The sequence below is a fragment of the Phoenix dactylifera genome, chromosome 14 (assembly GCF_009389715.1).
Source record: "Phoenix dactylifera cultivar Barhee BC4 chromosome 14, palm_55x_up_171113_PBpolish2nd_filt_p, whole genome shotgun sequence".
In the NCBI taxonomy this organism is placed as follows: Eukaryota; Viridiplantae; Streptophyta; class Magnoliopsida; order Arecales; family Arecaceae; genus Phoenix; species Phoenix dactylifera.
This window is the reverse complement of record NC_052405.1, coordinates 5731224-5803312: the sequence shown is the minus strand read 5'-3', so window position 1 is coordinate 5803312 and position 72089 is coordinate 5731224. Positions and strand designations below refer to the sequence as shown.

At 38.1% G+C, this 72089-nt stretch overlaps 4 protein-coding genes and 1 long non-coding RNA gene across 6 annotated transcripts in view; 2 read left to right on the top strand and 3 right to left on the bottom strand.

Moving 5' to 3' along the window:
* Positions 1 to 8809, top strand: part of LOC103708068 (protein LAX PANICLE 2) — a 9070-nt gene extending 261 nt beyond the window's left edge. Inside the window, exons 1-4 of the mRNA XM_008792836.4 lie at positions 1 to 710; positions 867 to 917; positions 1065 to 1137; positions 8421 to 8809. The exon at positions 1 to 710 is cut by the window's left edge and continues 261 nt beyond it. Coding sequence (XP_008791058.3) covers positions 55 to 710; positions 867 to 917; positions 1065 to 1137; positions 8421 to 8576 — 936 coding nt within the window. The 5' untranslated portion in view covers positions 1 to 54 and the 3' untranslated portion in view covers positions 8577 to 8809. The remainder of the gene's footprint in view (positions 711 to 866; positions 918 to 1064; positions 1138 to 8420) is intronic.
* Positions 8810 to 9776: 967 nt separating this feature from the next.
* On the bottom strand, positions 9777 to 20340 carry LOC103708125. Its single transcript, XM_039133423.1, has one exon. It carries the CDS (start codon positions 20157 to 20159, stop codon positions 19206 to 19208), a length of 954 nt encoding a protein of 317 aa, XP_038989351.1. The 5' UTR covers positions 20160 to 20340; the 3' UTR covers positions 9777 to 19205.
* A 9142-nt stretch (positions 20341 to 29482) lies between these two features.
* On the bottom strand, positions 29483 to 31888 carry LOC103708127 (transcription factor bHLH137-like). The gene is made up of 7 exons (XM_008792905.3): positions 31454 to 31888; positions 31148 to 31333; positions 30988 to 31053; positions 30821 to 30889; positions 30389 to 30737; positions 30170 to 30285; positions 29483 to 30056 (listed from the first exon to the last, which is right to left on the bottom strand). The coding sequence occupies exons 1-5, from the start codon at positions 31820 to 31822 to the stop codon at positions 30645 to 30647; spliced, it is 783 nt and encodes a 260-aa protein (XP_008791127.3). The 5' UTR covers positions 31823 to 31888; the 3' UTR covers positions 29483 to 30056; positions 30170 to 30285; positions 30389 to 30644.
* Positions 31889 to 34020: 2132 nt separating this feature from the next.
* On the top strand, positions 34021 to 53895 carry LOC120113015. Its single transcript, XR_005514748.1, has 3 exons — positions 34021 to 34879; positions 34980 to 35138; positions 53791 to 53895. It is a non-coding gene; the product is annotated as an uncharacterized LOC120113015 (long non-coding RNA).
* Positions 53597 to 56068, bottom strand: LOC103708070 (transcription factor bHLH137-like). Of its 2 annotated transcripts, none has more exons than XM_026805001.2 (8): positions 55366 to 56068; positions 55068 to 55244; positions 54896 to 54961; positions 54757 to 54825; positions 54582 to 54665; positions 54313 to 54462; positions 54096 to 54187; positions 53597 to 54014 (listed from the first exon to the last, which is right to left on the bottom strand). In XM_026805001.2, exons 1-7 carry the CDS (start codon positions 55729 to 55731, stop codon positions 54122 to 54124), a joined length of 978 nt encoding a protein of 325 aa, XP_026660802.2. In that variant the 5' UTR covers positions 55732 to 56068; the 3' UTR covers positions 53597 to 54014; positions 54096 to 54121. The 2 variants fall into 2 exon arrangements, with proteins under 2 accessions (XP_026660802.2, XP_008791059.2); XM_008792837.4 differs by having other exon boundaries at positions 54096 to 54211; positions 55366 to 56065.
* Between the last annotated feature and the right edge of the window lie 16021 nt (positions 56069 to 72089).

Here is a 72089-nt window from a genome sequence, read left to right as displayed (position 1 = left end):
TTTGTTGAGAAAGAGCTGGTGAAAGTTGGACGGCGGGGACCATGGTATGAGACGATGGTCCCGGCTCGGAACCTGCTCCGCCGGCACTACGACAGCTATGGAGGCTGTTGCTCCGATTTCGAGCACAAAACCCCTTCCTTGAGATCCAATCCGATGGCCGAAGAGCCCTCCCAAGCCCCGACCCGCGGACCCAACGATGACAACCACGACGATGACGAAGAGGTGGCGGAGACCAGCAGCAGCTCCAAAAACTGGCTCCAACTAGGACTCGGGCCGCCGACGACTCCCTCGCGCCGCCGGCAAGGAGCGACCGAGCTCGAGCTGTTCACCGAAAGACCGTCGTCTTCGTCGTCGCCTTCGCCATCCGATCCCCGTGCCATTGCTCGCCCGTTGACGGCGGGGACGCCTTCCGTCATGGTGCCGGTGCTGCCGTGGCTGGCGCCGCACCAAGGGCTGAGTTACTGCTGGCAGGAGGCAACGCCGCCGCCGCCACCGCCTTGGGGGTTCTGGAGTAGCGGACCCGCGATGGGGAGCAGCTCGAGAGTGCCGCCGATGATGCCGGAGTTTGTGGCCCGGCAATTCATGTGCCCGGCGGGGAGTTCGAGTCCGTTGGTGGCGGGTGGCGAGATTCGGGCCGACATCAGGGTCGTCAGCCCGCCGCCGAGGCCACAGACCGGCATCTGGTTCGTGCTCCAGGCGGCACAAAACCAGTGAGTTAGAGCGAATAATTCCTTTGATATTTCAAATTCTTTTCCCCTGTTCTTGCCTATATATTTGATTGGGCAATAGTTCTTTCTTTGAATTCCTTTACTTTATTTCATTTAGCTTTGTTCACATATGTGGTTTTTTTTGGGGTTTTAATGCAGGGGAAGAGAGCCTTTTTTGCCTCAGATACCAAAGAGCTACTTGAGGATTAAGTACCATCACTATCTCCCCATGATTCTTTCTCAGTAGAATAATTATCTACTATGATTACTCTCTTCTCTTTTATCTCTTCTTTGGCTTGAGATGAGTCCATAGCCTTGCTCAAATATATATTTTTTCTTGAAAAAATATATTTACAGGGACGGGAGGATGACAGTTGGGCTGTTGATGAAGTACTTGGTGAACAAGCTGGGACTGGAGGACGAATCAGAGGTGCACTTAATAATTACAGCTCCCTTTTAGCTTGAGTGAGATTATATTTATCTTGATTTAGTTTGTTGCTCCTTATTTTTTGGCATGGAATGCATGGTTTTAGATAATTGTAGCCTTGTTGGATTATTGTGAAGATTACCAACAAGGATCAACGTAAGAATATCACAAGAGCAAGACCACCATGAGGCCGACTTATACATGGGTCTATTGGCATCTTTTGTGCTATCCCAATGGTTGGGGTTGGGATGGTGAAAGGAACTTGGGAGCTAAAAAAGGGTACCTTAGATGTGGGATGCTAGCTTTTGTAGTAACTTGTTGCAGGTGGGATGTGAGTGTCTGAGTGGCACATCATTGCCCTCACCATGATTAGGGCTTCCTGAGCTCGTTTTGGATCTGCCTTGGGGTTGGGTAGATGGTTAGTTATCAGTGGTCGTTCTAGGTTTATTAGGTGGAGACGGGGTTTTAAGTGCACATTTTATGTTCTCAATGTTTGAAGTGGGCTGTAAAAACCCTAGGGCTCATGACCCATCATGGCAAAGTAACTTTCTATTTGTAGGCTCGACATACCATATAAAAAAGAGCCGTCTTGCAGGTTTTTCAGGAGTAAGAGAGCCATAAGAAGCTCAGCATGCTAGGCCTCTAATAAATCAAAGGGAAAGACGATATGAGGAGCAATGGCTATTTCGTATCCATTCGACGAAGTTTAAAAGAGTTTTATGGACACTACTGTCCTTGTTCCTAGTTGGGTGCTTGAGACAACCTTAAGAGCCATTATTTCACCTACCTTTGCTGAAAGCAATGCACCATCTAAACATGAAGCCACCTATAGGTTGGAGTCCTTGTGGAAAACCTCTCTCGCCATAAATAAAAGATATCTCATCCGTGTTCTTATAATGATTTAGACTTTGCTTGTTTGTGCACTTGTTAGGCTTTTTGAGTTGTGAGTGCGTAGGGCAATGCAGGTGTCTTTGCTAAATCTTAATGGAGCAAAGCCGTAAGGAGCTTCCGAGTTTCTCATATAGATTGTAAGCAGTTCTCCTGCTCAAGCGTTTATTGTACATTTAAGCTCTCCTCATAGGGAATAACTTCAGACAAAGAGGGTTGTTTCTTTTTATTTGAAGAAACAGACAAAGAGGTTATGTCCATTCATTTTGGGTGAGTCGGAACTGGACATTGTAGTTTGCCAAAATATTTCACATACACCATTCTACTCAAAAGAATCAAAAGAAAGAAAGAAAGAAAATCACATGTGCTCCCTCTTCATTGGTTTTGAGGTGAGCTGTGGAATTCTAGACATTGATCCAATTTAGTACTCATTATCGGCGACAACATAAAAGAGGGATTATTTTTTGTATGATTAGTGCCGATCATCTACGTGTTCAGAAAAGAAATTCATCTTACAATGGGATATGAAAGAATGAAAGAGGAAAGAGGGCTGCTTTCAGTGGGTTTTATTTTATATATGGTTGCTTATCTTCTTGATTTGCCAGCTGAGATTTCCAAGCCATTTTTACTTTCTATCACCTTTCTCACTCTATAACCCCCCTTTTTTGTGTCACCAACTTTATAATTATTCTACTTCACTCACTATGAACACATTTTTCCCGAACATTATTATCTTGCCATCTCTTTATCCGTCATTCCTTGTCGCAGATCTATCTTGGTTAAGCATATCTAGAGAATACGTATGTTATGAAGTTTGATTCTCTTAGATATATATATATATTGCTTTCTTTTGTTTCTTTTTGGTTTTTTGAGAAATTCATCCAGGATGATGGATTCAGAAAAAAACCCTACCCATTAATTGATAGGGCAGATGTTAAGGTTGGATGCAGATGATCACTGCTGTGTTTTATCATGAAAGAAATGTAAAGAGCCCAAAGGAAAATAACAGAAAAGCATAATAACGTAGAGACTTAGTAAATAAAGCCTAATGATTTTGCATATATTTTGTTGTAAAAAATCTTGGCAATTTTACTCACAACATATTTATTAGAAATTTTAGAATTATTAACAGAATAATGTGGCATTGGACAGTTCTCTCCTAAATCAGCATTCACTTACCAATAATTGAAGAAACTGGAATTAAACATTATATCGGCTTATAGTTCTTACCGATAAGTTTTTACATGGTATTACGAATAAGGACTGGTTTTAATTGACGGCTAAATAAAATGGTAAATTGAAGGATAATAATGCAATCCAAAGATCTCTTATCGAGATATGAAATCCAAAACATAGCATAGCTAGCAAATTAATTATATAATGATTATACGTAAGTGTTAACTAATTACTCCCTAGAAAGCATTAGTATACATTCTAATTTATTTCTTTGATTATTATTATTATTATTATTATTTTGTTTTTTATTATCAAACTGAACTGCTTTCTCATATTTTTGGTTGTTCTTTTTCTATATTTTTCATGGGTGGAAGATTGGTTCTGAAAATTATGAGTCGTTCGCTCAAACATGCAAAATGCAATAGAATGTGTTTGTTATATGCGTTCCAAATAAACTAAAACTTTGCCTATCCTTTTTATGATATCTTGAAAGGTAATTAACCATTAACAAAATTGAAATCACCCTCATTTCTTATGTTTTCTACTTGCTATTATACATCTAAAGTTCAGCTGAAAGTATTGGTTATGGCAATTCCTAGAAAGAGTAGTAGTAAATATGCGTGCTATATAAATTACTGCATTACTAGAATTTTTCTTATATATATAAATTCACGCATGGTAACTGCTACAAATGTTCCTTCACTAGTAAAATTTAGCCGCTTTGTATCATTTATTAATATATTCTGTTTGGAGTGTGAAAGATAGTGAAGTTTTTACCATATAAGTAAAGATCTAGCTAGGATCATGATATTTTGTGATTTTGCTTGCTATTTGAGACTTTATTATACTAGTATTGTTGGTTCTGCAATGAAATTTTGTGAAAACCCCAAAATTATGAAACCAGAGACTTCTAATTTATTGATATTTTTCTTCCCCTCACCCCTTGCAAAACGTCTTTCTTTCTTCTGTATGTTCTCTTTGGCTTTGCAATCCTTTATTTATTTTAGTAAAATTTTGGTACATAGCACTGTTATCCCTCAAAAAGAAGAAAGAAAAAAATCTACTTCTACAAGTAGCTAGAATTTTACCAACTTATAATCTCTGCTTTCTTCTTATTTTTTAAGTTTTTCCATTTTTGAACCTCCTGTTTTGCACAATCCAACACTTTTAAAATGTATCAACTCCTTCAATTGAAAATTTTTAGTTTAAGAAAAAAAAATATCAAAGTTATGAATTTCAAATATTGAAAACCTTTTTTTTATATAAAATATTGAAAGCCTTCATATACACATATTATACAGTATTAGCCTTCTTAGAAACATGCCGTAGAAGCTATAAATTTGCTCAGGGATGATGATATCTATTTTGTCTTTAGAGACATTGTTCAAAGTTGCATTATTTTTAAAGAATTATTCTTTCTGTAAATTATGGAAAATAATAACCCTTACTATTTTTTTTTCCCACTTTCATGTGCCTAATAATTTTAGCATTTAATCTACAAAACCAACTTTATTCCCCTTTCTTTTCCTTTGATTATTTGAACACATATTGTGGATTATATGCAAAAAGTGGTTTGGTTATTTATACAAGCTATGTATAAATAACTGAACTTCTATTTTTGAAAGTCATAAGTAACTGCACTTCTATATACTAGAGTTTCATGAATAGGTACAGTTGCTTAACAAGGTCTTCAAATGTAGATCAAATCAGTACAGATTTAGGTTTTTATCTGTCTTAAAATTTCCCAATAAGCATCGAGTAGTGGTGATTTTTCCTGTCTCACTATAATTGCTTCAAGTCCTAATATTAGTTTTACCAATGGAAGAGGTGATGCCTCTCCTGCACTACAGAATGCGATCTTATACCACCCTTTATTTCTAGGAGCCACCTTCAACCTCAAAGCAGATAAGTGGACAACTACATTCTTTCTTTAGAATAGTTTATCACTAGTTGTTCTTCCCTTACATAAAGCATGCATGCAGTACTGACTATACGCTCTTAATGAACTGTTAACATGCCGTTTTATATAGACAACATGCTGCCCATCATTCCTCTTGCCTTACTATATTCCCACCTAAAACATTCATCACTAAATTTATGATCATAATGAACTGTAAACACGTAATATAATATAAAGCATATGCTATATATACTTATCATACCTTCTACCATACAATATTCCTGTAGTGCAACTTTTATTTCGAAAGTCAACTTCTTCATGCATGATTAAGGGTACAATATGGATTACTTTAACAACCAAATACACCTTCTTCATGCATGTCATCTCTCTAGTCTAGAGGACTTCATGATTAGAGTTAGACTTTCATAACATACAATTTCTTCTCTTTTAACTATTGATATCCAAGCATTCAAACATTCCATCCTGTGGTTGACAGCACAGAATGATGGTGTTTCAAATTGGTTGTATTTTCTTGTTATACTTGTTTTGATCTGCATATATACTGCTCCTGTGAGCATGTCATTATTGTCGGTTGATGAGAACTAAATGTTATTGAATTAGGATACTAACTATATATAGAGCTAGATATTCTTCATGGTTGGTCATTACATGCATGGAATGAAGTCCTTGAACTAATTTTGCAACCTTTATTTGATAATTAGGCATTATCTATAGACCAACGTTATCTATAACACACTCGACCTTGATTGTGGCCTAAGTGACAACACATATGTCCAAAGAAAACCCAAACTTAGGAAAGAAACTAAAACACGTGGACCCTTGCATGCGTATATATATGAGCTAGACCCGTCCATCGTCATGCTTTCGCGGGTCTCACCTCAGCCTCTTGATAGCAAACCGAGGCCATGTCTTCACCTTGAAAGCCTAGGATTGTGGATATTGGACCCATCCATGGCTTATAAGTGGTGCACTTTGTTGGAATATTTAAGACCCCGTCATCCCATCCAGAGACGGTAGATGTTTACATATTATAGGCTTTTGAGGGAAGACAATGCATGGGATGGAAGCTATATAACTACAAACAGAATCATTCCAAGTTGGCGAAGAGGAAAGCATCAAAACATGGACTAAAGCAAATCATGGATCACTTCCCTTCACCTATAAACTATGGTTTTATCTCTGTTCATGAAAGGAATAATCCATTGGGGCCCTTCGGGGCCTAAAGAAAAGGAGGGCTGGAGGATTCCCACAATTTATTTTTGCTTACCTCTGAAACCACTCTCTCTCTCCCCCCTGTAGTGAGGGATAATATTGAGTTGTTTTGGCGTCTACGATAAGCGGAGTTGGATTTTGCATAGAAAAGAGGCAACGTGAGGGAGACGTGCATGCAATTTTATTGTGAAGCGTGATGTTAGGCAAGGAGGCCAACAGGAAGATGGGAAATGGTGGGGAGAAGGATGGGATTCTGTAAATATCTTGCCGGTTCCTCGGCGTGCCTCTTGGATCTGCCACCTTTTATTCTCTCTCTCTCTCTCTCTCTCTCTCTCTCTCTCTCTCTCTCTCTCTCTCTCCTCCCCTGAAAAGTTTTAATAATTCAATACTAATAATATGTATAAATGTAGGTCGTACAAGCTGGACGTTGGTGCAACTCATATTATTAAATAAATGCATATGTATAAATGCATAATCTACATTAGTTTACCGGGTGAACTAACTACTCATTGTGTCACAAAACATATAAATGGCCATAAATTATTAACATATCTATATATTATGCATGCATAATTAGAACTTGTTTAATTCTTCTATATCTAACTCCTCCATGTAATATCTAAATTTATGTGTATAGTGTCTCTTGAGACATTTTGTACTCCTTAGGTTCAAGTTTACATGCAAACAAGGGTAAGACAAGTCAAGGATACATCTACTAGACCTAAACCTTGGGTTTGAATTGAATTGAATTTGAGTTGTATGTGATGTTCCAAATTTTGGAAATAACAGAGGTCCAATCTACGTTTTCTCATGCATGAAACCTTTTTGTTATGTATGTTATTACATACATATATATATTTGTATGAGTGAAGCTAGTCATAAAGTTTTTGGATGGTTCTAGAGACATATGAATAAAGGCTTTTGTCAGTTGAGGAAAAGGCAAGGGGAGGTGGGGTTCTCGTAATAATGAAGGGCGGGCAGCAATGGTGGTGGGACGGGCAGGTTCCGTTTCCCTCTAACTTTCTACTTTGTGCCGGCTGACCGCTGCCCGGTGAAAGGAAGGCAAGGATGGCCGAGTTACGTGACGTCCATGGTGCGAGAATCTCTTCCCATGGAGTAAAGCAAAGTCATGGGGTAAAGTAGACGTTATGCTGTGGCCGCCCCCCTTCACCTCCCTCTCTAATAATAAAAATAACCTCATTTTTTCACTAGCAATATAATTTATAAATTAGCTTTTTTTTGCGGTAAGAATAGATTAGCAATTTAGTAATAGTACCTTTCGATCAATTGGTCTATTTGCATGGATTTCTTTTTTATGTATATTTTTTGAGACTACAAAGAGGTAATCCCTCTATTAGTCCCTGCCATATCCATCTTATCCTTGATGGCTAACTCCAACATAAATTAAACTCGCCTTTTTGTCTAAGCAGCAAGAAGTGATTGATTGTTAAAATATTTTATTACATGAATTTATTTATCAAATATAACATTCGTTATCTTCTCTCTTTTTTTAATTCAAAGTAAGACTGGGTATTTCTAAGCATGTTTTGATCGATCCCTAGTTAATCTATAGGCTAAAAAAAAAAAAAAAATTTGCATTTGTGCTCATTGTTTTGAAGGTATTATGTTTACATTATATACCTGCATTAGGATGCTACCTCTATGATGCCTAGCTGTCCCTGTTGGCCCTAGTGCTGACGTGGTCTGCATTTAAATTTTCTTTTGGGCAACTTAGATAGTACATAGATTTCATTAGTTTATAGACAGGCACCTGCCTGTGCTGTCCATTAGCGGAAAGATCCAACATCATTATCACACATCACTTGCATTTGACCCAACATGTACTGTACTTTAGACTATTAGCCTTGAGATGACTTCGAAGATACCTTATCTCAATCATTCTCTCATGGAGGGGCCTAGATATTGTTATGTTCATGTCATATATTAGCTAGAAACTCCAATGATTTTGCTCAATGGTACAAAGTTGCTTAGCTTCTAATCTAATTGTGGTTATAGCCAATCATGATAGAATGATAGAGAATTATGTGATGAAGGACATATAAACTTACGGTTTCATGTGCCAAAACAGGTAGAGATTACATGTAGAGGACAATTGCTTCTTCCCTACTTGAGTTTACAACATGTTCGAGATAGCATATGGTGCTTAGGGGAGGCAGTGAGATTACTACCGGACTCGCCGAGCACAAATCATGTGATGACCTTGGAGTATGGTAGAAGTGCGTAGATTTCTGCATCGATCTCGTGTATAAATTAAGCACTCCACTGAATTCTTTTTCTTGTTCTTAACTTTGGTTCATGCGCTCTGTTTTGTTCTTTGTCATCTAATTCATTGAGAAATAGCTTGGAAATACCACAATTTTTGGGGGAGACAACATCAGCAGTGTATTTCCAAGCCATCTTGGCTTGATAATTCTTCCGCTTTTAACTCACTAATTTCAGTTCCTGCTGTTACTTTTATCCCTCCTTGCATCTTTTCTTCTGCTCATTGGATCCATGATCAGATGTTATGTTATTCACCTCCCAAAAGAAACTATTTAAAAGCAAATTGAAAAATATTTGAAGGCGGGCATCATCTGTGAGGCCATCTGCATCCTCAAAGTATGCAGTTATCTGATTTAAGTCCTAATATGGTTAGTCTTGGACATTGATGCTGGACACAGTTCATTTAAGGGGCATTCCATTGATGAGTGCGATTCAATAAGATTTTTTTTGTCTGTATATCTTTAAAAATATCTAAAATTATATTTACACACTCATAAATATACTATTTGCATGCATTTATTGAATTAAGGATCTACATTTAGAAAAAATAATGCACAAATTAATAAAATTTTAGATATTTATAAGGATATGCAAAGAAAACAGAAATAAATATGCATGCATAAAGTAAATTTGCCAAAGGATACATGCAATTGCAAATATTTATAAGGGTATGCAAGCAAAAATTCATTCTATATATCATAATTATCTGGCATATATCTAATAAATTGTTCGCCATTTTCAGCCTCTCCCCCTCTTTCCAATGATTTATTAAAGGGTGAATCTTAAGAGAGTGTTTAGTTAATCCAAGAAATATAAGAGTACATAAAATCCAAGAAATATAAGAGTACATAAAAAGAGCGAATTTAGAGCGAGACGAGGTTCAGTTCCTCTCCTGCTAAACTTCTGTGTATATCAAAACCAGTTGCGAGGTAAAGGATAACCAACATTAATGCACAAAATTTTTACAATGAAAAACTATTGGAGTTATTGCCATCATAACCATAAGCTCAGTGTTCAAATCCAAATTTGTATCTCAATACAGGAGTTATCGCTATTATAACCAAAAGCTTAGAGTTTGAATCCAAATTTCTATCCCTATACAGGTGAGATGATTCGAATTCATGAGCTTCTAATTTTGAACCTTCAAGGGCATAAAAGAGCATGAAATCTAATCTCTGTACTGCATTTGAGCCCACAATGACATCACCAATCCATGTTGATCATTGGATATATACAAATAAAATAAAATATAGTTGGAGAAATTAAAAACAGTCTAGCCACATGAACAACATTCGTTGTGCTCATCATGGCACATCTTATGCATCATCTGAAAACAAAAACAGCAACTAGCTTTAAATTATATAGGACTTTGACAACTGCTGTACTAAGAACAGAACAGCAACTGGATTCTGGTCATATATACACCCAGAAAATATGATGAGGATCGAACCCGGAGAGATACAAAAACGCCGTAAAAGATCCATCTCATGTACAGCACTGAGATAATACCAGTTGGGTGTCAGCATCCTCCAATAGTCAAGGAGAAAATTTTAAGGCCTTAGTCATGGTTCCAAACAAAAGAACAAGTAAATAAGACAGGTTCATTAACTTCATAGACCAAACTAGAAGGGCGCAGACAGTTAGTGAGGAGGACCCAGCTACAACGACCATGAGATCCTAAAACACACAGCCACCAGCATCAGGGCAAGCATAGGCCCCTGCATGTAATTCTTTCTGAAAACCATTTTGAGGAGCATACTATCCACATTGATCATAGGCATCCTTTCATGGAAAAATAATGGAAACATGTGTAACATGTTCTGATCCCATAAAGAAAAGGATATCGCAAGTATCAGACACTACATTCTAGGAATCCTATTAGAAAAATCTTCTCATAAAGTAACACACAAGAATAATGTGCCAGTAAAGGTAAGAAACAGGAATAAAAAAATAATCCTTGAATTCTAGTTTCTTTCTATCCAACTAAATGCCACATGCCAAAGGAAATGCATTACCCGCCATGCACTAACCAGGATAGAAAATTTTATTTCTTTTCGCAAAATTAATGCATCTGATCAGAAGCAACAGCAAAATTAGATACTATGTATGAATACCAATATGACCTCACTGAGACATTTTCAAGGGTAGAACCAGAGGCGGAAGCAGGAACCAAGTCATAATTTTCATTTAACAAACACCAGAAGAAAAACAAAGCGAAATTAGAAAACACTTTATAATTGCAGAAATGAGTTCTAATTTACTATTGACTGTAGAACAATCATATTTACCAAAAGTTGCTATTATAACTTACTACAGAAGAAAGAACAGCCATATGCTTGTAAGCTAGAAATTTTAGGATAAATATCAAAACATATCAAATGCAAGCAAGATAAAGGATGGTGGATCTACAAGTTTCGTTACATGTCCTGTCACAAGGTAGAAGCAAGGAACACATGTTGACATGATTATCGATAATGATCATCTCACAAGAAAGAATACATATGAAGAGCAAAGAGCAATTTGAAAATGCTTCTCTAAATGGAAATAAGATTTTGTGCATCATTACAACATGAACAAAAGGACCATTACCTCGAGTCTCAACTTAAACCTGTAATCTTTAAATTTTGCCAGAAAAGTTTATTCAAAATCTATAGCAAATATGGCAGAAATTCTATAAGCACACATATAATGCTAACTTCAGGTGCTACAGTGCCATGGCAACTGTAAGAAGCTATGGCAACACACCAGTTCTTTCCAACTCAACATAAATTTAACAGGGAAAAAAAAAACAGTTATACTGAAGGACAGTCGGGTGTCAGTTTATAGAAAATTTGTCAGCATTTCAAAGTCAATGCACTAGGTGAGTGAATAAAGAGTCATGGTGTAGAAAACAGTTAAGTGAGTAAACACAATGACCTTCAGGTTCAGGTGAACTGATGATTTCATTGAAAAAATTTTCCAGTATGTGTTTAAAGACTAGGATATGGGAAAAATTTGGATATTCAAGTTCACCCCTCATTCTAATCCTGATAACGGAGAGATCAAATAATATTTCAAAACACCAACTGTTGATATTTCATATAATATATAGATAGTAGCTAACATGGATTCAACGAGAGACAAGAACACATTAACCCTCAATTACCATACAACTGAATCTGCCAGGGGAACCTCCTGAATCCACAAAAGAAAAGAAAATGCCTATGCAATTTAAACGACAGTCTACAAAAATAATAGTAAGGTTTTTACAGCATTCATACACATGGACTTTGTGACTCTCATCCAGACTTGGAATTGATTCCACTCTTCAAGTACACCCAAGAAGCTGATTCTGATCTCTAGTTTTGCCTCCCACCAAATAAGTAACTCAAACTAGCCTCAAACCAATCTATAACTGTTCAAATTAAAACTCAAAAATGTCCTATTGTGCATAGGACTCTCACCGATAACCAAACATGCCACAACCAAAAAGGAGACATATGCTGGTTATCTCATCTGAGAGGATTCGTTCTCGAGTCAAAATGTACTTCTGTCTCCTTCCTTTTGCTGAAAAACATATGTTGCAAAGTAAAAAGAACCTTGCATACATGAGTGACTTGAAACTACAGGGTTCAAAATCAGAGGTGGGATTTTCCCACATTTGCAAGATGGGCAGCCAAGTGTCTGCTGACATGCGGTACTCCGCATAGTTGCAAGATCAACAATAAAATATATTAACTTATCCTACAAAAGATCCGTAACATTTTGAACACCTGGTTTTTACACTCTTCAACTTGTTGTCAGCTTTAACCATGAGATGCTCTGTGACCAAGTGAAGCATCAACATAAATCACTTTGGTAATCCAAGCTTGTCAAAATCTCCCTTCTTATCTAACACTAGACCATTCCACCTCCATTTTGACATCCCTATCATCAGTTAAAATCTGCGGGAATCTTCAGCTCTGCTCATTCTCAGAGACCCTGTGAAGTCACGTATGCCTGGATGTTCATCCATACATGATCTCAAATGAAGACTTACACACAAATCTGTTGTTTGTTATTGTTTTTTAAACAAAAAGTTCTTTTCTGTGAAAACACAATGTTCATTCTTTTTCTTAAAAAGACACCTAATGATTTTTCTTTGAATCCTGTTCAATACCTGACATGCAAACCAGCTTAAGAACTGTCACCATATCAAATAGAGGCATCAAACATCACCAGAAATCCTATAGAAATGGCAACAAGAGAAAATCATGCAATTTTTAAAGAAATGATTTTCTGTGTATATTTGTAGTTCTTGAGGATCCATCAAGAAAAAAACATATGTTGAAACCATATCTTATTCTGTATGTAGAACTTGGCAGAAATTAACTATGTACATCTTCTTGAATCTTTGGTATGGAGTTCAAATTTTAAGCAAAATTGAGGCACAGAAAGTACTAGTCCCAGGTAATTCAAAATACACGCTGCAGTACATACCTTACCAACACTTTGTACCAGAGAGCACAGCTTGGGCCGGCTAGTACACCCTTGGCCTTGGTATGGCCATTTTTAGCCCTCAGCTTGAGCATAGTGCTTCAAATGCTTGGATCATCCTTATTTTATGTGTGCTGAAGCTTTTTATTGCTATTTAACATGTGTTTTGTAGTGTAATATGTAATTTCACATACCTAATTAAAAAAAATTGAAAAACTATATTTATGCATTTTACAGTTTATCAGATTCTGCAAATCTGGCACTTGGAGAGCTTCCCGATGCCTCTTACCACCTTGGGGGTGAGATTATATTTATCCTTCTCGACACCAAGCTGTTCAGGTTAGATCTGCCCCAATCCAGCAAAATATGAGTGGTTCAGGCCCAGTTTGAAGATACTGGGGCATACCAAGGCCCCATGTACCAGTTCAAGGCTAATGTGCCATGTACAGGCCAATACACCGAGAAATTTAAACCTTTAAAGACTATAAATGTGCATCAAGCCTGGTCTTTTGATTAGCTTGTAGTTTCATGTCTATAACTGAATAAATCTCCTTTTCTACCTGGCCCTTCCCAATGACAGTGGAGGAGCCAAACTTGCACATCCATGCAAGTACTTTATAACTCCACGCTCAAAGTTTGAACAAGAAGAGTCCATTTCTCCCTCTTACACGCATTCTCCCTCTCAAAAACCTCACTCCATACACCGATCATTGATGATCCCATGTACCACCTATCAAATCTATTAACCCTTGTCTCCTCAAGACACATGTTAACCCATGCTAACATTTTCTTCTGCTGATTAAAGATTTTAACAATATGTTCCAAGAGAGCTTAAGATGAAACATGCAGGCGCTAGACCTGTATAGGCAAGGCTATGTGGGCATGTGGATTTTTACAGTGGAAAATTCTGTAATGTGTAAAATGCTCAACATAAGAACCTGAGTTTTATCGGATTACTCCATGTGCTGCCATCATTAGGGTGAGAGAATAGATATTGTAACAAATTATCTGCACTGCAAGTTCATAGATAGTTAAGAAAAGATGAGAAATGTGCAGTGAAATTCTTGCGGTGCACCTGTACACACTCAGATATGATTTGTTAAATGTACAATGAAGTATAAATGTTTGTGATTATCTGATGAAATTAAAAAAAAAACATGATGAAGACTTCAAATGTAATTGGGAATTTGTTCTCTTGGGTCAAGTAACAAAACCAATGGAACACTTGGACAATACCATAAAAAACCACAACATATAGCAAGTGTTGTTTATTTTCTCAATAAACGATAGACAACTTGGCTGCTATTGGATGTAGTTACACCTTCATGAGTATTGTTTCCAACAAAACAAAAATGAGAATTAATTCACCCCATCACATCACATGCTTGCCAGTAGAGATCACATATTGCTTGCAATCTCTGCTGTGTCCTGTCATGAATTTGTCTAGGCAATTCGATAGATTATTTTACTCTCTTTTTTTGGACTTTGCCATCACAATATCTGCCATTGGTAGATGTTTAGCGTATTATTCCTCTCACTTAATATTCAATGATAATCATACACAATAAGTACAGGCCAGTAACTTTCGGCACATACATGGTCCTTCTGCAACTTAAAGTTGGTCTTCACACAAACACAATTAAGCTTGTCCTATGAGTAACGTCCTCTTCTTCACACTCAAATAACTGGTCATCATGTTGGCTGAGCAATCAAGATAAGAATATTTCACTTCACCCCACTAGTAACGCTTTCTCTATTTTCAGTCAGAAGGTATGTCTTCCTCCTCTGTAGCAATGTTTCACAAACTCTGAGTGAGTAATCCAGAATAGGTAGAAGTTTGCCTCAGATATAGCTTTCATCTATCATCTGGTATTAGGCACTGTTTGCAGTCAACACCCATATAGCTGCAAACACAGCTAGACTGATACCATACAAGCTTGCTTGAAAAATTGATTTAGCCCTGCCATGTCTCCCAAATGCTTCCTCATCCTAATTAGATTGAATGCTTTTGCTGTTAAAATCCTTAATGTAACAAGTTAATGTGATTGATCTGAAGGTTGGTTTCCTGAACTATTTATCAACTTTTTTCTGGTTCCAAATACTTCATCCATAGTCCAAAAGATAAGTTTTCTAATTTGCTTGTACAAGATAGCCAAGACATCACACATAAGTTGGCTCCATCAAATCTATGTAAATTGTCAAATTTGCCAAGTTAATTTAGTTCAAAGAAGATGGAACATGAGGATCTAAGATCAAAATCTACTCGCTATTACAAAATGATAATCTACAGCTGCATCTGCATGTATAACATTATAACGGTCGCATAAATTTACGAAGTTTTACAATATCTTTTGGCATGCATATATTTGGAAAATCCCAATGCCAATCAACCAAACTATGATTTTTTATAATGCATGACCATGAAAATCCAAAGAATCATTCTACAAATGGTTATTTTACTCCAGAGATCACTGATATATTTGATGGCAATCTCAAGGATAACAAAATTCTATTCTGTAAGCCATCTCTAAAATACCTGGGCTTTGTGGTTAATACCAGATCAACATTGGCACTACATCTGCCCAATTATTCAATATCTGCGATCAATTTCTGGAAAAACTATTTAAAATTTAATATTATCTCTCTCTAAAAGTCGGTTCCTCCAGGTTGTTATCAATGGAGAAATGTTGAAATGCTTTTGCTTCTCCCATTTCTTCATAATAGTTGACCAATAAATGCAAAGACAGTGCAAATAGTCAATTAAACATGCAGAAATTCAATGCTGTATCAGAACAGTTAATTTTGAAATCAGATAACCAATCAAAAGCAGTTCCACATGGTCTTTCTATCATCATTACTCATGTACCAATACTCAATAGTTCCTCTTTAGCAAATGTAATATACAACCACTACAGACTTGCATAGTCTGTTGCTGACTTGGACTCTCCTCCAAAATCATCTAGCTTGCTGAACCTCTACTTTATCAAAATCCTGACAACTTCCTTTAAAATCATCCTGCTATTTCATTAGTCATCCCATTAACCTAACCTCCAAATTCACAATTTTTGTCTCTCCAACTAGTAGTAGTATAAAAAATCACATTTCATCATCTCATTTGAGCTAAAGACATTGTTCAATCAGATGCCTATCTAACAAGAAAGTTCATGTGAACCTTCTTCCGAAAAAAAAAGGAACAATAGAAAGAATTTTTTTAAAAAAATTAACATTTACCATTCAACTTTCTCTCGATGCCCCCTTCTTGTTTTAAATCTAAATGCATATCCATGTCAAGATTCAAAACTCCTTCCATTCAATCTAAAAGTTGATACTCTGGCTTCTATTTCTCAAAGAAAGTTTTCAAGAATTTACTTCATTTCTAGATTTTCCATTGCCTTATGAATAGAAAAAGGATACCTGATGTTGTTGCATATTGTAACCATAACCATCAACCCCTATCTGAACTATTTGGAGTCAGCTTTGATTATCTAGGGATAAACTTTGATGTTATTTCAAGCTTTTGTTGCATGAACTCATCAAAATATGAAGTACTGAGTTGCATTCTGTTTAAACTCAAAGATAGTTTTCAAGAATTTACTTCATTTCTAGCTTTTCCATTGCCTTACGAATAGAAAAAGGATACCTTGTGTTGCTGCATATTGTAACCATAACCATCAACCCCTATTTGAACTATTTGGAGTCAGCTTTGATTATCTAGGGATAAACTTTGATGTTATTTCAAGCTTTTGTTGCATGAACTCATCAAAATATGAAGTACTAAGTTGCAATCTATTTAAGCTCAAAGATAGTTTTCAAGAATTTACTTCATTTCTAGCTTTTCCATTGCCTTATGAATAGAAAAAGGATACCTAGTGTTGTTGCATATTGAAACCATAACCATCAACCCCTATCTGAACTATTTGGAGTCAGCTTTGATTATCTAGAGATAAACTTTGTTGCAGGCTCGTACCAACCCATGCCACCATGCAACCAGGCCGGAGCCTAGTACCGGCACAGCAGACCATGCTTTAAGGTCTCATTACCCCCATGATAATATCATCAACATATGAAAACATTAAACCTCGTGCAAGTAGAAAAAAATAATCACCGACTGATATGTATTAGTTTATCTATATATTTATAAGAAAATGAGAAGTGCACACCAGCATATTACAAGTGCTTTTGTAGAATGAACTTTCAACTCTTGGACCCCTCAAGCATATGAATTGGCTTTTCCATTCACTTGCGAAAGATGAGAGAAACTTTGAAAGGGTTTGCTAAAGTCTAACTACTTATGAGCTGCACTTGACCAAGTATCATTTTTCCAAACTTGGCACCTAAAGCCAAATTTGTCAAAGACCCCTTTCTTGCCATATCTACTATCTCACTAGAAGATGACTACACAAATATAAGAGCATCTGTCATAGCCCTGTTGATCCCTCATAAGACCCTTAATCTTCTGACAAATGAATGGAAAGTCCCCTCAGACCTTCGGAGTAGAAAGTTCTCACCACAGCCCAAACTAGCTCAGTTAGAAACATATAAGGTCGCCATAATTGGCAGCCACAAAAAAAAATGAAACAAAACAAAAACGATGACAACCTACTAACCTGCCACACTTTGATTCTTTTCAAATTTCATGCAGATGAAAGTACTACATCATTTCCTAACCCCTTCCACATTCCCAAAATTCTCACTCCAACATCCAATACTTGATTGGTTGACAAAATTGATGCAATACCTCTGCTCAATTCCTTATGGTGACTATGCTGTTCCATACACCTCAAGTACAAACCCCATCCTATCTAGACATTGTCCAAGCAAAGCTGCATATACTTACTCATCAAGCATACCCATGACAACTTAATTTTACAGCACCCTTCTAAAGTTCCTAAATTATTCCTAATCGCTCCTTTTGAAAGATAATTTCATATATCCTTTCAAGAAAACCTCAATGAGGAATTACAAGAGAATGTTACCATCACCAAGCAAATCAACAACAAAAAATAGTAGCGAATGATACAAGGTCTACAGAAAAATCTGCAAAACTGAATATTAAAAGCTTAATAATTACTAACCTCCTCCACCAACTACGCATGTCCCTAGAACAAGAGCATTATGGACAATGTGGGATTTAAAGTCTAAGGCATGTGCTAGAGATAGCCTGAATAAGATAAATATCATTGAAATTAACACATCCTTGGTACAGGAAATTTTTCATTAAACACATAAAAATACAAACACAGAGAGATACCGTAGGAACTATTGAATAGAAGAAGATAATATATTCTTGTTCCTCATCTTTTTGTGATCCAGAATGTCATCATAGGCTTATTATCCTTTAATTCTAGATTTAGGTTTCTAGATCAATCGATAAGATGTATGAAGAGTTGAAAGATGAATGCAAATCCTAGAGCGAGATGCCTGTCAAACAAGCATGAGATAAAAAAAATTCAGCGGCAACGTAGTTCAATATTCCCCCTAACTTGCACCTCCCTTGAACCTATTTGTATGCATGTCTACGAGCTTCTTTTTTATTGCCCATATCAAGCCAGTATCATGTTCATGAAGCATGAAGGGTACAATGAGCAAGAACGGAAAAAAAACCCATTCCAAAAGTTCTGAAACACAAAGTTTGGAATCCAAAGCGGCATCCACTATTGATGTTAAGAGACAGGCTAAGGGTTTTGAGATCAGAATCAACTCCTGAAATCATGTATAGCTAAGTTAAAAAGAAAGCACTATTACATAAAATGATGTCTATCGAATTTCACACTACTCCAGTGATTAACTGGTTCTAACTTCAAGTACAAGTTAAACCAGTCTCTTCTTCCTCCTCCACTTCTCTACTAAATTTGCTTTTGTTCATAAAATATCTGCTGCAACTTCGCACATTATCTACCAAGGCCAGCTATTTCAACAATTTGACCAGACAACAAAAGCAGACACATTCAAAATATTCAACAAAATATCATATGTTAAAGCAAGTGACAGTATTAAATTAAGAAAAACTTATATTGAGTGGATTTGTACAAAACAGAGGAACACCAACCAACCATTTCAGGCTTGCAATTCCCATCTCGCCGCCAGTTTTGAAACTTCTCTTTTTCCTTTTCAACAACATTCTTGACAGAAACTCTCACAAGAAGCCCTTGAGCTTCTGGATGGCGCAGTACATCTTCCTTCTTGACCCCACCGCGTTGATCCCCATGTCCTTCAAGTCTTCAAGAGTCAGGAACGGTAGCACCTCATCATCCACCTCATGGATCTCGAACACCGGTGCATACCGGCCGAGCCCCAACCGGTTCAGCCACGACCGGACTCCGCCGTCCTCGTGCCATCCGCACCGTCCATTCTGGTTGTCCCAATCCCCATCGTGGGTCTCCGACGGCAAATCCCCTTCCGCGGCATCAGTGGCCGGACCTATATCCCTGCTGTCGGAAACCCTAACCCTCACCCCCACCGCCGCTCTCGGGCTCTCGGAGTCCTCCCGCCGGAGGTCGTCGAACTCCCGGTATCCCTCTTCTCCTCCGTCATCCCCGCCGCTCGACTTCAGGTCGAGGGCGTCCGTTCCCTCGTCGACCTTGGAGGTCCAAACCGACCTCGCCCGCCTCGCGATGGCCCGCCGGGCCTTGGCGTCTCGCACCCCCCGGCGGATCGCGACGGCGAGGGGCTCCAGGTTCTCGTCGACGGGGAGGAGGACTCGGTCCTCGGCGGGGGAGTCGCGGGTCTCGCCAGGGCCGAGGGTGGTGAGGGGGCGGGTCTTGGAGAAGGGCTTAGAGGGGTCCCTGGGCGGCGGGGGGAGGCGGGGGTGGTGGTCGCCGGCGGCGGAGGCGGAGGAAGAGATCTTCCACTGCTTGCCGCGGCGGGGGTGGGGCTCGGAGGGGATGGCAGCGGGTTGCCCGCCGATGTCGCCGAGCCGGACGCTGGGGCGGCGCTGCCGCTTGGAGCCCGGGACGAGGGTTTCGCCACCAGCGGCGGAGGCAGCAGCGGCAGCGGCAGCGGCAAAGGCCGCGGCAGCGGCGGGGGGGTCGGCGGCGGCGGCGGAGGCGGCGCCGTTGTTGGGGGCCTCCGGCGGCTGGGGGTCCGCCATTCGAGCTTTGGATAGGGAGCGGGAGAAACGGGGAAGCGAAAAAGGGAAACAGATTGGGAAAAGAGGTGGGGGAGAGCTCACAGTGTCAGTGGCGAGGGAAGGTAGGAGAGATGGAGATGGAGACGGAGATGGAAGATGGAGATGGAGATGGAGATGGAGATGGGGTTTTTATTTTTTTAATTATCCTTATCCATATCTGTGGGTGCGACCGTGGGTTTTCTTGGTGTGGGTTTGTTTTATTCCCGGTTGTGTTCTAAAAAAGTGGGGGTGCGGAGGTAATCAGGATTTAGGTGCTGGATTCTCTGGTCTAAATACCTTTACATGTTTACTACAAAAAAAAAAAAAAAAAAAGACATTTTAAACCACTGTATTTACTACTCTTTTACTCAAATTACTCAAATATTCCATCTCCTCAGATTAAAAAAAAAAAATTACTTGAATAATCTAGTTGTTGAAGGAATAGGATATATATATATATATATATATATATATATATATATATATATATATATATATATATATATATATATATATATATATATATATATATATATATATATATATATATATATATATATATAAGTAGGGTAAAGCAAATCGCAAGTGGAGATAGAAAATATCTATCAACGAGAAGAAGATGCGGTTGTTGAAAATTATACTAGCTTAGTTTTGATATGAAAAGTTAGAAATCCAATACCTTAGGTATGTAATTTTTTATTAAAATTTAATATGTTTTTGCAACATGTAAAATTTATCATCGAACATTTGACACGAGGCTGATACAAATAATTTTGGACCATGCTCCAGAGGAAACCATACTCAAAGCCAATAAAAAATCTACAAAGATTTTTCTTGGAAACTCAAATTCACTCTTTTTGAGGGGCTTAATATCCACAGTATCCTAATTCATTTTCATGGACCTATGTAGAAACCACCAAAGAATTGCACAGTGGAAGTTGTTGCAGTTCAGGATGTGGCCCATCCTTAGCTTGTTCAAATTAAATTCTCAACTAACCTATGCCAATTATTAGATTTGCAAATTTTTGTTTGGGCACTTGTCGAATTTCCAAGGACTAACTTAGGCTTGGCCAAGCTTATGCCAAGATGTCAAGTGGGGATAGCAGTAAAAGATTGGATTGGGTCAAGTTTGTGCTGGGTTGAGATGTTAACATGTTGAGAAAACTGCCAGAACCAAACCTAAGACATGTACTGAAAGAATCAATTACTCCAACCTGGAACTAACTTTTTATTAAATAGTAACATGACCCGATCCAACCTACTTGATTAATGGGTTGGGTTGGGTCACAGATGAGATGACCGACTTGGGTGCTTGTTGAATTAGCAAGGACTAACTTAGGTTGGGTCGAGCTTATGCCAAGATATCGAGTCCGGGTAGCAGCAATAGATTAGGTTGGGTCGAGTTTGTGCTAGGTTGAGACATTGTTGTTTTGAAAAAACTATAAACCCAAACACAAGATATGTAATAAAAAGATCAATAATTCCAATCCAAAACTAACTTGTTCTGACCCATCTAACCCACGATTAATGGGTCAGATCGGGTCACAAATGACCTGATTAACTTGCTTAAACTCCACATTATACAATTAACATAGCACAAGCCTAGTTAATATATCAAGCAATGTTGACCCATTAATTTCATGTCTAATTAATATGTTGCTATATATAATATTTTATAAACATTAACATAAAATTTTATCCATATAAATAACATATAATTTCATGTCTACACTTTTAACATATAATTAGATGGGTGGATACAGGTCAAACCTTTGAACCCAAAACCATCCGTATCAAAAACCCCTGTAATATGGATGTAAGCATAGCATATATGAAATTCCAGCAAAACTACTAGTCTGAGGCAAAGGCTTGATCCATGCAAAAACTAAGAGCTGTTCCTATAACTCCATTCTGTCCTTGTGCATGTCATGAGCTTCTTGGGACCTATGTCCTGCAACAATTGTTCTTTCTTATGTCTACTTTTTTTATGTATCTGCTTGTCTTCATCAAATATTCAAAAGCTTTTAGTTCTTAAGCATACTCCATAATCCATAATATGTCAATCATGAATCATAGACCTTGTCTCATAAATTTAGCATCAGCTATTTGGATCTTAGTTTGCTATTTAATTGTTAAGGTCGAGTCCACTAAAATGATTTTTTTTTTTTTGATAAATTTGGATGGCTTATATACGTCAGAAAGTATAATAAAGTCAGAAAACAGAACACCTTTAAACTAAACAAAAGTACTAGCATACGACGTTTATAAAATGTTACCAGAATGATCGGCAATAAAAGAGACCAACCAATCCATTGCATTGTTGGCTTCCCTATCGGCATGATTTGCAACAAGTGAGGTGGAGGTATCCGCCAGCTTCCAAATATCGAACAACAGAAGATGTTCAATAGCAGATCTAGCATGCTTCTACAAACTCTATTATCGTCATTCAAATGTATACAATTCATAAATTAATCTTCCATGTTTAGAATATCAACATTCATAATAAAATAAGATCTCTTCCTCATACCTGGAGGAATCAATTGAGTATCTTGATTATAAACAGAAAGCATATCCAGAGCCTTCTATTAAATTTAGAATACATAGAATTAGGCTTGTAAGTTGGCTGGGCTGGGCCTAGGCCTGAATCCATCTCCGGCGAGATAATTTGGGCCTGTTCTCGGCCTAGAGCTTCTGGCCCGAGACCTAATATGGCTTGTTTGTCAAGCTGTGTCGAGCTCAAATCAAGTGTCCATTCAAACCCAGCTTGGAAATCTTTGGGCTGCAAAGTTTTCGAACACAACTAAGCTTTAGAATTTAATTTGAAATAAAAAATAATATTTTTTTTAGAATTTTCTTCTATCGCAATTTAATTACTTTTGGAATGAAAAAACAAAAAACTTTTCAAGTAAATCGGTAAACACCCTTACCCAACATCTTATTTTTTCAGTGGAAAACTTATCCAACATCTAAGAAAAGGAATAAAAAAGTTCTAATCGTATTAACCACAAATCTATGTTCTATACAAAGATGATCTACATAAACCTTACATGATTTCAGATCAAAATCGCCAATCGGAGAATAAACCTCTAATGCTCATCGACCTAGCAAGATTACATTTATGTATTGAATCTGTGATATAAATGATGGTTCTTATATTATGTAGGGAAGGATCCGAAGGCTGACATGTTGAAATCATGGCTCAATCAGAATCTCAAATCAATCTTCATGACAGTTACAGGACCGAGATTGCGCCTACAATTTACATGGAATGACAAATTCTTCTTTCTTTCTTCCTCTTGACCGTCTTGTTTTATTGTTTTCTTTTTTTATTTTAACTGAAACGGGCATTTTATATAATACGGGTACGAATACACCCAGTAGAATCTGCAAATAGAAGGTTCCGAAGTACACTAAGCAAGTCATCCTTCCCAACCCATAGGGTGCCTCCTGTGTGGCTCGTGACATACGCCGCTACCCAGTCTGCCGTCCTATTAGCCTCACGATATACATGCATAGTCTGAAAAGTAATACCCTCCCTTACCATCAACCATATATCACGGAGCAAAGAATGAACTTTTCCATCATTGTGTGTGCTCTTTCGGACCCAGCTGATCATTGTAGCCAAATCGCCCTTCAAGAGATGGAGCTCGCCTGAAGTACACGCCGTGCATACCGCAGTCCCATCCAAGCCGTCCTTAGCTTTGCCCCTGGAATCGAGGTGCCGAATATCTGACAACCCCCCGCTGCCACCATGCTGGCCAGTTTGGACCCCCTGATAATAAACCAGGCCCCTCCTCTTCTGCCTCTATCCAGGATTGAGCTATCAAAATTGACCTTGAGGAAACTTGGAGGTGGGGGCTCCGTGGAAACAAAATTGACCTTCTTGTATTCCTTATTTTTCATTTGAACTTCTCTTGAGAGTGGGGTCTTCTGAAGTAATCAACATGGCATGCAGGGCCATCTTTCCTGACAAAATGTAGCTATCACCATAAAGACTTGAAAGCCCCCAACTCAACCAAACCACTACAGGCAAGTGCTCAGCATGCACATGCATTGCTTGTCTTAGCAAGGAGGAAAAAGTATTTGTCAAATATATTGTAACCAAAACCATACTCTGTGATCAAATTCTGACCATATTACTTGGTCCTTTCATGGAGGCAGGAGCAACAATTTGTACGCCGGACCATCCCTAAAGTGTTCGATGATCCAGAGCATCGATCGATCGGCGATAGCACTCCTGCCACCCCATCTGAGAACAATTTGGCCAAATGGCCACCACCCTTCTCTACTGAGCATTCAGAGGGGAAACAAAAGGGCATGGTGCATCCACAGGGTACTTTGTCTGCAATTCAACACATATCCACCTTGAGAACAGTGTTCAGAGGCATCCCTGAGCAGCCAGGCCCATGCAAACTTTAAAGATTTTGGCTTATGTCACTGGCCTACATGTGAACTTTTGCACCAAATGCAATGTAGGTTGAGGCTTTAGACAAAAAGAACTGTACCATTTGAGTTCTGACCTCCATGTTGTGATGTATGGGGACCCAATTGAACAGTTTTAGCTTGTATGATAATGGGCTTTGTTATACTCAAAAAGAATTCTGCAGCACTCCATAATTTGAGCACTTAAGGTCACTGTTATCATGGTTGCTGCCCATGTACATGGTCATAAGCCAATTTATAAAGCTATCCAATTCAATAGTGGAGCTTGAATAGGGATAATCAATGAAATTTCCAAAAGAAGAACTGTACTTCACCCTGAAAATTTTGACAGAATGGATTCAATTGCTCCAATATATCATGTTATGCTTGGCTCGGATACACCGTGGCATCATAGCTTGTAGCATGGATTTTATTAAAATGTATGGGGCAATAAAACTTGCATGAAGATCAAGCTATTAATACCTTTATGATCTCTGGAACCAGTCTGACTGCAATTGTAAGAAGAAGATCTGAATATGCTCCTCGTCGTCCACGAGCAGCACTTTGATTTTTCAAACCCAACTTCGAGTATTCCTGATGGGGAGGACCTCACAAACACTCTCAAATGAGTTGCAGATCAAATTAAAATAACTAAAATAAATCTTGATGTGTGTTGTTGTGGGCCACATCTGAATAGGCTCAATCGAATACATTAACTTTAACATGTTCGACTTGATTGAGGGTTATTGCTTGATTTGATGAGCTAATGGTTGAGCCACTTAAATATGTGCCACAACTCCTTCAGCCAAAGAAGGAATGTGTGTCTTGAGCATTTGGCATCCAAATTCTGAATCCTTGATCTCTCATGACACATTTTATAAGAGGATCAAGAAACAATATATTTTAGGCCTACCCTGCTCCTGCAATACTGTGTCATTATTGACCAGCCTAAGTCACAAATAGTTTTGTATTGGCTTTATGTCAATCATCAAGGAATCTTACCTCTTTATCAATCAAGGCAGGCAAGCTTTCCAACAAGCAGATGCAATTGCATACTTGCTATGAATTGAAACTTATCACCCATGTCACATGTTCAAAATGTAATCGAAATACAGGTTTCATGACAATTACTCTGAAAAAAATATCAAGAGTTTCTCGCAGATAACGAAATGCAAATGTGTGCCGGTTGTAATCTTACCATGATTTTTGTCTTGGCTCATACTAATGCACTCATTCATGACTCATCAAGTATAGAAAAAGTCTAAGAGTTCAATGGATCTTATGTCATTGTCTAACTTTTTCCTGTAGAATTTTAGGTTCCTCTTGCACCCATCTTTGATGCTTGTCCAAAACCATCCATCTTGTCCTTGCTTGGTGTCTCTTTCTCCTTTCATTAAGGGGATAGTGGGTCACTCATAAGCAGATGGAGATGTGTTTATGGGACGAGATTTTTGTCCATTAAGAACCAATGATTGTTTAATATAGTAATGCCTAAACCATATATAATTAAGATCCTCGTTGTTTTTTTTCAAAAAAAAATTTGAAGATGCACTATCCAAGACTTAAAATCTCTAAGTATGAAATACAGATGTGACCAACAGGCAACAGGACAAGCCCTAGTTTACTTGACATAGATAGGATTCAACTAAGCTTATAATCTTGATAATAAATCCTATCCGGCTTTTTTTTTTAACTTTGTAATAGAAATGATAGATAATACCACCAGCTACCGATCCGAAAATAAAAACTTTTATTAATAGGTAAAATGAGAAATGACAAACACACCACGTAAGACATATTATGACATTATACGCAGGGTTGATTATTATTTTTGATCCGACAAAAAAAAAATGAATCTAAAACTATTATTTACCAATATTTCTACTGTCAGCACCCAACCCTACCGTAATGGTTGGGTCCATATGTGTCTCCACTTCTTATTTTTCAGCTCCACAAGCCTACTTCATCTCATATAAGGTGGACTTCTTTCACGTATCCTCCTTTCTTGGTCTTATATCTACACCTCTTCATAGTAAATATCTTATAGTAAATCCATGAGGACAAAAAAAAAAAAGGGAATGCATCTACCAGATTTAGCAAACAACTTGAATTGGTAAGATCACTTCCATGCATCAAAGTTCATGATTGCTATCGAATCGATATGCAGGCAGGGTGCAAAATTTCAGGTTAATGATCCAATCCTTATGCATGCACCATGCCAAAAGTACAGCTAATTGGATCCTCTGAACCTTTGCAATGGCTGTTATACCATTAGCACCAGGGAGGTCCAGACCTATAAGGCCTGAGTTGGAGAGCTCCTCACACACACACACACACACACAGAGAGAGAGAGAGAGAGAGAGAGAAGAAAGAGAGAGGGGGGGGGGGGGTGGCGGTGCAGCCCATGCTTAGATGTGGACATAGCTAACATTGGATCCATTGTCAGCTTCTATCTCACATGGCTTCAAGCTTTTGTCTTTCTAACTCTCTCTTTCAGAGAGAGAGAGAGAGAGAGAGAGACAAAGCCATGGCCGGCTCCATGCGGAGATGTTCCTCCTCGGCCAGTTTGGGGCCCAGTAACCGGAGCCTAGCCGGCACCGCCCCATGTCGGCAGGGCCCCGCCGAGGAGCGGAGCTAGCCAACCACCTAAGCCTTCCTTATCTCTTGGTTCCCCAGAATTAAATGGGATGGAAGCCGTAAAGATGGAGACCACCATGTCATGGTTCCAAGTGTCCGAACACCTGGAAACAGCCCCAGAGGCTCGATGAACTCTTGCCGTCGGAACTGGTTTTTGACCTCCCTTACATCAAGAAAAGAAAAAGAAGAAAAAAATAGGACTTTTTGTTACAGTGGAGTCTTTAGAGGGATGGGAAAGTCAATTACCCAAAAAAAATATGATTCATGAATGTGAAACTTTGTGTTTTGATTCCTCAAGAGGTGGTTCGAGAGCCATACTTTCGGTCTCATATAGGCCTAGTGGGGCCAAGTTAACCAAACAAATAAAAAGGACGAGAGAGATGTTAGTCATGTTACGGATGAGACGACTCATTTGGTCCGCGGGAGGAGAACGGGAAAGTATAGTCAACAAAATACACACACACCTCTCTCTCTCTCTCTCTCTCTCTCTCTCTCTCTCTCTCTATATATATATATATATATATATATATATATATATATATATATATATATATATATATTGACTTATTGTTTTCTGATATTATTAGATGTATCCATACTCGCAATATATGAAATGCCCATTTTAGAAAAAAAAAAAAAGAGAGATGTTTTTCCAACAAACCAAATGAGTGCTAAATAATAGTCTGCCTAGGATCTAATTAAATTTATTGATAGAGAAAATCGTCTGCTCTCTCTTTTCAACTCCTTAGGTGCTTTGATTCAGCAACCTACTTAGAGACATGATCAGCCTCAGAGTCTATTGATATTTGTTCTAAAATTTAGCTCATGGTCGTTCCTTCGACAACCCTAAAAAGCATGCAAAAGCAAGCACATTGCAGTTTGGATAATCTACCGAAGGTAGTCTAACCATGTCATCTTTATCTGATAGGTTGGATTGCTTGGTCAGTGTCGGGAGTCAAAGATTCAGAAGTGAGAACAGTTTTTACTACAAGGTGTCTAACCATTTTCATTCTCTCAGATTCTTTTATGAAGTTGATATAGAGAAGCTTGCAATTCATCATAGATCTAGGTCATTTCATTAACGCATGTTAGGCTAAGATTAAGCTGATCTGGCCATTTGACATGCTACAATTACAGTCTTCAAGAGAAATCAAGGTTATTGCAGAGCCAGTCGGCTAAACTGGTGACAAGATGCTACCTTTCTTCTTCTGAATCAAGAAAGACTACCATACTTAATAAGGGACACAGTTTTATCTGTTTGTATGGATTGACTTAATCAATCATCTTGATAAAGAATCTGATTGTTGTCAACATAAAATTTCATGCCAGTAACTAATTGGTGACCTTTGATATTTATAAAATATGCAAACATCATAGCAAATCGTTTTTAATCATGTCGCTGAAAGAGAGACTTAATTCTGCTAACTATGGCCACATGTGATGATCGATGATGATTAAGAGATTTAATGACATCTGCATTGCAAGGAAATGTGGTGATACCATGAATATTTATAGCTTTTAAGCTAAGATTCTGGTGAAGCATCCGATGAGCTCTGCAACAACTAAAGTATGCACAGTTAAAATGGTCGTGTTAAGTCTCACATCGGTTATTCACCAAGAAGATTTTAGGTACTTACAGAACAAAGGAACCAAAAAAAATACCTTTCGGCTAGTTTTTTTGGATGAGGTCATGGGATGTGACAAATGATATCAGAGCGAACTTGGCCTATAGCCTATATGGACTAGAAAACACTACAACACGGGTTCATAGAGGATGACCACAATCCAATTGTAATGTTTATGATTAGATTTGAATCGACTTAAATCTTTAGCCTGACGAGGACGTCAGAGCTTGAACGAGAGAGTTGTGAGGACCCATGCGGTTGTGTGTTTAGTCCCACATCAGTTATTTACTGAGAATATTTTGGGTACTTATACAGAACTAACGAACCTAAAAAAATAATTTTCGGCTAACTTTTCTTAAGTGAGGTCCTAAGTTATTACAAATGAATACTCCAAAATTGATGCACTTAATATAAAGGCTGTGAACAAAAAAAGAGAAATTCTGTTATTTTTTCAGACTATTTGTTTTTCACATGGTTGTATGCCTCCAATCTCCTGAATACCAAAAATAAAAAAAAACTAATGACTGCAAATGCATTAGATAAAAATAGACATAAAATTCTTCAGTTCTCTATAGTTTTGGTGAGAATTGTCATGGTCAAGGACAAACATTGTGCCTAGTAAAAAGTGAAGCATATATTTTCCACTAAGATGCCTTGTCTACAATCATACACTCAGTATATTTTGCTCAGATCCACAACTTAAATAGCAACAATAACAGTATATTGAAGATTATACAAATACGCATGAATTTTCGGAAAAAAAAAGTCCAAAAAAGCAGCAAAGAAATCTTATCTCAGTGCCCAGTCTTATCAGCTTCCTGTGATACAAGGATCCTTCAGCTCTCTCCCCCCCTCTCTCTCTGTGTAAAACTGAGAATATTACAAAATAAAAAAAAAAAACAACTTTTTAATTTTTCTTATTATTCTTTTTAAGTTTAACATCCAGGAATAGCCTCTTGGTATTGTGCATGAATCTATTGGAGATACAGTCTCAACATTGTCAGCTTTTCCATGCCCTGGCTTTGCCCTTGTGTCACAAATTTAGTGCAAACTCTGGAAGGAAGCTCTTATTGACATGGAATGAGGAGCAAGGCATTGTGGGCAAAAACCATCTCAAGAGCAACGAGAGAGCTGTCCATCTGGGTCTCTTGTACTGCTATGTCTCCAACTGGCCACAGTACTGTTTCTCTTCATGCTGCAGTTACAAGAACATGGAAAACATGAGAAGAGAAGCACACTTGAGGTAAGATAAAGAGAATATAAGGGAGCACCATGGATTTGGCCTTAAGGCATATTTCTTATGCTTACCAAGAGTATCAAAGGCTATTGTTTATCTACTGAAAAGAGCTCATATTGTTGAACTCAAATTGATTGAGAATTTGTTGTCTTTGTTCTCCCACTTGGATCATAAGACTGCCACCATCCTGCAAAAGAAGTGCTTTATTTAGTAACAAAGGACATATATTTGGATAACTTGTTAAGAACTTTATGTTTCAAAATAAATGATCCTTTAAACAGAATAAAGACCTGAGGAAAGGCAGTGGGTCCCTGGCAATGTAGTGAAAGAGGCATAGAAGGATGCATCATTTGGTAGCTATTTGTAGCATTCTCAAAAGCTGTAGGCTGAATGTGAGTGGTTTGGTTCACAAGTGGCACTTGAAGAGGTATGCTCCCCATTTTCTGAATTTTTTGTTACAAATCCACCAATATCAGATACCATGCACGGAAATCAATGCATAACAAGGAACTACAAACAAAGACATATAAAATAAATTTTGGATTTTTATCCTGCCTCTGATTTATTCATGTAGTCATCAAGATCCACCCCAAAGTCATATAACAGGGGATTTGTGGAAGCAAGCCTCATGGAAAGAAACTGCACTTGCAATAAATATGCTGCATTAGAATCACTTCAGATCTGCCAAATAAGGAGGGAGACTATAAATTTATCAGTTCTACCTCAACTTGGTGCTGCAAAGATTGCACATAGTTAATTATCTCATCCAGCATTAGGGCCTTTCCAGTAGCCTACAAATCAAAACCATTAGCAATCGTTCAGTAAAATGTCTCTAAATCTAATCCTTGTAGTTGTATACAAAGTGGCACAATATAGAGAGAAGCTTCACCTTATCACAGCCAGGAACAAGACCCTGCAGCATCTTCATCCTCTCACTAATCTTCTCCCTTCTGACCTGAAAACCCCAATGACATGTTCTGAAACTATGAGTTACAGATCATTTTGGTCACAATAGTAAAAGGGTGCATTCAAGTGTGCAAGAGTAGTACCCTTTCCGCAAGGCTGTGGCTGTCTGTTGCTTGACCTCTCCTTGCTCTTACATGAATGTACCCTGCAGGGAGCTCCTCACCAGCCTCTGTGGCTTTGGAATCATCACATTTGGGCTTCTTCTCCTCTTTTCCCTTCAACTCACCATTGTGTTTTCTCTGCTTCCCACTCTTGCTTTCCTTCGCACTCTAACGACATGAAACATCACTTAGCAAAGAAAAATGAAATATTTGAAAACAGGACCTGCCAACCACTCGAAAGACAGAAATCTTTTTTTTTGCATGGTCAACGATTTCTGCTGTCCTTACTTTGGAGTGACCTGAACTCAAGCAAGTCTTGCCTCCATTCTTTGTTTTCTTCCCCATGGAGCCATGGTGTTTGGGAACCTTCTCATCATGGGATTCCATTACCACTGGTGGAGGAGCAACCTGACTCTCAAGTGAAGGAGCTTTTGCGGCAGTGTCAAGAGAGCTGCTGCTCTCATAGGCTCTGGTATCAACTGATGAGACCCCTAGGATGGCTTCAGGTGAGAAGCAGTAGGGGAAGCAAGAAGGGGAGTTATTGTTCATCTCTCCAACTTGCTGTGTGGGAAGGGGCATCTCAAAGAGGGTGGATGGAAGGATAGGAGAGTCTAGAAAGAAAGGGTCTTGGTGCTGCTCGTATGAGAAGGCTTCCATTGTGGAGAGCTGAGGGTTGGTATTAAAAGCCAAGTAAGGAGGAGAGAACAGAAGAGCAAAGCAGCAAGGCAGGGTGGGTCTGATGGCAGGCCTAGCCTAGTTTATATACAAGTTTGAGCAAGAGGGGAGGGTGGAGGGAGGGAGGAAGAGAGAGACAGAGAGAGGCCCCATCAGATATGTGTACATTTGACTGGTCCTATCAATTCTGTCCTCTTCCTTGCTGCTAAGCCTGGGTAAGGTGTGCTATCAAGGAACCAGAAAGAGTGGCAGGTTCTTGTGGTGTTATAAGACTCTAGGTTTTTTGCAATGTTTAAGAGACCAGATTAGTTCAAGGTGATGTCCTCTTTTTTTCTTTGATTACACATCCATTATTGGTCATTCACTTCGTATAGTAACTTCTTTGGACATTTAAAGCTTAAATAACTTTCATTTGCTTAGGTTGGCCCAGTATCTAAACGTCTATTGTTTAAGCCATTTCATTATGGTGCCATCAAAAAGAGAATCTATGAGGGGAGTGTGGCTCCTACCTGGTCACGAGTCTGCATCAAAGTTTTTTTGTAGCTTTTTATTTTCTGGTCTTATTGGCCGCATTGGGTGTGAGCCGTACCAAAGAAGAAGAAGAAGAAGGAGTAGAAGAGGACCTATGCATAAACTTTCCACAATCACCTTTCAGAAAATCATAGTAAGAAAGAATCCTGAGAGACAACATGAAAGTCAATAGCTAAAGGAAAATAAGGAGATGAGGAACAGTAGAAAGTTAAAGTGGAGAAGGGCTTTCTCCCTTTCCTCTATGTTGTGAAGTTGTGGTGCCTATTTTAAAACTTTCCAAAGCATGTAGTCTTAGATTGCACCAAACAATAGTCCACAGAAGAATTGAGATGCCTCTTAGGAGTACTTATATAACTATTCTAGGTGGTCCTCCACCTTCATTGCGTCACTTGCCATGGTATAAGATTTTCATGCTTTTTGAGAGAAGGATCTATTGAGCATGGATCCTCTATGGTGCATGGGCCCCACAGCAAAGTGCTTTGTAGTGCTCGATGTCTGCCATCAGAAGATGGAGGCCCACCAAACAAGATGGTCCATAAGCATGTACTATATCATATATGGTGCAAATTATTTGATAGTCATCCATTTTCTTATCGAGGCTATAGAGGGCTACATAGCATTTTGCAGTGCAGCTCGCGCGCTGCAGAGGATCCTAGTTGCTTTTTAGAGTTCAATAGCGACCATAGAGTCGGGAGAGGGGTAGGTCCAAGCGACCCTATCTCATTCTTATTGACACTTGAAAAAAAAATGGAGCAACTAAGTTATAACATTGTTATACTCTCATATTTCATTCATTGCCATCATTTTGATGCCCATCTCCTTTGAACTTATAGGGCTCGTTTGGTTCACGGAAAAAGAAGGGGGGAAAGTGTGGTTAACGGAAAGTAATGAGATATCTCTTGTTTGATTGGAGTTTTCAAAAGAGAGAGATGGAAAAGTTGTATTCCCATGAAAATATGATTCCCACATTTCATGGAAAAGTCTTTTCCATGAGAAACATGGAAAAGTTACTTTTATTTTTTATTTTTATTTTTTTTCCAAAAAGGCCCTTTAGCATTAAAGAAACAGTAAAGACCTAATTTTTATTAAGGGTACAATAGAAATTACACATAACTTTTTCAGGAAAGTGGATAGTCAACCAAATATAAGCACTCTGAAAATCTGTCACTTTCTCATGGTCAATCAAACATGCCAAAAGTACTTTTTCAGGCATCCTCTTGCTAGGAATCTATTTTACAGGAATCATATTTCTAGAAGAAAAAATGCTTTCCGCAGACCAAACGAGCTCATAGAAGCTTCCCACAATCTTCCAAAGTGGCCTAATTTAAAGTTAACTATAATAAACTATATTTATGTTCACTACAGCAAAAATGACTTTTTTCGACTCTTAATTGTCGAGGCAAAAGTGAAGCGTTGACAATTTGATCACTGTGCCAAAATTTGCCGACGCTTCTTAGTAGCGTCGGAAGAAATCCAGATTAGACAGCGTTGTAAGCGTCGTGGGAATCCTAAGCCTCCGACGACGCTTATGAGCATCGTCCGAAGCCAAAACTAGCCCAGCTAACCCGACGTTTTCTAGAAGCATTGTTGGAAGCCTAGGCTGAGATGACACGATGCTTTCTAAAAACGTCGGTGACGGCCTGCTAAGCTAAGATGGACACTTTCTAAAGCGCCGTCGAAGGCCATTCCACCCTGCTAGGCTAAGATGACGCTCTCTAAAGCATCGTCGGAGGTACCACAACCACATCCCCTCTCGTGGAAGTGCGACGACGCTTTAGAAAGCATTATCGGAAGCCACTTCCAACCAAACCTTCCCCACTCCCCAACCTAATAAATTTCTAACCTCTCCCAATCCGTAACCCATCTCCCCCCTCCCTAGCGAAGCATCCTAGCGAGCAGTGCCCGGCAATGGCAGCCGCTGAGGTAATGCCGGTGCGCGAGAAGCACGTCCCAAGTCCAAATTCCCCAATGTATTTCGAGTGCGGTGTCGTGGGTGCGTGGAGAGAGGCGTTCTCCACCTGCAACACCCCTTCTCCAATCCCTCGACCGCACTGAGCTCCCCCTCCTCCTCCGCCGTCGGGAACCCCACCCCTTCTTCTCTAAGTCGGAGCTAACAGTATTGAAGGGGGTGCACCCAAAGATGGCTCCGACGTTCTGGCTGCTTATGCGCCGGATCTCGCGCCATTAATGTCCGATGGGGTATGGTTTGGGGTTGGTTCTTTTCCTATTTTAAGGGCTCAACCCTGCTTCCGAGAAATACAACCGGCAGATTTGCCTCTCTCCTTCCTTTTCTCCTTTCGCTGCTCTCCCTACTTCCTAGGTCCGCGCCATCTTCCGCTTTTCTTGACTTGGATCTTGAGCCCGATGAGCTCTCCAACCCCTCCATCGGTTCCGTCTTCCTCCCCCTCCAGCATTGCGGCAACACACGTCGAGGACCGGCGCCTGGTGGATCCGACCGCCGCGACAAGAAGGCAGCAAGGAAGGATGTGGTGCCCTCCCCGGTCTCAGGTTGGGTCGCGTGCCCCTTTTCCTTTTGTTTTTGTCTTTTTTGTGCCAGGATCCGTTGGAGATGAAGTTTTGCTTGATATTGGCTTAGCATTGCTTTTAGGTTTTCGTATATGTTTCCTGCTGTTTGGTTGCCAAGATAAGGGTTAGGAGAAAATGGCGATGCACAGCCTCATCAGCCTCACCTCCAAAGCCGAGATCCGCTACGAGGGCATCCTCGTCTCCATTAACCCCCAGGAGTCCACCATTGCCCTCCAGAACGGTACGCCACTTTTGATTCTCATTGATATAGTGGATGTAATTCAATAGAGTTGGATTGACTATTAAAATTTTTGTAGAATTCTGTTACATAACAAGAATCCAAATTCATGAGTCTGAGACAGAGGGTCATTAGCATATGCTCCATTAACACGTAGAGAAGTAAATAATTTTTTTATAGAACTGTGCAGCAGAAAATGTGCATACATTTTTGAAAAAAATCTTTTTAATTTTTTTAAAAAAATAATTATAACGACGCTTTAAAGCGTCGTTATAAAAATATATCAGCTATAAAAAAATAAAAGTTCAAGGCCGACGCATTTAAGCGTCGCTATTGGGCCGACGCTTATGAGCGTCGGCTTTTAGTGACGCTTAAAAGTGTTGCTAAAAACCGACTCTTTAGCGATGCTTTACAAAAACATTGGCAATTTTTTTCACCCCTACCTATCCGACGCTTTTGCGATGCTTTGAAAAGCGTCGGCGGAAAAATTAACGATGTTTATAAGTGTCGGTATAGGCTCTAAAAAGCTTCAGAAAAGATAAGATTTTTTTGTAGTGGTTATAAGCTAGTTACAAAGGTAGAACTTGTTTGATAAATGACTATAAATCACAAACTGTTATAAAATCTTGACTTTTCATCTTCATCTGAATTCATTTATGACTATTCTGAAAGAGTAGATGCCCTACAAGCCAATCGCAATATGTATTGCGAAAGGTTTTTTCTTTTGATTTGTCCAAATCATGTACATGACATTTAAATATGAATAAAGGCGTTATGTTTTATCATATGCTGTTGATTATATTTATGATAAACTCCTTAGTTTAGGGCAATGATTTTAAGACTATGATGAGATCATACTAGTGAGACTTAAAATCCTAAAATCCTAATCTTAAATATTCCCAGTCATTGGTACATTGAGTCGGGGATCAATGATTACCGGAAAGACTGGCATGTCTTATGTATGCTCGATGCAGAGGATGATTGATCTCACAATCATTTGTGTGGAGACACTAATACAAAGATGTGGGTGCTCATTAGAGGAATGAGTTCACTGAATTGACCTACAAAGAGAAATCTTATGAAGTCTTACTTACATGTCAAAAGATGATTCTCTTAGTGGGAGTTGTGCAACTGATCCTATGACCTGAGATCACCATGGTATCTTGTGCACATCAACCCATATTTTGGTTTACACTCATTCATGACAATAAGTTATGTACGAGGTCTTCTGGATATGGTGAATTGTGTACGAAGATTATGAGTAGGTCAACAAGGAATTAATCACTTCTAGTAAGAGAAGATAGCATCCTATTTATTCTAATCATATGATAATTCAGGAAACCTTTGATCAAAGTAGAATGAAAATTAGAAAGAGTTTCTAATGTTTCATTATTTGAATTATCATTAAAAGATTGAGAAAAATATGAATATGAAATTGAGTTTGACATATATTCATACTCATATGCATATTTGGGATGCAGTTTGATTAAAGGATTGAATTGCATGGTAACTTGCCACTGAAGGGTATTTTTGGTATTTCCACCAAATTCCATATTTTCCGGGTAGACATGACACGTTGCTAGACGTCAATCTTGTTTTATAGGTTTGATCAAATTAAAGAGTTAATTCGATCACCAATTAGAAAGGATTCTAATTGTTAAGTTCGGGTTCGCGCAGTTTGGACTTAAATCGATTAGAAGAGTTCTAATCAAGTTGGGTCAACTCGCACTCACACCTATTGCTGGCTAAGTATGGAACCCAATGGGTCACACACAAGAAAACTTATCAAGGGTCTAATTGGATTAGATCATGTTTGCAAGATAAACATCCTAGCAGGTGTTGCAAACCTTAGCTCCTAATTCGAATTGGATTCGAATCTGATTCGAATTGGATTCGAATCGGATTCTTAATTGATCTAATTTGATTAGATCATATTCTAATATGGGTTAGCCAAGAGTTGGCACCTAATTGGCTTGGTTTGAGTCTAATTGGATTAGATTTAATCAATCATTCAATCTAGACCGTTAGATCTTGATCTACCGTTGGATGAAGACATAATGGAGAGTTGGTTTAACCCAATTGGATTGGGTTAGAGGATGGCTACCATAATTGACCATTGGATCTTAATCCCACCATTGGATGAAGACATAATGGGTCAAGTGAATGGCGCCTTGCATTGGAGCCCTTGGATCATCATCATGAAAGATCAAGAGGTGAGGCGTGATGGACATGTGATTAGCATGTGATGTTGACTTGGTCAAAATATGGCACCACATGAAAGGACATATCATTTGATACACCTCTTCACTTGATCTGCACCTCCTCTTATTTGATATGGCCCTTAGATGATGTCTTTTCATGAAAGGATGTGTGGATGGGATGCATCCCTTGGAGATGCATCCCTACACCTATTATAAATAGGCTAGCACTCCATGGGTTTCATCATTCCAACTCCACCCCACTCCTCTCTTCTTTCTTTCTTACATTAGTTTCTTTCTTTCTAGCATTGCTTCTAGTGTGTCCTAAGCCAAGACAAGGTGGTCTTCTTTAGGACAAAAGGATTAGAAGTGATTTTAGAAGGTTAAAGAAAAATAGAAAGAAAGGAAAGCAAGCCATTAGAGTTCTTTAAGAATTCTGCATTAAGGATCAAAGTCTTTGGAGCTTAAGACTTAAATCAAGTTTTCGTGTGGATCAACGTTGGAGGGTGAACACTTGGGCACCTAGTGGAAATTCTGCATATTGGATTAGCGTTAGAGGTATTCTTCTATTTCTGCATTTATATTATATTATTTGATTGCTTTCATTAAGGTGATCTTGGCTTATAAGGGTTTTATGTTAAGGAACTTTATCAAGAAATTTTTAAAATTCCTAACTTCCGCTGCGCATTATAACATGCTAAAATCCTTCAAGTGGTATCAGAGCCATCCTTAATTGGTTCAATCAAATAATTATGTATGATGTATGATTATTAATTTACTATGAGATAGTAATGTCATATGCTTAGAGAAATGCTGAAATGTATGATTAATATATGATATGTTATGTAATAAAATATCATGATATGAAATTTTCCATATGAAAATATGTTGAAGCATGTTAATTAATTGCTTATGATTTATACATGCTATGAGATAGCCATGATGCATAATAGTTTATTTTAGACATGTTAAATGTATGTTACAATTAAAGAATGTGCTAGAGACTAGTAAGCCCTCAATAAAAATTATATTAAGTCATAGTGTTGAAAAACTTTGAACTAACCCATTCTAGAACAATTAATCTAATTGGTGTCTAAGGAAAGCACTAAAGGTGGTTACTTAATTAGGACCTTACTCTCTGAGTAAGGGGAGCCTCCCACCTGCTTACCTGGCCAATTGTTTGATTGCCTATTATGGATAAGCTTAATATTGATATAACACTATTGATAGCCTTCCTTCATGCCTCGATATTATTATGTCAAGATCCATGCTAGTTTGTTGTGCTAACACAAGACTTGCAATGGGGACTGATGTTATACTGTCTTGGTGCATTAAGATGCTTATGGCATATTTTAATATATTGCCTTGTTGTGCAACCACAAGGGCAATATTATTCGAATATGACTATATGGAAATGAAGGGTTTGACTTAACTAAAATATTATTGTTTGTTGTGCTAACACAAGGCAATAAGTATTTTAAGAGGACAAGATAAAGTTGAGAATTGCATGAGATGCAATTGGAAAGAGTTTCCTACCTTTGAACTCATAAGAGTTTGTTGTGTAAACACAAGGCTTTTTATGATGAATTAGGATCTCAACCCTACTAAGAAAAATTATATTTTCACGTTTATCATAGGAGAGGGCTATGATATTCGATAAAAATAGTAGGAGACAAATTAGATTAAAGTTCTTATCTAGTTGCAAACATGTCATCATGATTGGTCTGCTTATATTAGTTTTGTTTTGCATATGTAGAATTATTAAATGGCTTCTTCACTTTCACTAAGAGGCATCTTAGATGCCAACAAGTTGACCGGACCAAACTATGTGGACTGGTTGAGGAATTTAAAGATAGTACTCACTCAGGAGAAAATTTCCTATATACTTGAAACCCCTGATCTTGGAGATCTAGGGGATGATGCTACAGAAGAGGAGGTTGCCACACATAAGATGTGGAAAAATGACAGTGTGACTGTCAAATGTATCATACTTGCCTCTATGAACAATGAATTACAGAGGCAACATGAAGGCATGGATACTCAATCCATACTTCTCAATTTAAAAGAGTTGTATGGAGAACAAAGCAGGACTGCTAGGTATGAGATATCTAAGCAGTTGTTCCGTGCTAGAATGAATGAAGGAACTCCAGTGCAAAACCATGTTCTTATGGTTATAGACTTGATCACCAGATTAAGTCAATTAGGTTTTGCTATGGATAGTGAGCTCAGTCAGGATTTGATCCTGCAATCACTGCCTGATTCATTCTCTCAGTTTGTTGTGAACTTTCACATGAACAAGCTGAACACCTCCCTGCCCGAGCTGTTAAATATGCTCAAAACAGCTGAAGGGCATATTAAGAAGGATAAAGGTCCACTCCTTCTTATAAATAGCACCTCTATGAGGAAATCGAGAAATAAGGGTTCTAAGAAACGATTGAACCCCAAGAGTAGCATCAAAAAGAAAAAAGGAAAGAAAAACTCCGGATCAAGTACCTGTTTTCATTGCGGCAAAGCTGGCCACTGGAAAAGGAATTGCAAGAGTTTTCTTGCAAGTATGAAGACCGATGCAAGAGTTGCATCAAAAGGTATGTTTATGTTACATGCCAACTTGTCATTAAGTTCTTCAAATTCAAATTCATGGGTATTGGATACCGGCTGTGGTTTTCACATTTGCAAATCTTTGCATGGACTACAGAAAATTAAAATTTTGAAGAAAGGTGACTTCGAGCTGTATGGCGCTGGAGGAGAGTCCATCCATGCTGAAGCTGTTGGAACCTACAACTTGGAATTGCCTTCGGGAAAGCTCCTACAATTAGAAGATTGTTATTATATGCCCAAAATTATTAGAAATGTAATTTCCATTCCTTTGTTGTTAAAGAAAGGTTTTGAAATTAATGGAAAGGGCAATGGTTGCTCTATTTATTTTTCTAATAAGCATCTTTGCAATGGCATTATGGAAAATGGTCTTCTAGTTTTATTACTTAATGACAATGTCTTTCATATTAATAAAAGCAATAAAAGAAAGAGAGAGGAAGTGAATAATACCCTCCTTTGGCATTGCCGACTTGGTCACATAAGTGAATCAAGAATTAACAAGTTATACAAAGAAGAGTTCTTTGATCCTTATGATTATGAATCATTAGGAACTTGTGAATCTTGTCTTATGGGAAAAATGACCAAGTCTCCATTCACTGGACATGGAGAAAGGGCAAGTGAGTTATTAGGACTTATACATACAGATGTATGTGGTCCTATGACAACTCCAGCTAGAGGTGGATACTCTTACTTCATCACATTCACTGATGATTTATCAAGGTTCGGATTTGTGTATCTTATGAAACATAAATACGAAGCCTTTGATAAGTTTAAAGAGTATCAAAGTATGGTTGAAAAACAAACCGGAAAGTGTATTAAAATCCTTCGATCTGATCGAGGAGGTGAATACCTTTCTAGTGAATTTTTAAATCATCTTAAAGAAAAGGGCATTCTCTCTGAATGGACACCTCCGTATACGCCACAACTAAATGGTGTAGCTGAACGGAGGAATCGTACTCTATTAGATATGGTAAGATCCATGATGTGCTTTACAGATCTTCCTATTTCCTTCTGGGGTTATGCCTTAGAAACTGCTACATATGTGCTAAACAGGATACCTTCAAAATCTGTATCTAGTACTCCATATGAGATATGGAGAGGTAGAAAGCCCAATCTTAAATATTTTAAAATATGGGGCTGCCAAGCATATGTCAAAAGAAATTTTGGACATAAGCTAAGTGCTAGATCAGATAAATGTACATTTATAGGTTATTCCAAAGAAAGTATTGGATATCTCTTCTATCACCCTACTGAACAAAAGGTATTTGTTAGTAGGCATGCCACTTTCTTAGAAAAAGAGTTTATCTTAGAAAAGGGCAGTGAAAGAAGAATTGAACTTAATGAAGTTCAAGACCTACAAATAGAAACACAAGAAATTCTTCAACCAAATGTACCCATTGATGAAGTACAACCACAACACACATCTCCTCTCCAAAGGTCAGATAGAGTGCGAAATGCACCTAAGAGGTATGGGTTTATCATTGAGAATGATGAAGCCCACATCATCGAAAATGATGATCCTCTGACCTATTCGGAAGCTATCATGAGTAATGACTCTAACAAATGGTTAGAAGCTATGAAATCCGAAATAGACTCTATGTATACCAACCAAGTATGGACTTTGGTTGATGCACCAGAAAGTGTTAACCCTATAGGTTGCAAATGGGTCTATAAGAAGAAGATTGGAGCAGATGGCCAAGTAGAAACCTACAAGGCTAGATTGGTGGCAAAAGGTTTCAGGCAAAAGCAAGGAATTGACTATGATGAAACTTTTTCACCAGTTGCCATGCTTAAATCTATTCGGATTTTGCTTGCAATAGCTGCATACTATGATTATGAAATTTGGCAGATGGATGTCAAAACCGCCTTCCTTAATGGTTATCTTGAGGAAGAGGTTTACATGACACAGCCAGAAGGATTTGTCTCAAGTGGGAGAGCAAATCAAGTATGCAAGCTTAAGAGATCCATTTATGGATTAAAGCAAGCATCGAGGAGTTGGAACATCCGTTTTGATACAACAGTCAAAGAGTTTGGTTTTATCAAAAATGTGGATGAACCATGTGTGTACAAGAAGACTAGTGGGAGTGCCGTTGTCTTCTTAATATTGTATGTAGATGACATACTAATCATTGGAAATGATATTCCAATGTTACAATCGGTCAAGACTTGGCTATCAAAAAGCTTTTCCATGAAAGACTTGGGAGAAGCATCCTATATACTTGGTATAAAGATCTATAGGGATAGATCTAAAAGGATGCTAGGCTTGTCCCAGTCTAAGTACATAGATCGTGTGCTAAAAAGATTCAGCATGGAAGGAAGTAAAAGAGGTTACTTACCTATGAGTCATGGCATACGTCTCTCTAAGAAGATGTCTCCTAAGACATCTGAAGAGAGGAATAGAATGAATTCTATTCCCTATGCTTCGGCAGTAGGATCAATTATGTATGCTATGCTATGTACTAGGCCTGATGTTGCTTATGCCTTAGGCATAACAAGCAGATTCCAGGCTGATCCAGGAGAAAATCATTGGATAGCTGTGAAAAATATTCTTAAGTACTTAAGAAGGACTAAAGATATTTTTCTAGTTTATGGAGGATCTGAGTTGAAACTAGAAGGATTTTCTGATTCTAGTTTTCAATCAGATCCAGATGATAGCAAGTCCACTTCAGGGTATGTCTTTACCCTAAATGGTGGTGCAGTGAGCTGGAAGAGTTCCAAGCAGCAAACTGTAGCTGACTCAACTACTGAGGCAGAATACATCGCTGTAAGTGAAGCCGCTAAGAAAGCTGTCTGGATGAAGAAGTTCATCGCTGAGTTGGGAGTAGTTCCTGAGATTGCTGGACCAGTTTCAGTTTATTGTGACAACACTGGAGCTGTTGCTCAAGCAAAGGAACCAAGATCTCATCACAAATCCAAGCACATTCTAAGACGCTTCCACCTCGTTCGAGAGATCGTCGAGAGACAAGACATAGTCATTGAACGAGTAGACACAAAGAACAACTTAGCAGACCCGTTCACTAAAGCTCTACCACAACAGCAGTTCGATCGCCACCTCGATTGTATGGGGATAAAATATAAGAGCGATTGGCTTTAGTGCAAGTGGGAGATTGAAAGAGTAGATGCCCTACAAGCCAATCGCAATATGTATTGCGAAAGGTTTTTTCTTTTGATTTGTCCAAATCATGTACATGACATTTAAATATGAATAAAGGCGTTATGTTTTATCATATGCTGTTGATTATATTTATGATAAACTCCTTAGTTTAGGGCAATGATTTTAAGACTATGATGAGATCATACTAGTGAGACTTAAAATCCTAAAATCCTAATCTTAAATATTCCCAGTCATTGGTACATTGAGTCGGGGATCAATGATTACCGGAAAGACTGGCATGTCTTATGTATGCTCGATGCAGAGGATGATTGATCTCACAATCATTTGTGTGGAGACACTAATACAAAGATGTGGGTGCTCATTAGAGGAATGAGTTCACTGAATTGACCTACAAAGAGAAATCTTATGAAGTCTTACTTACATGTCAAAAGATGATTCTCTTAGTGGGAGTTGTGCAACTGATCCTATGACCTGAGATCACCATGGTATCTTGTGCACATGAACCCATATTTTGGTTTACACTCATTCATGACAATAAGTTATGTACGAGGTCTTCTGGATATGGTGAATTGTGTACGAAGATTATGAGTAGGTCAACAAGGAATTAATCACTTCTAGTAAGAGAAGATAGCATCCTATTTATTCTAATCATATGATAATTCAGGAAACCTTTGATCAAAGTAGAATGAAAATTAGAAAGAGTTTCTAATGTTTCATTATTTGAATTATCATTAAAAGATTGAGAAAAATATGAATATGAAATTGAGTTTGACATATATTCATACTCATATGCATATTTGGGATGCAGTTTGATTAAAGGATTGAATTGCATGGTAACTTGCCACTGAAGGGTATTTTTGGTATTTCCACCAAATTCCATATTTTCCGGGTAGACATGACACGTTGCTAGACGTCAATCTTGTTTTATAGGTTTGATCAAATTAAAGAGTTAATTCGATCACCAATTAGAAAGGATTCTAATTGTTAAGTTCGGGTTCGCGCAGTTTGGACTTAAATCGATTAGAAGAGTTCTAATCAAGTTGGGTCAACTCGCACTCACACCTATTGCTGGCTAAGTATGGAACCCAATGGGTCACACACAAGAAAACTTATCAAGGGTCTAATTGGATTAGATCATGTTTGCAAGATAAACATCCTAGCAGGTGTTGCAAACCTTAGCTCCTAATTCGAATTGGATTCGAATCTGATTCGAATTGGATTCGAATCGGATTCTTAATTGATCTAATTTGATTAGATCATATTCTAATATGGGTTAGCCAAGAGTTGGCACCTAATTGGCTTGGTTTGAGTCTAATTGGATTAGATTTAATAAATCATTCAATCTAGACCGTTAGATCTTGATCTACCGTTGGATGAAGACATAATGGAGAGTTGGTTTAACCCAATTGGATTGGGTTAGAGGATGGCTACCATAATTGACCATTGGATCTTAATCCCACCATTGGATGAAGACATAATGGGTCAAGTGAATGGCGCCTTGCATTGGAGCCCTTGGATCATCATCATGAAAGATCAAGAGGTGAGGCGTGATGGACATGTGATTAGCATGTGATGTTGACTTGGTCAAAATATGGCACCACATGAAAGGACATATCATTTGATACACCTCTTCACTTGATCTGCACCTCCTCTTATTTGATATGGCCCTTAGATGATGTCTTTTCATGAAAGGATGTGTGGATGGGATGCATCCCTTGGAGATGCATCCCTACACCTATTATAAATAGGCTAGCACTCCATGGGTTTCATCATTCCAACTCCACCCCACTCCTCTCTTCTTTCTTTCTTACATTAGTTTCTTTCTTTCTAGCATTGCTTCTAGTGTGTCCTAAGCCAAGACAAGGTGGTCTTCTTTAGGACAAAAGGATTAGAAGTGATTTTAGAAGGTTAAAGAAAAATAGAAAGAAAGGAAAGCAAGCCATTAGAGTTCTTTAAGAATTCTGCATTAAGGATCAAAGTCTTTGGAGCTTAAGACTTAAATCAAGTTTTCGTGTGGATCAACGTTGGAGGGTGAACACTTGGGCACCTAGTGGAAATTCTGCATATTGGATTAGCGTTAGAGGTATTCTTCTATTTCTGCATTTATATTATATTATTTGATTGCTTTCATTAAGGTGATCTTGGCTTATAAGGGTTTTATGTTAAGGAACTTTATCAAGAAATTTTTAAAATTCCTAACTTCCGCTGCGCATTATAACATGCTAAAATCCTTCATATTCAACTTCTCATAACCCTCCAATTTCATCATTAATGATGAATTAATGTATTTATGGCCTTTGATCTTTCTCCTTTGGCCTATAAATAGATGATATGTAGTCAGGGGCGGCCCAATGCATTTGGGGGCCTAGGGCGAACTCACTAAATGAGGCCTTTTTTAAAATAATAATAATAATAATAATAATAAATTTTTAATAAGTATAAAATACTTTAAAAATTTATTTAAAAATAATCCGTCTAGCTTTTTGAGATGCAAAATTACTAATCAAACTTTTGTACTCAAGATTCATTAAAATATTATTTTCAATCGATAATATAGCTAATCCATTTAATCTTTCTTGTGACATAGTTGACCGCAAATAAGTTTTTATCAACTTTAATTTTGAAAAACTTCTTTCAGCAGAAGCAACTGTTACAGGTATTGTTAACAATATCCTATAAGCAATGAATGCATTTGGAAAAGAATCTGTTTTTTTAATAAAACTTAAAGTATCAATAGGGGTACTAGTTTCTATTTGTAAAACTTCTTTTAAAACATTTAACTCCGAAAACAGATCAAGACCATCAATATCAGAATATTCACCGTGCTTTAAAAAGTTTTCAAGATTAAGACAACATTTTTTCAAATTCTCTTCATTCAAAGATTTTAACTTTCTAAAATTAAACAAAAAATCAAAAACATCTTCATATATGGTGAATTGTTCAAACCTATTTTGAATTGAAGAAATAGCTTGATCTACTATATATAAAAAATAATCAATTCTAAAAGATTCTTCAGCTGATCTTATTGTTTCATCATTACTATTTTCATCAAATTGTTTTTTTCTACGGATCACACGTTTTTCACGAAATACAGGTTCTATTTTCATTTCATTTGCAATTTCTTTAGATGAATTCAAAGCATTCATGAATCTATTTTTCCTATAACTTTTCAAATAAGAAAGAAGATTTTTTAATTGATCTATAGCAACATCAATATGCATGTCTTCAGATTGTAAGTTCTTACTAACTGAATTAACAGCAAACAATATATCGTACCATATATTCATGCCTAACAAGAATTCAAAATTTTCAATCTCATATATAGCTAAACATATAGCCTCACTCTTTATTTTAGGATCTTCACTAGTTTCCGCTAATTGAACTAATGCATCTCTTATTTTAGGAGCTTGATGTTTAATTGCTTTGACACTTTCAATACGACTTTTCCAACGTGTCTGTGACAAAGGTTTAGGAGTTAATGTAGATACATTATCTTGTAAAATTTTTCATCGTTTTGTAGAAGAAGAAAATAAGGTATAAATTCGTTGTATTACTCCAAAAAAAGATATAGCCTTAGGACATGAGTTAGCAGTGTCACATAATACTAAATTTAAGTTATGACATCCACATGGTGTGTAAAATGCTCTAGAATTTATATCTAATAATCTTCTTTGTACACCTTGATGTTTTCCTTTCATATTAGACCCGTTGTCATACCCTTGTCCTCTTATATCATTAATATCAAGTTTATATTTTTCTATTATATTTATAAGTGCAACAAAAAGGCCTTTTTCAGAGGTATCATCTACTTCTAAAAATTCTAAAAAATATTCTTCTATTTTTACTGGACTTGTTGAAGTATCTACACATCTTAAAACTAGGATCATTTGTTCTTGATGGCTTGCATCAGGAGTGCAATCAAGTATTACAGAAAAGTATTTTACTTCTTTAATCTTTTTAATTATCATAGTTTTAATTTCAGATGCTAACATTTGAATCAATTCATTTTAAATCTTATGACCTAAATAATGATTGTGAATTTCACCATGTTGAATACGTCGAATATGTTCTTGCATTACTGGATCAAATTCTACAATCATTTCAATAAGACTTAAAAAATTTCCATTATTGCTTTGATAAATCTTTTCATTCTTTCCCCGAAATGCTAAATTATTTTTTGCAAGATTTTTTACGACAGCAATAATTCTCAATAATACTTTTTTTCAATGATCTTTCTCTTGGTTTATTTGTTCTTGGAGACTTTTATCAATTGTCTTATTTTTCAATAATCTCACTTCTAAATTAATCTATTTATTCATGCTAGTAATATGTTCATTAGTTATTTCATGACTTTTGATCATAATACCTAGATTTTTCCAATTCCTAGTTTCTTCATTGACTAAGTGACTCGTGTTAGGTGTTGAATCAAATAATTTACAACAAAAACAATATACTCTATCCAAATCCTTCGAATACACTAACCATCTTCTATCATATTTTTCACCATTAGGTAATTTACGAATGTAATGTAGCGTAGAGAAGTGCCTATTATTTTCATCCTTAGGAAAATGAAGATCATAATCTCTAATTGGACCTCTTTCTACTAATAGATCTCTCAACCTTGTATCGATTTGCTTCCATTGACCAGGATCATATATATTTGTAGAAATAGAACTAATTTCATTAAGCTCTACATATTCTTATTTATCCTATCTTCATCTAATTTCTCATTATGTTCTTCACCATGAATATGGTTGTCAATCTCATTTTGTTTCATTCCTTTCATGTCATCTTTTAGCTCTATTTCAGGTGCTTGTTCTGTTGTTAATTCCTGAGTTGAACTTGATGTAGTGTTTTGTTTGTTTGTCATAACAAATTTATCTAGAGCTCCTTTTTGAGATTGAATGAGTTTTTCGATTTTTCTTTTTTTTTTAAGTTTTTCATATCCACATTCATATTTTCTATTAGACATTTGAATATAAAAATTATATTACCAAACAAAACAATTAAGATAATTACTACAAACAAATTAAAATATAAAAGAGAAAAAATAGAAGAGAAAAATTGTAACAAAATTATAGAAATTGCAATAAAATTAGGAAAATTAAACACTGGATGTCGAAAATATAATCAAACAACAAAAGGAGGGTTAGAAGGATCACACCATATGCTGTGCAGCTTGTGCTACAGTGCCACTAGGCCCACTACCCACAGTCCCACTGAGTCACTGTCAGTGTCACAGACTGACAGTCTCTCAGTCTCAGTGAGACGGACGGGAGGGCTGAGGGGACGGCCGGGCCCGCCGGGGTCACGGGACAACGGAAGCCGGGGCCGGGGAGGGAGGCGAGGAGGTCACGCTCACGCCGTCTGCCGTCACGGCCTCACGCCTCACGGGAGCCGGGGCCGGGGGCGGGCGAGGAGCGGAGGAGGTCACGGGCTCACGGCTCACGGGAGTGACGGACTGACGGCCTGACGGTGTCACAGGCCGCAGGCGGGGTCCGGGGACTGGGAGGCGCTCAGGCGGAGGAGACGACCTCGCCGGCTCGCTGGATTGAGCCGGACGGGCCGACGGGCGACGGGGTCACGACCTCACGAGAGCCGGGGGCCCGAGAGGCGGGAGGGAGGCAAGGAGCCGAGGAGCCGAGGAGGTCGCGGGCGGCGGGACCGCCTGGATGCCGGGGAGGCGGGGACGGTCGCGGGATGCCGGGGCCCGAGGAGGCGGGGAGGCGGACTGGCGGAGGCGCGGCCACGCGGGGGGAGGCGAGGAGGAGACGAGTAGACGACCCAGGCGGCAGCCGGCAGGCAGTCACACCTTCACCTTCACGGAACAGTCGAACAGAGACAGAGTAGAAGAGGATTGAGGAAATAGGAATGAGGAGCAGAGGAGGAGTGGAGCAGGATGAAGATTTTAAAGAGAGCCAGAGGGCAGAGAGGAATGATGGGCGATGGCATCATGGCCGATGGGAATATGGGATCGGATTAAGCCATTGAGGAGGAGTGGACAGTGGAGCACCCGGCGACCCGCGTCTTGTTGAGGTAGCCGTTGGCTCCTGCCGTCCTGCGGGCTGCGGCCTTACCCTCTGACTGTAGTCTGTAGCTAGCTACTAGCTAGGAGCGGGAGCTGGGAGGGTAGAGCGTAGGATGCCGTCGCGGGGCCTTCTCTCGAGCCGGGGCCTTGGGCGACCGCCTAGGTCGCCTAAGGCTTGGGCCGCCCCTGTATGTAGTCTTGTATCGGAAGGAGAAAAGCAAGAAAGAATAAATAGATCATTTGTATCTCATACTCTCTTGTGTTTCCTTTCTCTTTATTTTCTATTGCTTTATTACTTTTACTTTAGTTTTATACCACAAACAACAAATTTTACCTGGCTTGTAAGTAAGACTCTTCCTCTACATGGGAGTGTTTCACTTCCCTAGCATCCTCAAAAGGTAATGGCATCATTAAACCGAGGTACCTCTTTTAAATATTAAACTGAATGGTCACTGATCCAACAAAGTCTGCAATCACCACCCTCCACATCCAAATCCATCATGTTGAGGAATGTGTGCATCGCTAATCTAGTTAGAGTTCGGACATTTCTGCTATGCATATTTGCTTCCATGGAACAATGTGAGAGGAGGGATGTGCCAATGACTGAAGTATTTCCCACAGTATGGTTTGCTCTTCAATCTTTTTGGAGCAGATATTTCTCTTTCTCCACCCAGTCCAGAGGTCATGGAGGTTCGTTGGCGTACCTTTTGGTGGTCCATAAGCTTTTCGCAAAGGGATAATACTTAAGGAACAAGTGATTTGCCGACTCCATTGTAGAACCACACAATGAACAACCAGAGCTCACATTTCATCATATTTTTTTGCAAGAAGTTTCACTTTTTTCGACATTGCTGCCCTCCAAATGGTTTGATAATATGGGCACCTCAAAGCACCAACTCAGGGCGATGGTCACCCCCTACTCAGGGATATCCAGAGCTTGGTGGCTGGCTACAGATCGTTCCAGGTGGCCCATGTGTATCGAGAGACGAACTTGGCAAAAGACTGGGTCGCCTCTTTTGCTGCTCACCACTCGGGAGAGGTTTTATGGATAGGGGCTGACTTCGCTCCTCCACCCTTATGTACTCTTATTTCTTTAGACTCTGATGGTAGAACTCACGCCAGATTGACGTGAGTTACTGTAGTACCAAAAAAAAAAGCACCAAAATTAATAAACTTATTTGTAAGATTCAACAGTGAATATACTACCATTCTGTGAAGGTTTCCAAACTAGCACATCAGAACTCTAGAGGGGGTCTGAAAGGGGTGAGGATGTCATGGAGCATCCCCAATTGGATCATCTCTTGCCTACTCGACGGGCCCCTTATATGGATGTTCGAAGCTAGTCTCCTCCAACTCCATTATGATGACACTAGGGGTGCAAATGGTCAGGTTGATCCATGACCCGACCCAACTTGATCCGATTAAACCCAATCCAACCCATTTTAAAAGATCCATTGGGTCGGGTTGGGTTCTAAAATTGGACTCAATTCTATTTTTGGGACCAAGTCTGGGTTTCTTAAATTCTGGCCCGACTTGATCCAATTTTTTATTGGGTTGAGTTTGGGTCCAAAATTAAGACCCGAACAAGGAACCATATTTGGTCGGGGTCGCTCATGACCCGGTCCAATCTGACCCATTTGCACCCCTAGATGACACTAATGGATTCAGTTTCAGAGCTTTAGCATAAAGTTCTACAAAAATAATGCAAAAAAGGAAGGTATCAAACCACACATCCTCCCAAAATCGGGTGCTCTCCCCATTTCCAACCTTAAAAGCAACATAATTCCAAATAAGTATGCAAGCTAATCTCTTTTCCTTGGTCTCATGCCCAACTTTCTTCTTTGATAAGCATAACTAGTCTGTTTCCACTATGGATTACTCGTGCTATATAGGAACTTCCATGCCCACTTAGCAAGAAGGGCCTGATTCATCTTCTCAATGTTCTTGAGACCTAATCCATCCTGTTCCTTTGACCTGCATGCAGTGTCCTAGTTCATAAGGCAATGAAATCCACTGGCATTATCCTTCCCTTACCATAGAAAAACTCTCCTTGTTTTATTGCTTGCAAAAATATTTGTCATCTTTATGTTGTAATTGTTTCATGAGTACATATTATTTGTTTTGGATTGCTAGATATTCATCATTTTACCCTAGTAATTGAGTGGTAATGATAAAGAACAATGCGGAACTCTACTAATATCTATGCTCCTGATAGCCATGGTCACATAATTATACAATGGGACTCGGCCTGCAGATAACTTTGCTATGCTCATCTATTCCAATAATCGATGTAATTGTATGCTTCCAATCTCCTTGATACAAAAACTGATGGAAGCAACACTTAAGAAAATATGGAAATTGTTTTATTTTAGTTTTGAGTGAGGGTTAATTTCATGGTCAAATCCTACTTATACAGAGCGAGAAAGACGAATCAAATAAAGTAATTTGCGCTGCATGGTAAAAAGTGAAGCATATATTTTCCTATAAAAATGCCTACCACACATAGATTGTAGTTGTGTCCTTCACGCGAAAGAAGGATTCACCTTTCTTTGTGCCGATCCATCGTTGGATCATCTACTGCTTGCTTTTAGATTTACACAAGCACATGAATGATGGAATGATTCGATCGGAGAGAAAGAAGATTTTCTTCAATCCGCTCAACTCGGATCTCTCAAAAGATAGGTAGAAGAAGATAGAAGAATTACGAAAGTAGGATTTAAGTCTCCTTTTCTTTTATTGATGATTAAAAAATTTAGGTACATAACCTTGTTTATAATGGTGAGGTCCACCCTTATACAATTTTGGTTGAATTCCTCTATCTAATTTCAGTAGGACTCTCTTTCCTAAAATAGAGATTATAAGTAGAAATCTTCTAAAAAGGAGAATTTTACATCAACTCTGCCTTTTATCGCTTCCCTTGATTGTCTCGGATAGAGAGCTATACTCAGTCAGTCTTACCCGAAAAGAAAATTTTCAGTTTGACCGGCCCATTTCAGGCCCTAAATGGCGAAATTTGGGCTTGATCACTAGAGGCATCCCCTCCTCTAGGGCGAGGCGTCACATCACATATTTCAAAAAACTGGCCGATTTAAAAAAAAAATCAACTCAATCAAACGTTATATGGCCAAATTATGACCTCCGAAAATTTAGCCTATAACCCGGCCTCCCAATGTGGCAGATCTTGCTCCTGACCCTGTCCAATCCTGCTCGTAGCGGTCAAAGTGGTTCACATCGATCTCAGAATTGTCCTGGATTATGGAATTTGGAGTATTTTGAGATCTATGTAGTGGGTGATATGGGTGCGAATGAAGGTTAATCCTTCTGCGTGAAGGATACAACCGCGATCCACCATAGACTTGAAAGGTTCGGCTCAGATCATATAGTGTGAGGATCCGTGCGGGCATATGTTTAGTCCCACATCAGTTATTCGTTGGGTAGATCTTGAATACTTATACAGGATCAAGGAACCCAAATAATACCTTCCCGCTAGCCATTTTGGGTGAGGTCTTAGGTTGTTACAAATGGTATCAGAGTGGACCCAGCTCATAACCTATGTGGACTAGGGAACACTGCAGTACGGATCCATTGGGGCTGACCACGGGCCAATCGTGATGTTTATGGTTAGATTTGAACCCTTAGCCTGATAAGGACGTCAGGACTTGAACAGGGGGAGTATGTGAGGATCCGTGCGGGCGTGTGTTTAGTCCTACATCGGTTATTCGCTGGGTAGATCTTGGTACTTATACAGGATCAAGGAACCCAAATAATACCTTTCGGCTAGCCATTTTGGATGAGGTCTTGGGTTGTTACATATAGGAAGATGTTTCATTTTTCATTTATTTATTCTCTTTTTGTATCCGCTTCTTTCATTCTCTTAGTGAAAGTCAGGTGTGGCCTAACTTTTTGCAGAAATTAAAAAAAATAGTGATAATGATAGTTCAGTCCAGGAGCTGGAGCCTTAATATTATCTTGAAGGGAGACTTAATGACCATCATCGGTTGGTTGACCAAATCGTTGCCTAACCTAATTTTCTCTCTTTCCGTCCTGGCGACATGATGGAGGTCATATCTACGCAAATATGTTTTGAGGCCATTCACACCTATAGGGAGGCAAACAGGATGGTTGATTGGGTGGCCTTCGATCCGGCTAACTCTCAAACTCTATGGTGTGGAGTCCAGTTGAGCAGGTCCAGCCTAATTACGAGATGTTCTTCGTACTGATGCTATAGGTTGTATCTACTCTAGGGCCATCTAACCATCTCATCTAAAAAAAAATAGTAATAATTGTAATAGTAATAATAGTTGTAGTAGTAATGATGATAGTTGTAATATTAGTAGTAATAAAGATCCCATCCCAGTTAATAGATGTTCTTCTTCTATCTACTTTAAGGCTACCTAACCATGCCATTTAAATAAAAGAAATAGTAATAATGGTGACAGTAACAGTAGTGATAGTAGTAATAATATTGCTAGCGTCCAGAGAATCTATAAAGAAACATAAACGTTCTCAGAAAAAAACAAAAGAAAAAGTAGCAAACAAACTTCATCTTAATGTCTGGGCTTATCAGCTTCATATGATTCAAGAAAAGACCCTTATCTTCTCTTCCTGTGTAAAACTGTAAAGATTACAAAAAAAAGAGAGACTCTAATAACGTAAACAGCTCTTTAAATTTTTCTTATTATTACTTTTTGAGGATTAAGATCAGGACCAGTCCTTCAGAATTTGTGCAGAAACCTACTGGTCCAATAAGCCAGCAGCAACGATCCCCAGGAGATATGGCCTTATTGTTGTCGGCTTTTCTTCCGAGGAGACTCTCCTTCACGTGGAATCAGACCAAGGCATCGTAGTGAAAAACCATTACAAGAACAATGAAAGCTACCATTCCACCTAGGTATCTTGTGCAGTTGTCTCCCCTATGGCCGCAGGAGCATCTCTTTCACGTACTGCAAAGAACCATGGAAAACATGAGAAGGGTAGTTCACTTGATGTAAGAAAAGTCAAGAAAAAAAAGAAGAAGAACATACCAAGGGCATCAAAGGCTCTTCTTTATCTACTGAAAAGAGCACATATTGGTGAAATCTACTTTATTGAGAAATTGATGTCTCTGTCCTCCCACCTGCATCATAAAACTGCCACCATCCTGAAAAAGTTCTTTATTCAGTGACAAGGACATGGCTTTGGTTGGGTTCTCAGTCTAAAGCTTTGTTCTAAATAAATGAGCCTTCTGAGAAGGAGAAAGACCTGTGAGAAGGCTGTGGGTTGCTGGCAATTTAGTAAAAGAGGATCTGAAGGATCTTCTATTTGGTAGTTCTTGGCAGCATTCTCAATAGATGGAGGCTGGATGTGAGTGGTTTGGTTCACAAGTGGCACTTGCTGTGGTATGATCTCCATCTTCAGAAATTTATTATTGCAGATCCATCAGCATTTAATACGTATCCAGAAATTTATACACCTGCAGCATGAAAATGAAAGGAAGCAATATATAGGCCAAGTTTGGGATTTTTATCTACCTCTGGTTTGTTCATGGAGTCATCAATATCCACTCCAAAGTTGTATAATATGGGATTCACAGAAGCGAGCTTCATGGAAAGAAACTGCACATGATGCAACAAATGCTCCATTAGAATCACTCCAGATGTGCTAATTAATAAGAACGGAGCCTGCAAATACATCACTTATGATTACCTGAACCTGGTTCTGCAAAGATCTCACATAGTTAATTATCTCATCTAGCATAAGGGCATTTCCATTAACCTGCAGATCAAAAACATTAGCAAATATTTTGCCATGTATACAAAATAGTGCACTAATAGAGAAGCTTTACCTTATCACAGCCAGGAACAAGGCCTTGCAGCATCCTCATTCTCACTCTTATCTTCTCCCTTCTGGCCTGAAAACCATTTGACATGGTCCGAGCCATGAGTTTTATATAAGAAACCAATTTGGACAAAATTGTAAAAAAAAAAAAAAAAATGTGTTGAAATCTTGAGGAATACCCTTTCTGCAAGGCTGTGACTATCTGTTGCTTGACCTCTCCTGGCTCTTACATGAATGTACCCTGCAGGGGGTTCTTCGCCAGCCTTTGTGGCTTTGGAATCATCATCCTTGGGCTTCTTGTCCTCTTTTCCCTTCAACTTACTATTGGGTTTTCTCTGCTTGCTCCTCTTACTTTCCTTTACATCAGCATGAAATAGTTTTTAGCAAAGAAAAGAAGATATATTTGAAAGCAAGAGCTACAAGAGAATTAAAAAAACCAAGGTCTTTTTCATAGTTTCGGATATCTGCTCTCCTTACATTGGATTGACCAGAAGACAAGCTTGTCCCATCTCCGGCCTTCCTTTTCTTCTCCATAGGACCTCGTTGTTTGCAGACCTTCTCATCATGGGGTTCAACTACCACCGAGGAAGGAGTCCTCTTGCTCTCAACTGAAGGAGCTTTCAAGGAAGTATCAAGAGAGCTGCTGCTCTGGTAGGCACTGGCATCAGTAGCTGAGACCTCTGCGTTGACTTCAGGAGAGTAGTAGCAAGGGAAGGGAGAAGAGGAGTCATTGCTCATCTCTCCAACTTGCTCTAGGGGGAGAAGCATCTCCAAGGGGGTGGTTGGAATTGCAGCAAAGTCGAGAAGGAAAGGGTGGTACTGCTGGTATGAGAAGCCTTCCATTGTGGTGAGCTGAGGATTGAGATTAAAAGCCGAAGAGAAGGCAATGGATGTGGAGGCCAGATGAGCAGTAGGGCAGGATAGGCCTGGCCTGGTTTAGTTTATATATACAAGCTTTTTGTTTTTTTTTGGTTCCTGTGATCCTCATTCATCATATGCTCATCTTGGATCGCCGCCCTGCTAACCTCATCTCGGTTTGTTCCTACAGTGCACCGCTGACGTAGTGTACATGGTGTAAGGTATAATTTCTTACAGTAATTTTCTTTCTATCCACCCTTTTACTCTGCTGTGTTTTAGCATTAGAGGTTTTTATAATCTCCAGAGAGACCAAATTGAGCCCAAGGTGATGTCCTCCTTTTGTCTTTGATTGCAAATCCATTTTTGGTTCATTACATAATTAACATCATGACTTCTTAAGGCAACCAAAACTTAAATAACTCCGATATGATATGATAGGGTTGGACTGGTATCTATGGTTTTAGGCAATCCATGATAGCACCATTAGATGGAGAATCTATCCTTAAACCTTCGACAACCACCGACTGAAAACTTGGGAAAAATCCAAAGAAGACTTGACAGTCAATAATTAAAGGAAAGTAGGGAATGAGGAATAATAGGATGTAAAAGGAGGAAAGAGTTTGTCTCTTCTTTCTTTCCTTTAAGTTGGTGACTTCGGGAGTCTTTCTAGAACTTCTAATATATATAGAAACTTACATTTCATAATTGTTGTGGTTCAAATCTGGCCCGAGGGTGACCACGCCGGTGGAGCCGAGGGAGCCGCCGGTGCTGAAAAGGAAAAGATGGGAGCTACCTCATGCGCGACGGCTGCAGATCTGCACAAAGCCTCACCAGTGTTTCCGGTGAGGGCCCTTCGACGATCAAGTTAGAGTGGATAAATTTGGTTCAGCTAAATATCCCCTAAAAATTTTCTGACCGAGCTATTTATAGACTCGATGGAGTGGCTTAGGTGGTGAAGGTACTGTCAGCCCTCATCATGAGGGGTCGTTGCTCTGAGCCGGATGGTGCGCAACTCAGGCTGGCTGGTGACGTGCGGTACGGCCCGTTCTTGAGAAGGGTAGGGTGTTGACAGTCACGATAGGGTATGGTCGGAGTAGTCAAGGTGTCGTCTGACTGCTGCTGGCCGGTTATGAAGACATGACACGGTAATGTGGTGGAGTACGGCCACGTAGGCGGGTGTAGGCCCGCCTACGTGGGCGTGGTCATTGGCAAGGCCGAGCTTCTTAAGCAGTCGTATCATGCATTTGACGAGATCGGCTTGGCAGTTGTTGGGAGTAGCTCGGCTTCTCGGACTCCGAGATATGCTTGGTGGAGCGCTCCGAACTCGAGGGTCGGGGCGTACTGCTGGAGTGGGCGCCCCGAGCTCGGTCGGGGTGGGTCGGCGAATATCTGAAATTGGTGAAGCTTTCGGCGGAGTTCCGAGGACAAGCTGGCCCTACGCCGAAGTAAAGATTCAGCCGATCATCGTTGACGTTTACTGGGCTGAAACTAGGCGGCCTTTTGGTTGTGGGCTGGACGATCCATTTTTTTCTCTATCAATAATGATCTGAAGTGAGAAACAAGATGCCTGTTGAGAATATAACTCTTCTAGGAGGGCCTCCAAATGCATTGTTTCACTTGCCATTTTGTAGGATTTCCATGTCTTGAAGGAATTTAGGATCTCATCCAAAATGACCAGTTAAGAAGGTGTTATTTAGATTTCTTAACCTCCATAAATATCCAAGATTTATATATTGCTGATGTGGGACTAAATACATAGCAATATGGATTCTCACACACCCAATGACTCTAAAGGAGGTGGTAGTCAAGCCACGAGAAATACAAGAACAAATGAGAATCCCCCATTTATTTCTATCATAAACAAAAAACTTTGAGCAGCCAAAGTCCATTTGCTTTATTGTTTGTAAACTATTGTTATTTTATTTTGAAAAATATAAACATCATTCAACTATTATCATTATCCAACTTCTCTTGAACCCAAAAAAAGAAAAAAGCCTTTCTGTTTTTAATCCTAAGCAAGAACCCTTCTCTGATTTAATAACACCATGAGATCCTTTGAATGTCATGTGAGCATGAAATCTTTTCTACAATGAGAAGACTACTAGGGGTTCATCATGATGTTGCATCTTTTATAAAGATGACTTTTATGACATTGATGTCTCCTCTGTGCAAGATACAAAGTAGCATTGAAATTGTCGGTGATGATAAACTTTCTCATGTAGAACCTTTTGCATTCGACGTGTAGTGCCAAACTTTGAAGTTTTTTATCACAATTTTGCTTGTCATAACTACCAAGTATTCTACGAATCGAAATAGTATATACTATTAATTTTCTTCATATACTGATTGATTCACAATGGATCCGTGCTGCAGTGTCCCCTAGTCCACATAGGTTATGGGGTTGAGTTTGCTCTGATACCATTTGTAACAATCCAAGACCTTATTCAAAATGGCTAGCCGGAAGGTATTATTTGGATTCCTTGATCCTATATAAGTACTCAAAATTTATCCAGCAAATAACTGATATGGAACTAAATGCACGTCCATACGGATCCTCACTATATTCCCCTCGTCACGGGTCCTCACAATGTTGGGGCTTCCCTTTGAGGAAAACATTTTAGATGAGTGTAGATCTAGAGAATTGGAAATCTTTTAAATTGTTTCTTGTAGCACTAATTTTTCTAAACTAATCAAAAAGCCTTCTCCACTACAACTAATATATTTTTACATTACTCTGCAAATAAAGTTGATAATACCAACTCTTTGTAGTAACAACAATAAAGCTTGAAATCCAGATCTTATATGCTAAAATGGCTAACTAAAATTCCCAACCAAAACATGTGTCATTAAGTATGTAAAATGTTCTTGCCAATATGAACTTTAATAGCACATGCAAGAGTGTAACTTCTGTGGGTGGACCACAATTGTTCTTCCATGTAACTAGACTTCGACTAGGCTCAAATATAATGTAATCTGCGAAATTATCCTTGCGCCGATTTTTGACTTTGATAATATGAAATTTGCAGCGGTATTCCATATTTTTTACCTAAATAAAAACTTCCTTTCTAATTAATGCATATAAAAGTAATTTGAAAGGTATGCATGCAAATAATAGATCTAAGGGTATAAGTATATTTAGAGGTCATATATGCGAAATTCCTTTACATAATATCGATTTCTACAAAGATAAGAAAATTCTATGACACTGCGCTCATATTTCTACTTTCTAGGGCTAACATGGTGTTTTCGGTTCAACCATTTCTCATGATAGTTCCCAATCCCTCATGAATGGCACCAATATCCTGCCACATTAACACAGAGAATTTAGCAGGGATGCGAATGGGATCGATAGCATTACTCTTTTAAATTTATTGAATCCATACATGATCAATCCTTTTATTAAAAATATATAAATAGGTTTCAAAAATCATTCTAGCTGATTGTCTAAAACCCCATCTACCCATGAAGTCTGTATATATAAATTAGGAACATGAAGTAAATGAAGCCTTAGAAAACTAGGGCTCATCTGGTAGAAGAAATTTATTGGGAACTATCTAGTAGAAGGATCTCAAGCTATGGATCTACGGATCAATTTATAGGGATTTTATGCAAAATGGTGCATGGTGGATTTTGAGAGAGAGAGAGAGAGAGAGAGAGAGAGAACTATATATATATATAGAAGGAATTCTCTTTCCATTTAAATCCAATAATCTTGATGAGTTGGATGAAACTCAAAGTTGCACGGCCAGTAAAAATCTACCACATCCAAGAGTTGTAAGGATTTCTATAATGGAGATAGAGGTATTGGTAGCTTGTATTTGACCTGTACCCATCTTCACCTAGCCTAAACCTATAGCTGAAGTTAAGAATTACGAGTCATGTATGAAATTAAGAAAAATGAGAAGGTGAACTTGAGTTGGGTATGGCATAGATCTTAGAAAAGTGAAACATCTAATTGGAAAGAATATATATTCTGCGCTGCATATGTCACGTCATTCATCATGTCCTCATCTTGGTAATTGGCCCATGGGAATGAGATGATTTAACTGGCATGGTGCATGGCCATATTGGTCTATATGGTGCAGGATATAATTAGCCGTGATTGGAATAAAACACACCATTCTCAATGGAGAGAGAGAGATTAGCTTAAAATTTCATATGTGGCCCCTTAAACTTTGACATGACAAGTTCAAAAGATCCGCCCACCCTAAATCCAACCAATCTTGTTCTCCATCAAGACCTAAATCTTAACACTAGTGGAGCTATAGTTTGGCTCAAATTTGAATCAATCAAGCCGGATGACGACCAAACACAACCCATTTGCAGACCCACTTTTGAGGTCACTTCTAGAGGAGAGGAGTATTTTTTTTTTTTGGTACAATGGTAGCTCACGTAAATCTGGCATGAGTGCTACCAACAGAGTCAAGAGAAATAAGATGACATAGAGATTGGGGGGGGAGGATCCGGACCCAATCTGTAGCTTTGTTCGCCTTCCGATATACATGAGCAATCTGAATAGAGCGGCAACCTGACATTAGCCTCTCGATATCTCTGAGCATTGGGTGGCCATCGCTTTGTCGCTCTACACCATGCACGAATCCACTCAATCACCATGATAGAGTCTCTCGCATAGGTGCTTCCCTTTCCTGCTATCCTAAGCTCATCTCCAATAGCAGTCATATCACAAGTGCGCCGCCTGCCTACCACAACCAGCCTGGACTTTCATGTATCTCAAAAAGGATAAAGGATACATTGTGGCATACAAGAGTCTCCGGCAGTTTAAACATCGCTATCTCGATGGTGTTATATCATTATGCATAGATACAAATAATGTTTTTGTTTTTTGAGCAATATTCAGGATTTGAATCCTAAGTCTCTGCAAAATGTAAGATTTTGTTGGAAGAGATGCCATAAATGATTTGTCTCTATCGAATTCTCTCAATTTTCATTCTTTGTACCCAGTCCTCCTTTTTTATTTCTTTGAAAGTGAACAGCAATATCTCGATAGTGTTATATCATTGCAATTGGTTTATGACGATCGCATAGTAAAAGAGGTTGAAGTATTATAATCATGTAACATGCATGCATGGCCCAAACTAACCCCTATCTTATGCGAATTATGAGGAAGAGTAGTACTCAAGGCATAACTCTCTCTTGGTGGTCCTAGCCTGACATGTGGGAGACTTAAATGCCCCAATAAACATAAAAATACAAAGATGCACCCACACGTCTCTAGTTCACAGTGTTGGTATGTTGGTATTTCACTTCGATCGAGCATATTTGGTCGGAAGAAGTTAGATTTTGCCATGAGAATAAGAACAAGTGACTTCCAGCTGTTTGATTAAAGAAAATTATATTCTCATTTGTGATTACAAAAAGAAATTGGAATGGCTCAATCTCCTAAAACTCAATTCTGAGTCCCCTTTGGTATTCAAATTCAAATCCAATTTCGACTCTAATTCTGGTCATGAACCAAATGTATCGAAAAATATATTTCGAGCAGCTATTTTTGGAGTATATCTATGGCTTAAATTTTTTCTCTGTTGGTAGGATGATTTATGATACACTTTGAAAGAGGTAATTACCATAAATATTTTATTTGCTAATGTATCTATATTCGAATGGTTTAATTTATCCGATTAATCCAAAAAAAAAGGGTAATTACCATGAGGTGTTACTTGAGATATCTTATATTAGGGTTTGTCGCACCGTCGCATTCGTGGGGTGGCAGACCAGTACCATCACTACAGTTATATTATCAACCTTATCTTTATATCTTCATGAATGTGACAAATCTGTGACCATTATTCATGCACCACAAGCTCCAATTTTTTTAATAGTTTCCACTCATTTTTCATGTGTCATATGCTATCTATTGTACTAAAGTTGCCACAATATCATCATGCAGAGACGCCACTATACTTGACCACAAAATGGCCACAGATGACAATGTGGTGTGTATGTTTGTGTGTGTGTGTGTGTGTGTGTGTGTGTGTGTGTAGGCTCTGTTCATGAGCTCATGGTGCCTTATGTCTAATATGGGTCCTTTTTGTTGTGGTGTGTTGATGTGCTAATGATTTGTTCTTTTCATTGCAGCACATTAGTGACCCACTGATTTGGGATTTGATAATCTTTGAGTTCATCATGTTTTGGTTGTAGAATGCAGAAGGCTTTTGAGTCTTTTTCTTAGAAATATATGTGTGTGTGTGTATATATAATTTTGAGTCAAAACATGAATCTAGACTTTAAAAGTTTTCTTTATTTTTAATTTTATACATATTTTAAAGCATGCATTCGTATTATGGCGTATATTCAAAACCTAAATGTGTATATATCGATCTGGAATTGCCACTAGAAAGATTCAAATCCTGGATCACTCTCAGATGGAAGGGATGCAGACCAGCTGAGATAAGAGTTCCACTTGGCTAGCTTCTCCTTCTTTGCCTTCAACCACCTATATTATATAGATGTTTCATGCATCAATTGGCATGCATGGAGATCCCTAGATGGCATATGACAAGGCCTAGCAAGACATGTTGAAATTTTGAATGGCATTTCTCTAAGACAACCATTTATGTCCCTATTTGGTGGTGCATGCATCAGCACAACAACTACATCCAATATTTTCGGCATTTTTCCTTATATAGATATAATTAGGCGTGCGTCGAAAAATGATATTTTAATGTTTTACCCAAAAAGGTGTATTTTTGTAAGAGAGATGTTCTTAGATACCTCTAGGGCTCGTTTGGTTCGCGAGAAGCATTTTCCCTCCTAGGAATATGATTCCTGGGAAACAAATTTCCTGGAAGAGGATGCCTAGGAAAGTACTTTTGGCATGTTTGATTAACCATGGGAAAGTGACAAATATTCAAAGTGCTTATGTTTGGTTGGCCATCCACTTTTCTGAAAAAGTTATGTATAATTTCTATTATGCTCTTTATAAAAATTAGGTCTTTAATGTCTCTTTAATGCTTCTTTAATGCTGAAGGGTCTTTTTGGGAAAAAGTAAAAATAGAGTGATTTCCGCCTCATGGGAAAGTAACTTCCCATGTTTCTCATGGGAAAGACTTTCCCATGAAATATGAAAATCATATTCCCATGGAAATCCAACTTTTCCGTCTCTCTCCTTTGAAAACTCCAACCAAACAAGAGGCATCTCATTACTTTCCTGTTGACCATACTTTCCTTCCTTCTTTTCCTGCGAACCAAACGAGCCCCTAAGGAGGGATGCACATAATCCCTTTGGCATTTTTATCAACTCAATCTGTCTCTATGACTATAACCATGCATAACATCTCTGCACTAAAAATCTCAATTTTCTTATGACTTCCTCCTTATTTTTTAACCCTCCTGTTTCATAGTAATGGAGACAAAGCAGACTTCCAAGCTTATATTGTTGCAATATAATATGACCACTTATTGGTTCCATCGCATCAACTAATGTACAAAAAGTAGCACACAATGTTACAGGGCTTGAACTGTCCTCGCAAGATCATGGATCATTCAAAGTGGTGCAAGGTTTTGTGTTAAATTTCTAGCTAGCCGTTATCTTGAAAATTAATTAGGTCGAAAGAGTCATATTATTGATTGGAGCAAATGCTGGAGCATTGTCACCACGATGATCACATTCAAAACTCAGAACTTGTGCTTTAAGTGTTCGAGGTGGTCGAGTGATAAGGTCTGGATCCAGCTCATAGAGTTTGGATCCTTTGCGGTGCGACTTTTATATCATAGTACCACTGTGGATAGCCCGTACATCATCCAGTTCAGAGACGGACAGCTTTCATTTATCCCGAGAACATGTTTGGATACTTTTTAGCGTGGATTGCGGAGATGGAGAACCATCCATCTTCAAGATAGATGATGTGGCAGCAGCTATGCGTAACGCGAAATAGATAAAGTTATTGGAGGACCTTTGTTCAAGTTCTACTATCATCCAATTTAGGCTGGATTTCCCTACTAGTTCTTTTTTTTAAAAAAAATCAAAAACAAAAACAAATACAAGAAAAGAAAAAAAAGGAAGGGGAAGGAAGGGGGCATATATTGAACTATGCATCTTGAAATCCACTATATACTGCAAGTAGGTTCATGACAAAAACTTTTTTTTCACTTCATAATAAATCTATGCATACCACCTCATTCAGAAAAATTTGGATTGCCATGCATTACAATCAAGATGGTATATCAGATAAAGAAATATGAGTGCACCTTATATTGATTCTTTTATTTATATAGGGACTATAATTTGAACAAGAAAAATTACTTTTCGCTAGGTGTGAATGTTACTCAAGTCGACTTAGGGCAAAGCAACTAATTTTTAAAATCTTCTTACATGATTACATTATGTTTTTAACCCTTCATATTCACTTCTTTTCTCATGTTATTTTACCCTTAGTTATGTGTAGATAATGTGGTGATGTCGCTATGATTGGTATAATTGAAGGGTTTAAATCTCTCATAAACCTTGGTGGGTTGAGTAAACTTCATCCTATTTTCTTGCATCTTTAATGCAGACACATCATATGTCTAGCCTCATTAACATATGAATATAGTATGAATTTTTTCGAATGGTGCCGCCTTATATGGCAAAAATCTGAATTATTTTATTTTTCTATCTCATGTTTAACATGCAAGACGATTGCATGGTTGATGTTTGAAATTCGAATTCACATTTGAAATGCACCAAAATATTAATCATATTGATATGCTATCAATAATGTTTGCAATTCAAATTCATATTTGAAATGTACCAAAAACAGTAATCATATTAACACATCCCATGATTAAGGCTAGCATGACTCAAATCCTCTATCATGCTATGCACAAAAATGATGCTCGCTCGGTAGGCAAATAAACGTATAATGACTAAATTTTCTTCAAAAATTGAGTAGATTAAAAAAAATAAAACCACTCTAATTACCTGATTAAATTTATTGAGACTCACTCATTTGTCTTAAATTTATTGGCCATGTTTTCACCAAATAATAAAAGTTAAATAAAAATAACTTTTAAAGTGTGCAGCTAAATAGACCTTTTATTTTATATTTTGGTCAACATGACCATTTCGAGCTGCAGCCGCTACATTACTTTTCAAAAACTTTATCGAACGTTGCAAGGACGCACCAGCTGTCTCCACGAGGATATCGGATGAGCCTTGAAAGCATAACACTTTTCCAGCTTGCTTCCATTCTTAAATCTACCATACCTTTCATATGGTCATGGGGTGGAGTTCGACTTTGATGCTTCATTTGCCGCAATATCAAGCGGACACGCTACTTCTTCCATCACGTCAACAACTGTGCGGGCGGTGCGCCCACAATGGCATCAAATGTTCAAATAGTCATGGCGTGTGGACCTTCACTCAAATTCGATAAATTTTAGATTAGATGATGGAAGTCTCACATCTCACATCAATGATTTGAATTGTTAAACGTACTTTACTACCTCTAGATTGCTTACATATAAAAAATTATGTATTCCGAAAACATCTGGTCTATGCATTAAGGCTCCGTTTGGGAACCTGGTGGCAGTAGAGCTTTTTAAAGTAGAGATTTTATAAATAGCTGTTTGATGTTTGCTAATTACATTTCTAAAGTGTTGTACCATATGTTTACTGAGAAAGTACTTTGGGTATGACAAAATGACCATAAAGGACATTGAATAGTATTATACAACAGAGCATAATAAAATATAATATGTATTAATATATAAATATATAATATTACTATAATGTAATATAATATTGTATACTATAGCATAATAATTTAATATAATATTAAATTATTTAACAAAATATATCAATATATTATTATATAATGTAATATAATATTATATTTATAGTATAATAAATAACAAAGATATAAAAATATTATATTTATTAGTATAAATTAATTTTTCATAATATATCAAATTTTATTAAAGGGATATTTTGTGTAATTGTTATATTTTATCACGGGTATTTTAGTCAAAAAACAGCTTTCTGACCGAGTATAAAAAGTACTAATTTTTCGGAAAGCTCCAAAATGAAGATTCTCCTAAAAAGCTGTTTTTAGTTTTCTGCAAAAGCTAAAACAGCTTTCTGAAATTTTTACCAAATATTCTTATTTCATCTAAAAGTGCTTTTAGATGAACAGTAAGAACTTTTTGACTTTTCAAAAGCTCCTCCAAATGAGACCTAAGTGCTTCAAAAATGGACCGTCAAAATAATATTAAATTATATTAGTAGTAGAGCATATTCAATAACTCGAATCATAATATTTTTGTTGTTGTCCAGTAGATTCACTTGAATGTAGCTAAGTCCGGCAGAATTGATTAATTCTTGACGCGCAAAATTCATGCTTCAATTTTTTCCGTGTTGACCAACTAATGTACTGCCACGCAACATGGTCTGGATTCAGCTAACCTTGGCACGTGCTTCACGCCCTATGGTTCACTTTTTTTTCTTATGTACGACAACGTGTGGCCACGTATAAGGATCCTGAATATTCTTGGAGGTCAAGAATCATTGTAGGCTAGTAGCTGGCTAGGGCCCTGAAACCAAGTACTCATCATGAATTATTTCTAGGTGGTAATGCAGTACAGAGATTAATAGAGCTAGTGCCTTGTGCTTTTTTTTCTTTTTCTTTTTTTTTTTCCTCCTCCTCCTTCTAATGGTAATTCATATAGCTCTAACGTGAATACATCCTATCAAGTTAAAAAAGAATAAAGAATATAATGGGGACGAGAGCTCTGCTATGGACATCTACAAGAACTTTCCGAAATATCGTGCAACATAGAAGACGACCCAGTCTGCAGCCCTGTTCGCCTCCCAAAAAGCATACGCAACCTGATGCTCGTCCAGCTCAACAACCAACCTGTGTGTGTCGCGTATAAATGGATGACCATCCCCATACCGGTCTGCACCCCGTATCTACTCGATCACCGTCGATGAAATGATTAACCAAGTGCCTTGTGCTTTTCCCTGAGAAATGATTAACCAAGCAAGATTAGTTAAATGCATAGCTCTTGATGTTTGACATGATGAATTGTTACAAAAGCACCAGAACTAGTTGTGTAATTGCAATTTAATTTGGCAACTTTTAGTTGTTTGATATAATTGTAGAAGGAATGATCGCCAAACAAAGCTCGGATTGGATGGATTAGGGATGAGATTTAAATGCAATCAAGGAATATAAGATGACCATACCACTAATATGAACAGCACTGATTTGGAAACATTAAAAGACATTTGATTTGGAACTTCTGCAGTCCATATTTTGCATCGCATAGAGCTGTATGGCTCTCGATGGTTGCTGTATCAATCAATTGTGGAGCTCTTGGATGTTTGACAACTATCTATTTTCTCTATCAAATAATATGGTAGCCATCAAGAGGTGTACAGTTCTCTGCGGCAATTAGCATGTACTTATTACCGAAACCTAAAAATGCCCACTTGGCAGCAATTTATTAGTAGAAATAACTCCTAAAGCTACTAGTTTAGTTGCATGTTGTCCCATCATTGGGTAGGTCGCATCATCGAATGTTGCAACGTTTGAGATCTAATGAATATATATAAATTCAAATTAACGGATTGATTGTCAACATATTCGATCCAAATAAATGTAAAAATGCTAAGAAAATGTCGCATATGAGGCAACTTTTTCCTCGATGCCCGATAATAATTCTAGCATATAACACTAATAAGCGCTTAAAATTCCTACGAGGGAAGCAATATGGGTTGAGCTGGATGACTCTTGAATTTAGTAATGTTTTAATGATGTCTCAGTTGATAGAAAGGCCATCTTGAATAGAAGGTCCTAGGTTTATTATCCATACAAAAAAGAGAGTGCATACATTGATTGCAGGGCTTATTCACAGACATGGTTCAATGTATGCTCATCTAGATGCATTGTATCTCCATCCTAAGGAATCCAAATCACGGCCAGGATGATAGGATTGGATATATTGACTCATTTTAGGAATGGTAATTATAAATGGATGTATTCACATCTAATTTAGGTCAATTTAGGTTGGATTCTTATAAATCTACGTAACATAGTATAAGTAGAGATAAAAGGATTATGTCGAGAGAGAATATAGGACAGCAATCTATTCTCACAAGAAGAAGCTAGTAGAGATGAAAGTAAATCTAATGAAAACACTAAAATACATTTGATGTGGAACTTCTGCGGTCCATATTTTGCATCGGATAGAGCTGTATGGCTCTTGATGGTTGCCGTATCAGTCGACTGTGGAGCTCTTAGATGTTTGATAGCTATATATCTTCTCTATCATATAATATGGCAGCCATCAAGAGGTGTATAGTCTCTGCGATGCTAAATACACATCGCAGAGAATCCTAACTCGAGATATAAATTACGCATTATTACTTTTAAACGGCAATTAGCATGCACTCATTACCGAAATCTAAAAATGCCCACGTGTTAGCAATTTATTAGTAGAAATAACTCCTAAAGCTACTAGTTTAGTTGCATGTTGTCCGATCATTGGGGTAGGTTGCATCATCGAATATTGCAACGTTTGAGATCTAATGAATATATATAAATTCAAATTAGTGGATTGATTGTCAACATATTCGATCCAAATAAATGTAAAAATGCTAAGAAAATGTCGCAGATAAGGCAACTTTCCCTCGATGTTCGATAATAATTCTAGCATGTAGCACTAATAAGCGCTTAAAATTCCTATGAGGGAAGCAGTATGGGTTGAGCTGGATAACTCATGACTTTATTAATGTTTTAATGATGTCTCAGTTGATAGAAAGGTCATCTTGCATAGAAGGTCCTAGGTTTATTATCCACACAAAAAAGAGAATGCATACATTAATTGTAGGGCTTATTCACAGACATGGTTCAATGTATGCTCATCTAGATGCATTGTATCTCCATCCTAAGGAATCTAAATCACAGCCAGGATGATAGGATTGGATATACTGACTCATTTTAGGTATGGTAATTATAAGTGGATGTATTCACATTTAATTTGGATCAATTTAGGTTGGATTCTTATAAATGTACATAACAAGTAGGCCTAGTATAAATAGAAATAAAAGGCTTATGTCATGAGAGAATTAAAGACAACAGTCTATCTTCTCTATCAGATAATATGGCAGCCATCAAGAGGTGTACAGTTCTCTGCGGCGCTAAACATACATCGCAGAGAATCCTAACTCGAGATATAAATTGTGCACTATTACTTTTAAATGGCAATTAGCATGCACTCATTACCGAAACCTAAAAATACTCACTTCGTAGCAATTTATTAGTAGAAATAACTCCTAAAGTTACTAGTTTAGTTGCATGTTGTCCGATCATTGGGGTAGGTTGCATCATCGAATGTTGCAACATTTGAGATCTAATTAATATATACAAATTCAAATTAGTCGATTGATTGTCAACATATCCACACAAAAAAGAGAGTGCATACATAATACATTGCAGGGCTTATTTACAGACATGGTTCAATGTATGCTCATCTAGATGCATTGTATCTCCATCCTAAGAAATCCAAATCACAGCCAAGATGATAGGATTGGACATATTGACTCTTTTTAGGAATGGTAATTATAAGTGGATGTATTCACATCTAATTTGGATCAATTTAGGTTGGATTCTTATAAATGTACATAACAAGTGGGCCTAGTATAAGTAGAGATAAAAGACTTATGTCATGAGAGAATTAAGGACAACAGTCTATTCTCACAGGAAGAAGCGAGTAGAGATGAAAGCAAGTCTAATAGAAACACTAAAATATATTTGATTTGGAACTTCTGCGGTCCATCTTTTGCATCGCATAGAGCTGTATGGTTCTTGATGGTGGCCGTATCAGTCGATTGTGGAGCTCTTAGATATTTGACAGCTATCTATCTTCTCTATCAGATAATATGGCAGCCATCAAGAGGTGTACAGTTCTCTGCGGCGCTAGACACACATCGCAGAGAATCCTAACTCGAGATATAAATTGCGCATTATTACTTTTAAACGACAATTAGCATGCACTCATTACCGAAACCTAAAAATACTCATTTCGTAGCAATTTATTAGTAGAAATAACTCCTAAAGTTACTAGTTTAGTTGCATGTTGTCCGATCATTAGGGTAGGTTACATCATCGAATGTTGCAACGTTTGAGATCTAATGAATATATATAAATTCAAATTAATGGATTGATTGTTAACATATCCACACAAAAAAGAGAATGCATACATAATACATTGCAGGGCTTATTCATAGACATGGTTCAATGTATGCTCATCTAGATACATTGTATCTCCATCCTAAGGAATCCAAATCACAGCCAGCATGATAGGATTGGATATATTGACTCATTTTAGGAATGGTAATTATAAGTGGATGTATTCGCATCTAATTTGGATCAATTTAGGTTGGATTCTTATAAATGTACATAACAAGTAGGCCTAGTATAAGTAGAGATAAAAGGCTTATATCCTGAGGGAATTAAGGACATGAGTCTATTCCCACAAGAAGAAGCCAGTAGAGATGAAAGCAAATCTAATGGAAACACTAAAGTACATTTGATTTGGAACTTCTGTGGTCCATATTTTGCATCGCATAGAGCTGTATGGCTCTTGATAGTTGTTGTATCAGTCGATTGTGGAGTTCTTGGATGTTTGATAGCCATCTATCTTCTCTATCAGATAATATGGCAGCCATCAAGAGGTGTACAATTCTCTATGGCGCTAAACACACATCGCAGAAAATACTAACTCGAGATATAAATTGTGCATTATTACTTTTAAACTGCAATTAGCATGCACTCATTACCGAAACCTAAAAATACTCATTTCATAGCAATTTATTAGTAGAAATAACTCCTAAAGCTACTAGTTTAGTTGCATGTTGTCCGATCATTGGGGTAGGTTGCATCATCGAATGTTGCAACGTTTGAGATCTAATGAATATATATAAATTCAAATTAGCGGATTGATTGTCAACATATTCAAACCAAATAAATGTAAAAATGCTAAGAAAATGTCGCAGATGAGGCAACTTTTTCCTCGATGCCTGATAATAACTCTAGCATATAGCACTAATAAGCGCTTAAAATTCCTACGAGGGAAGCAGTATGGGTTGAGCTGGATAACTCTTGACTTTAGTATTGTTTTAATGATGTCTCAGTTGATAGAAAGGCCATCTTGCATAGAAGGTCCTAGGTTTATTATCCACACAAAAAAGAGAATGCATACATTAATTGCGGGGCTTATTCACAGACATGGTTCAATGTATGCTCATCTAGATGCATTGTATCTCCATCCTAAGGAATCCAAATCACAGCCAGGATGATAGGATTGGATATATTGACTCATTTTAGGAATGGTAATTATAAGTGGATGTATTCACATCTAATTTGGATCAATTTAGGTTGGATTCTTATAAATGTACATAACTATAAGTAGAGATAAAAGGCTTATGTCATGAGAGAATTAACGCTTATGCAAAAGTCTATTCTCACAAGAAGAAGCCAGTAGAGTTGAAAGCAAATCTAATGGAAACACTAAAATACATTTGATTTGGAAGTTCTGCGGTCCATATTTTGCATCGCATAGAGCTGTATGGTTCTTGATGGTTGCCGTATCAGTCGATTGTGGAGCTCTTAGATGTTTGACAGCCATCTATCTTCTCTATCAGATAATATGGCAGCCATCAAGAGGTGTACAGTTCTCTGCGGTGCTAAACACATATCGTAGAGAATCCTAACTCGAGATATAAATTACGCATTATTACTTTTAAACGGAAATTAGCATGCACTCATTAGCAAAACCTAAAAATGCCTTGGTAGCAATATATTAGTAGAAATAACTCCTAAAGCTACTAGTTTAGTTGCATGTTGTCCGATCATTGGGGTAGGTTGCATCATCAAATGTTGCAACATTTGAGATCTAATGAATATATATAAATTCAAATTAGTGGATTGATTGTCAACATATTCGATGGAAATAAATGTAAAAATGCTAAGAAAATGTTGCAGATGAGGCAACTTTTCCCTCGATGTCCGATAATAATTCTAGCATATAGCACTAATAAGCGCTTAAAATTCCTATGAAGGAAGCAGTATGGGTTGAACTAGATAACTCTTGACTTTAGTAATGTTTTAATGATGTCTCAGTTGATAGAAAGGCCATCTTGTATAGAAGGTCCTAGGTTTATTATCCACACAAAAAAGAGAATGCATACGTTAATTGCTGGGCTTATTCACAGACATGGTTCAATTTATACTCATCTAGATGCATTGTATCTCCATCCTAAGGAATCCAAATCACAGCCAGGATGATAGAATTGGATATATTGACTCATTTTAGGTATGGTAATTATAAGTGAATGCATT

Bases quoted from the DNA above. Each gene is read 5' to 3' on its own strand.
- LOC103708127 (XM_008792905.3), bottom strand. From the start codon at position 31,822: ATGGAAGCCTTCTCATACGAGCAGCACCAAGACCCTTTCTTTCTAGAC. The intron at 30,890-30,987 runs GTGAAGCTTCTC...TTTGATTTGTAG, and splicing joins TTGTTCCTGGCTGTGATAAG to GCTACTGGAAAGGCCCTAAT. The intron at 30,738-30,820 runs GTAGAACTGATA...TTGCAAGTGCAG, and splicing joins CTTTGCAGCACCAAGTTGAG to TTTCTTTCCATGAGGCTTGC.
- LOC103708125 (XM_039133423.1), bottom strand. From the start codon at position 20,159: ATGGCGGACCCCCAGCCGCCGGAGGCCCCCAACAACGGCGCCGCCTCC.
- LOC103708070 (XM_008792837.4), bottom strand. From the start codon at position 55,731: ATGGAAGGCTTCTCATACCAGCAGTACCACCCTTTCCTTCTCGACTTT. The intron at 54,826-54,895 runs GTAAAGCTTCTC...TTTGATCTGCAG, and splicing joins TTGTTCCTGGCTGTGATAAG to GTTAATGGAAATGCCCTTAT. The intron at 54,212-54,312 runs GTCTTTCTCCTT...GAACTTTTTCAG, and splicing joins AACCCACAGCCTTCTCACAG to GATGGTGGCAGTTTTATGAT.